Raw genomic sequence first — 72,089 nt, forward strand, 5'->3', positions numbered from 1 at the left:
GACCTAAAATTTTGCACACAAGTCATAAATGATATAACGGATCTATGAAAATTTTCAGAACTGAATTCCGACTCCGATATCAAAAAGTCAACTCCCCGATCAAACTTTTCAAAAATTCAACTTTCGCCATTTCAAGCCTTATTCATCTACCGACCTCCAAATAATTTTTTGGACACGCTCCTAAGTCCAAAATCACCATACGGAGCTATTGGAATCATCAAAATTCTATTTCAGGGTTGTTTACATATAAGTCAAACTCCGGTTAACCCTTCTCAGTTAAGCTTCCAACATGAAATTCGTTCTTCCGAACTAATCTCGAAACACCTGAAAATCAACACCAACAAATTCACACATATCATAATACATCATATGAAGCTAGTCAAGACTAGAAATAGTTGAAATGAGCGTAAATTCTCAAAACAACCGGTCAGGTCATTACAATCTCCCCCACTTAAACATACGTTCATCCTCGAATGTGCCAATAGTTGTTCCTAAGCCTTTAAATCATTGTTCCTCCTTACCATGCACATACTTGGGGGTGATCCCACGTCACCCTATTCTATATAGGCCTAACAATATAACACAACTGAAAATCATTAATTTAACCTTAGCCCAAAACTTGGAGCCCAATTTCTAACACCTAGAATTCTTTCCAAGATCTAAATTTCACACACCGTATAAGTCTGAACCAGCTGAATCAAGCCATAGCCATAACCCCAGATATAATCATATTGCATACTACACAACTCATATGCTCGCAGCACCATTCCCGATCACAGTAATTACTCCAAACCAACCAAGTACACGTAATAAACCTTATATCAGTCCAAACCTCGTTCCAAAACCTTCGTACAGTGCTAATAATAAAAGAAACATGCAAAAATCTCATGACCCCTTATCAGAGCAACAAGTCATGGAGCTCTCTCTCCCCAACCAGAACCATAATCACTTTCTAAGCTGACTTTCAATATTATCCTCTCGAATATACCGTAATCAAACCTGATAGTACCCATTCTAGGTCCAATGACCTTATATTATTAAACACAACTATCCCACAGACACGCCACATCAATATAACTCAAGCCACAACTGCACAATCTGTGTACCCAAATATGGGAGATGTCTCAAGGAAGAGAACCGTATTGCTAGTTCAACAAACACCACCACAACCGCACTGTTACAACCAACTCCTCAATTTTCGTGAAGAGGATAATCGTGGGCGCATGTGCACAATTGTAGAGGAAGGAAATTAATGAATCAGATAAATTATCATAGAAATAAAATTCCCACACACGGCACGGATAACTCACGTGCCAATAATATGAATCGCCTGGCATGGTCACAGGCCTCCAGTCCCAGCATATCATACATGAGTAATTAAACAAGTACACTTGTATATAATAATGAAATAAGATTCTCATACTTCTGGACTGGTATAAATAATACGCCATAGTGTAAGCATGTGCAAAGTCTGCTATCACACTTCAAATCGGCAATTTAACGCAGAAATAGTAACTACCCAATTTATTGAGGGAATTAGCCTCTTTGTAACCTCAAGTGTCGTCCAGATAGTTCTCGACAAAGGTACGAATACGAGAAACGTTATAACTTTATGCTTAATAGTCAACTCTACGCATATCTTTGCCTAAGACTTCTTCCGAGTATGAATTCTCAAACCTCTCATATGTACGCACTCGTGGCACGCAGTTATCACAAATAAGTAACGCAACTAGTACCTCCACTGAGTTAAAATAAAATACTCACCTCAAACAGGCCGCAACCCGAAATAATATACTTCTGAGAACTCCTAGTCTCCAAATTAATTGAACACATGAATCACCGTAACCGATCCCAACTCCAGCACTAGAAGGACTAACACATCTTCCATTCACGATCATCCCACGAGGAATACTTTCATAATTTTTCCATGCCATATAGTAATAATTTGAATATCAATAGTCTATCAACCAGGTGAGTATCACAATACCGATGAACATTCGTAAGTCAAAACATAATGCACCTTTTGAAATGCGCACCCTTCTCAGGGATCATCGAGCAATTATAACATTCATCTAAATATCTGAAACTGACTATTCTGTCCAAAATTCGTGATCTTCCTTTCAAGAATGAATAGCCACCTTGTGCATGTAAATCTAAATCCCGCACAACATACCACATCTATCATGTGAAAGGCACAAGAATCTTATTATAAACTCTAAGTCACCAGCAAATTACATACCCTATTAGTTAGAAACCTCTCTCTTGCTTCTTTCTAGGAGAAAATCACAATACACAACACGTTCCATACACCGGTAGAAAATATCTGGTTCAAACCATGGTAGGAACCATCATGAACACTTTGAAATCTATTTGCACATAACCAAGCTATCAGAACTGAATTCCTCGAACTCCACCAAGCCACATAGGTTGCCAAATCTGAGAGTATTGCCACAAAACACTCGTAAAGCTCCACCTAATCAAAAGAACCAAAAGAACCAAGCATACCATTACCATACTGATCCAGCATGTTACCCGTTTGTCCTATTTTCTCCGAGTTTCTTCTGAATTACCCTCAAGTTGACATTTCTCCTTGTCAGAACACTTTTATCCTTACCCAAAGCTCACTACAAGACATCCTAACATAAAACCATATCGCCCTAAGTCCCATAAGCCACTGTATTCTTCTTAAGCACCTCCATAATTACCCCAACCGTGACACTCACTCTGAAAATACCTTATGCGAATTTAAAATTGTTCTTCTTTCCTTTCTTATACTGAAATGTAGAATCCATTGTCAAACAGAATTACTGCATGTCCCGATACCATCCAATGTAAGTAACTATTCTAGTGATATACAAATTCGAAAAAAAAATCAATTTTCATATATACATTTTGAATCTATTAAAACCCTCTCGAGAGTCATCCACTCTGCTCAAATCTAATTTACTCCAACCCAAACGGGCCAAAAGGCATGTGCTCCTTTTGCACAATCAACACTCAAATAAGTAACCCTGCCTTAACACGACCAATCAAATTCATACTTCGTGTGCACTGTTCCTTCAAAAATAACAACTTAATCATTCCATAATTTTCATATTTTCATAAAGTGCAATGTAACCCGTATCCAGGAATTTACTTACCCGAGTCATCCTCGATCTCCAACTCTGTAAGTCATAACTAAACCACAAGTATGCCTCAGACCAAAACTAAAATTTAACATATATCCATGAAATTGAATTGTTAATAGCAGACTCCCCCACTTGGCTCAAAGCCATAGAGCAAAACAGTTGATAACTCATAATACCCATACTTTATTACTGCTATAATACTGCAGTCAGTTCAACTAAAATTCTTCTCAAGTTTATGAAATACCCACCATAAAATACCTCAATCATCCGCTAAGTTCGCATTTATTCTCGCGACAATCAAGTCAACTTTCTCAACCAGAATCAAATTCAAATCTCAACACATACGCCCCGCTGGTAGAAAAACTCTCAACTCAACATTATAAGGAGCACACCTACGTAGATTACTCCGCAGGAGATAACCCACATGCTTAGCCTCAAATTTGCATCTTGCAATTCCCTTTCGCACCCACAATTACCACGGAATCACTTAATATTTCTGAGTTTGAACTCATCAACACGACATGAAATTCTACTTCGCTCCACAATTAAACAACATTACAGATCCCTCAACGCACTCACAGCTCAAGACTGTACGTCACATCAAAACAGGTATCAAGTACCCAATATCAAACTCTTGAGTCACAAGTAAACTTTATATGTCTCATTCAACCCACCAGACACATGCCACATTCACATCATACTCATCATATAGTCACTTCCACCGCTCATCGAGCCATAAATTTCACTCGTAGGGACATTACCGGACATATGAGTCCAAATATACACGTGACAACTGAAGCTACCGAGCTTAAGCTGCGGTCTAATCCTGGCCTCAAGTCCTCCAGACTGTCCCATCACCAAAACACAAAATACACATCTCGGACCTCATTCATGGAATCACAAGCCATCGATGCACAACTGATAATGAGCACTCACATGCGCACACGAATGCGTGGAAGGAATTGAAAGAGTTATTTTCAAGTAGAGTCAATTCCGCACGATAGAATACAAGAAAGTGAAATTTTCCTAAGGTTTCGGCAGCCTCTCGAAGATAAGTACAGACGTCTCCGCACCAATCCGCAAGACTATACTAAACCTGCTCATGACTCGTGAGACCTATGTAACCTAAAGCTCTGATACCAACTTGTCACGACCCAAAACCTAGCTCGTGGTGATGGAACCTATCTCAATACTAGGCAAGCCGACAATCTCAATAAACCGCATATCTTTTAAATACGAAAACATAATGATTAATTTCAGCGGAAGAAAATCTCACAAGTACAAATATAAATACCCCCAAAAATCGGTGTCACTGAATGCATGAGCATCTAATATGAATACAAGTCTGGAAAATACGGTCTATAATAATCTGAGACCAAATACAGTAAACAAGGAGATAGGGAAGGAGAGGCAATGTCTGCAAAACATGACAGCTACCTCTGAATCTTCGAAAAACCAACTGTGCGAAAGAATCAACACTCGCTATATCCGGGAACACCTGGATCTGCACACGAAGTGCAGGGTATAGTATGAGTACAACCAACTCAGCAAGTAATAATAATAAATAAGGAACTGAAGATAGTGACGAGCTACACAGTTATAGTTGATTTTCAGTGATTCCAGCAAATAATAGACATGCTTTCAAATCTGGTAGTTTAAGTCAGATCAATTTTTATACAGTTCAAGTTCATGTAATCCGGATATAAAATCTTTCAGAGAATTTCACAACAATGACAGATAGCAACTAAGTGCAACAACAAATGAAAAGCAAGTACAGCCTCTCAGGGCAACAATTACTCAACTCGTCACAACAGCTCAACCACTCGGCTCCCAGCCCTCAGCACTCACACTCAATGGGTACTCGTGCTCACTGGGGGTGTACAGACTCCGGAGGGGCTCCTACAGCCCAAGCGCTATAATCCGCATGAACAACTCACGTGCTATAGTATCAATTCACGTGTTATAGTATCAATATCTGCTATAGTATCAATATCTGGATCCGCACGGATAACTCACATGCTATAGTATAATATCTGGATCCGCACGAACAACTCACGTGCTATAGTATAATATCTCACAATCAGGCCCTCGGCCTCACTTAGTCACAAATCTCTCAAGTCTCTTGGGCTCTCAATAGTCATGATAATCATCCCAAACAACAATAATATGATGCATCAATAATGAACAATAGAGACTGAGATAAAATAAACAAGTAAATTGTGACTGAGTACAAAACAAAAATTTACCAGATAATTCAACATGTACACGACCTCTGTGGTCTTTACAGCACCAACACATAGCCTAAGCATGATTCACTGTCAAATTTCTATAGCACAGAAAGGGCACATAGCTAACAACAAGGTTATTCAACTTTTCAGTTTCACGGAATGGACCAAGCCCCAATTCCCACGGTGCACACCCATACACTCGTCACCTCCAAAATACTCACATAATACAATAATCCGGGGTTTCATACCCTCATGACCAGATTTAAAACCGTTACCCTCATGACCATAAAAATCCGAAATTTAACTCAAAAATCGCTCGTGGGGCCCACATTTCGGAATCTGACAAAACTCACAAAATCTAACAACCCATTCAAATACGAGTCCACCCATACCAATTTTATCAAATTCCGATAACAACTCGACCTCCAAATCTAAAATTTTCGTTCTTGAAAAGTTTTACAAAAATCTTGATTTTTCCATTTAAATTCAAAATAAATAATGAATATAACCATGGATTTATGAAATATAATCACTTTTGGATATAGGACACTTACCCAAGTTGAAGTCTTGAAGAAATCCTCAAAATCGCCCAAGAACCGTGCTCCAAAAATCCAAAACGAAATGAAGAAAATGACCATTTTTGGTCCTTAAGTTTCTGCCCAAAAAATACTATTTTGGTCACTAAAAGTCCAATCCCGTCGCTAGAAGTGTCAAATCTGGTCGCTAAAGATGCGCACCAGAACTGTTTACACAAACAGTTTTGTTTTCACTAAAAATACTCTAACTCTATCATACGAACTCAGAATTCGATAATTCTTATACCTATGAGTCTCAAATAATAATACGAACCTACTCGTTCAATCGAAACTCAATTCGGAGCTCATTTGCTCAATGCGATACCAATTTTGCTCGCGTTAAAAACCTAATCGTGACTTGATGAAATTAGACCAAACTTTCCAGATCACTCCTATAATTCATTATCAAAATCCTGGAAGTCTCAAAATCAAATTTCGATCTCTAGAACTAAAAATGGACATTTGGATCATTACATGCTTATGCTGAAAACATCAAACTCTTCCCCGACAGCCTGTAGTATATCAACCATAACTTCTTGTACTCAACTCCAACTGTCAAACAGTTTACATTTCTGCAAACTAGATACAAAGTGCTACAACTTTCATGTTTTTCTCATTGCCCAACTCCTTATAGATTGCGATATATAAGCTCCCAAAATAAGCCATGTACAACAGAAATTTCTAGAGATGCACAGTGCTGTAGCCAAAATCTGCAGTACTATCTTCAGTTAGTTGATCATAACTTTCAGTACAAATATCCAGATGATAAATGGTTTAACTTTCTGAAAACTAGAATCAAAGGGCTACAACTTTCATGTTTTGATAATTTTCAGATTCCTTATAAATTTTGAGATATAAGCTTCCATATTCAGCTCTGCGATTGCACCAGTTGCTGTACAAAAACAGCTTCTGCAGCAGAAAAATTTCAGCAGCTCCTAATCCATTCCTGTTAACCTTCTGAAATCCATCTGAGGCCCTCAGAATCTTAACCAAATATACCAATATGTCCCAAAGCACGATACGAACTTAGTTGAGGCTTCAAACAATGCCAAACAATGCCGAAATTATGAATCGCACATCGATTCGAATTTTGAGTTTTCAAATCTTCCAACTTCTATATTTTGCGCCGAAACATAACAAATCAATTCCGATTGACCTAAAATTTTGCACACAAGTCATAAATGAGATAACGGATCTATGAAAATTTTTAGAACTAAATTCCGACTCCGATATCAAAAAGTCAACTCCTCGGTCAAACTTCGCAAAAATTCAACTTTCGTCATTTCAAGCCCAATTCCTCTACCGACATCCAAATAATTTTTCGGACATGCTCCTAAGTCCAAAATTATCATACGGAGCTATTGAAATTATCAAAATTCTATTTCGGGGTTGTTTACACATAAGTCAAACTCCGGTTAACCCTACACAGTTGAGCTTCCAACATGAAATTCGTTCTTCCGAACTAATCTTGAAACACCTGAAAATCAACACCAACAAATTCACACACGCCATAATATATCATATGAAGCTATTCAACACTTCAAATAGTAGAAAGGAGCGTAAATGATCAAAACAACTGGTCGGATCGTTACAATAACTTTTCCATGTTGCAGAATATGAATAAGCTGAACATGTTTCAAAACAATATCGAGATGATGGCAAAATATCTTTAAATTAATCTTGTTACATTCTCCTATTGAATAATGAAAGAAATCAAAAGGAAAGGAAATGCAAATGATTACACTTGCTTATTGAGTCGTGCTACAATTCCATATATTTTGACGTTATTTATCCTACTTGCTTGTTGTTTGGATGCTAATTTGTGCGGCAATTAAGCTTAATAGAGCTTATTTCACGTGTAGGAATAAGTGGACATGAATTGGAGAAACGTTGTACGAAATGATACCTCAGAGCTACAAAGGGGAGCAATAAAAGAAGACATACAAGGCAATGAAAAGTCATGGCCATAGATAGTGCAAAGTATAGTCCAAGGCACTGTCATTGGGGCCCCAACAGTGCCTCGCGTAGAAACATTGGTGCCTCTGACTGTCACGACCCAATTTCACCTATAGGTCGTGATGGCGCCCAACATCACAGCTAGGCCAGCCAACTAGTGAATTAAACATATATTTATTCCTTTAATAATTATCCGAGTAATTAAACTCTTTTTACTTGCAAGATTTAAGAAAATATGAAAGGTTCTGATTAAATAAAAATCAAGAAAAATAATTCAAACCCCAATTCTACCAGTGTATGTGCCAAGACCTGGAGCTAGTTGCTGCAGAATGACTCAGAAAAGCAGCTCACCACTAGGTCTCGGGGTAACGTGGATGCGCACCGGTAGGACTACCTAAAGCTCCTGTCTCAGATCCTGCACAAAAAGTGCAGCAAGAATAGCATGAGTACGTAAAAAATGTGTACCCAGTAAGTATCAAGTCTAATCCCAAAGAAGTAGTGACGAGGGGTCGACTTTGACACTCACTATGGGTCAGTAATATTAAAATAGAGATATTTAAATAGACATGATTTATGTGAATAACAAAAAATTTCTTAACAAGCGGAAATAAATAATTCTTTCAAGTTCAACAATTTCCAGTTAATCATTTATCTTCACAAGCTACAATAAAATGTCAAGGCATCGTGTAATTATTATTATTAAGCACGATTTATGCCGAGGTCGTTCGGCCCGGTCCAGAGTATCGTGTACACTGCCGAGGGACGTGCGGCACGATCCATAGATGCATCTATACTACAGAGACGTTCGGCCCGCTCCACAAGAAATGAGGACATTTTTCTATGAACCTTCCGAATGAGAAGTTATCACAAGGCTAACACATAAGGATGTACAATTTCTATTAACGGTCAAGTAATTTGTACAAAAATTCAAGTATGTGAAATTTCGGTCTTTAATTATTTCCTGTAACAATTTCAAATATAATTCCAGTACTTTAATTAATAAAGAATGCAATTATTATAAGTAATTCATGGTTTGAGTCCTAAACTACCCGGACATAGCATAATTAGTAGCTACGCATGGACTATCGCCACCTCGTGCGTACGTAGCCCCCCACAATTAGCAACAATTATTACTTTAAATCACCTATGGGGTAAATTCCCTCTTACAAGGTTAGACAAGAGACTTACTTAGTCTCAAAGTCCACTTCCCTATCACAGCGTCGCGTTTGAGCCTCAATTCGATACCGAAAAAAATCTGAAACTAGCCAAATATTATATAAATTAATTAATACATGCTTAACAATTCGAAATTAGAGTATTAGATTAATTACCCGACCCAAAATGGTAAAATTCCTAAAATTCACCCCGGGCCCACATACCCGGATTCCAAAAATTTTCGGAGGAAAACGTTACCCATAATCTCAAGAACTCAAATATACAATTTTCATCCAATTCCATAACCATTTTCGTGGTTAAAATCTCATTTTTATCAAAACCTAGGTTTTTCATCTAAACACTTGATTTCCACAATTTACATGTTATAATCTACCCATAATCTATGTATTTAACTCACAATAGTTAGAATTAACTTACCTCCAAGTTGCTAGGTGAATACTCCTCTCAAAAAGCTCCAGAATCGCCCAAGAATGGAGAAAATGGGATCAAATTACGCAACTCCCGACCTAAATGAAGGTTCTGCTTTCTGTGATTTTCGCACCTGCGTAGGTACTACCTCACCTGCAGTCCCGCACCTGCGGAAAACTCCTTGCAGGTGCATGTTCCCCCCACCTGGCCAAGCTCCGCATCTGCGGCCTAAGGACCGCTTCTACGCGTCCGCTTCTGCGACGCTTCTTCCGCACCTATGGCCCTCGCCGCTTCTGTGCCCTCATCCTCCGCACCTGCACGCTCGCAGGTGCACCATAAATTCCGCTTCTACAATCCCTGGGCGTCCCTGGCTAGTCTGCTTCTGCGGCTCGTGGATCGCTTCTGCGAGCTCACATCTGCGGCTGGCCAAGCGCATGTGTGATTGCAGCAGAAGCCGGAGGCTTCAGCTGCTACTCCAAATTCCAAACTTGGTCTGAGCCTCGTTCGGTTAACACCCGAGCGCCCTCCCCCCCCCCCTCCCGAATATACCAACAAGTTTGAAATCATAAAACGGACTCGCTCGAACTCTCGAAACATGTAAAACAACACCAAAACTAAGAATCATACCTCAAACTAAATTGATTCAACTTAGAATTTTCAAATTCTTCAAACTTACTCTGAACACGCCAATACATACTTAAATTCCTCAGTGTGAAACCAAATTTTACGTGTAAGTCTTAAATAATCATACGGATCTATTCTCAGGCTCGGAATTTCAAACGGACCTCAATTACTCCAAAACTTACTCCAAACCAAATTTAAAGAACCTTAAAACCTTCAAATAGCTAGTTTTCTCTATTAAGCGCTGAAACCCTCCCGGGTTGTCCAAAACCCGATTCGAACATATGCCTAAGTCCAAAATCATCATACAAACCTATTGGAACCGTCAAATCCCAATTCCAGGGTCATTTTCTAAAATTGTTGACCGAAGTCAAACTTAGTCTTTTAAAGCCAAACTAAGGAACCAAGTGTTCCGATTTCAATCAGAACCATTCCAAATCCCGAACTAACCATCCCCGCAAGTCATAAAATAGTAAAAGTACATACGGGGAGTCTTATTTAGGGGAACGGGGTTCTAGAAGACAAAATGAACGTTTGGGTCATTACATTCTCCACCTCTTAAACAAACGTTCGTCCTCGAACGGGTTTAGAATTATATCTGGAGTGCTGAATAAGTGTGGATATCTGCTCCACATGTCCTCCTCAGCCTCCCAAGTAGCTTCCCCGACTGGTTGGCCCCTCCACTGAACCTTTACCGCATAAATCTTCTTGGACCTCAACTGACGAACCTGCCTATCAACAATGGCAACTGGTTCCTCTTCATAACCTAAGCTCTTATCTAGCTGAACTATGTTGTAGTCTAACACATGTGACAGGTCGGCATGATACCTCCGGAGCATAGATACATGGAAAACCGGATGAACTCCCGATAGACTGGGAAGCAAAGCAAGCTCGTAAGCAACCTCCCCAACTCGTCTCAACCACTCAAATGGGCCTATAAACCTTGGGCTCAACTTGCCCTTCTTCCCAAATCTCATGATTCCCTTCATCGGCGAAACCTTTAAGAGAACTTTTTCACCCACCATAAACGATAAATCACGCGCTTTCTGATCCGCGTAATTCTTCTGTCTGGACTGTGCTGTACGAAGTCACTCCTGAATTAACTTTACCTTTTCCAAGGCATCCTTCACCAAATCAGTACCATATAACTTAGCCTCACTGGGCTCAAACCATCCGATGGGCGAAAGACATCGCCGACCATATAAAGCCTCAAATAAATCCATCTCGATGCTGGATTGGTAACTGTTGTTATAAGGAAACTCGGCCAAAGGCAAGAAACGATCCCACTAACTTCCAAAGTCAATCACACATGCCCTGAGCATATCCTCCAAAATCTGAACTGTCCGCTCTGACTGCCCATCGGTCTGCGGATGGAAGGCTGTGCTAAGCTCTACACGGGTCCCCAATTCACTAAGTACTGCTCTCCATAAATGTGAAGTAAACTGAGGGCCTCCATCTGATATGATGAAAATTGGCACATTGTGCAACCGAACTATCTCCTAAATATAAATTTGGGCCAACCTCTCTAAAGTATATGTAGTCACAACCGGAATGAAGTGTGCCGACTTGGTCAACCTATCGACAGTGACCCAAACTGCATCAAACTTCCGCAAGGTCTGCGGCAACCCAACTACAAGGTCCATATTAATGCGTTCCCATTTCCACTCCGGTATAGTCATATGCTGAAGTAGGCCACCTGACCTCTGGTGCTCATACTTGCTGGAAATTTAGGCACCTAGCTACATACTCAACTATGTCCTTCTTCATTCACCGCCACTAATAATGCTGCCTCAGGTCACGATACATCTTCATAGCACCTGGATGAATAGAATATCGAGAATTGTGTGCTCCTCTAGGATCTTTTCCCTTAGACCATCCATATTAGGAACATATAGACGATCCTGGAGTCGCAGAACACCATCCTTGACAATAGTAACCTCCTTGGCACCACCCCATAGTACCATTTCTCGAAGAACCAATAAGTGTGGATCGTCAAATTGGCGAGCCTTGATCTGCTCAAATAGTAAAGACTGGGCAACAACACATGCAAGAACTCGACTGGGCTCTGAAATATCCAGCCTCACCAGTATATTAGCCAAGGACTGAATATCCAAAGCTAATGGTCTCCAAACTACCCATACTCTCTGCCTTTCGACTCAAGGCATCTGCAATTACATTTGCTTTGCCTGGATGATACAGGATAGTAATATCACAATCTTTTAGTAACTCAAGCCATATGCGCTGCCTCAAGTTTAGGTCCCTCTGCTTGAACAAATGCTGCAAACTGCGATGATAAGTGTAAACCTCACAAGACAACCCATAAAGATTATGCCTACAAATCTTAAGAGTGTGAACAATCACAACTAACTCCAAATCATGTACCGGGTAATTCTTCTCGTGGGGCTTCAGCTGACGTGAGGCATATGCAATAACTCGCCCCTCCTGCATCAATACGCAACCCAAACCAATGCGTGAAGCGTCGCAATACACTGTATACATCCCCAAATCGGAAGGCAACACTAACATTGGTGTTGTAGTCAATGTTGTCATGAGCTTCTGAAAGCTCGCCTCACAATCATCGGACCATCGGAACGGAGCACCCTTCTAGGTTAATTTTGTCAAAGGTGCTGCAATAGATGAAAACCCCTCCATGAACCGACGATAATAACCTGCTAAACCTAGGAAACTCCTGATCTCAGTCGCCAAAGTGGTATGATGTCAATTCTGAACTGCCTCGATCTATTTGGGATCAACTTTAATACCCTCGCCGGATACAATATGCCCCAAAAATGCTACAGAATTTAGCCAAAACTCACATTTGGAGAACTTAGCATATAGTTTTTGTTCCCGCAAGGTCTGAAGCACCACTCTCATATGCTGCTCGTGCTCCTCCTTACTGCGCGAGTAGATCAAGATGTCATCAATGAAGAAAATGACAAATGAATCAATATATGGCCTGAACACCCTGTTCATCAAATCCATAAACAACGTCGGGGCGTTAGTCAAATCGAAGGACATCACCAAAAACTCATAATGACCATATCTAGTCCGGAAAGCGATCTACGGAACATCCGAATCCCGAATCTTCAACTGATGGTACCCCAACCTCAAGTCGATCTTAGATAACACCCTAGCACCCTACAACTGGTCAAATAGATCATCAATACGCGACAACGGGTACTTGTTCTTAATAGTGACTTTGTTCATTTGGCGATAATCGATACACATCCGCATAGTCCCATCTTTCTTCTTCACAAATAATACTGGTGCACCCCCAAGGCGATACACTCGGTTTGACGAACCCTTTGGCTAATAATCTTCAAGCTGTTCTTTTAATTCCTTTAACTCTTTCGGAGCCATGCGATACGGTGGGATAGATATAGGATGGGTATCTGGAGCCAAGTCAATACAGAAATCAATATCACGATCTAGTGGTATGCCTAGAAGATCTGAAGGAAATACATCGGAGAACTCTCAGACTACAGGCACTGAATCAATCGCCGGAATCTCTGCAGTAGTGTCTCGAACATAGGACAGATAAGCCAAACAACCCTTCTCGACCATGTGTCGAGCCTTCAGAAAGGAAATAACCTGATTAGATGCGCTGATAGACGAACCTTTCCTTTCGAATCTAGGTAATGCTGGAATCTCCAAGGTAACTGTCTTGGCATGGCAATCTAGGATGGCATGATATGGAGATAACCAGTCCATGCCCAGGATGATCTCAAAGTCAATCATCTCAAGCAGCAGAAGATCTGCTCTAGTTTCATAACCACAAAATATAACAATGCAGGACTGGTAGATCCGATCCACAAAAATAGAATCGCCCACAGGAGTGGCCACATAAATAAGAGTACCCAAGGACTCAGGAAAAACACCTAGGAAATGAGCAAACAGAGATGACACATATGAATACGTAGACCCTGGATCAAATAATATGGAGGCATCTTTGCCGCAGACAGAAATAATACATGTGATCACGGCATCTGAGGCCTCTGCATCTGGACTGACCGAAAAAGCATAGAACCGAGCTGGAGTGCTACCTGGCTGGCCTTCACCTAACTGGCCTCCACCTATAGGACGGCCCCTACCCACCTGCCCTCCGCCTCTGGGCGGCCGGACGGCTTATGGAGCAACTGGTGTTGTAATCATAGGTTGCTGACCCTGATGCACTGGCCTACCCCGAAGCTTGGGGTAGAATCTCTGCATGTGACTGAAATCCCCGCACTCGAAACAACCCCTCGGTACGATGGGCTGCTGACCTGAAGTCTATCCCTGATGACCTGAATGCCCACTGGAAGAACCCTGAATAGCTGGTGGGCGATAAGAACTCTCTGGCATAGCATTGAAATAAGGTCGCACTGGAGCACCCCGAGGAAGAGGTGGTGCTGGATATGGGGGCATGCTTGACTATCCTCTCACGAACTGACCTCTACCCCCAGACAGGGCATCTCTAAACTCTCCAGAATATCTAAACCGATTATCTCTCATAACCTGCTCTCGACTACGCTGACGCGCACCCTTAACCCTCCGGGCTATCTCCACAACCAGCTCATAAGAAGTCCCCATCTCAACCTCTTGGGCCATAGTGGCCTGAATGCCAGTGTGCAAACCCGTAACAAACCTCCGTACTCTCTCCGCATCAGTAGGGAGTATCATAAGTGCATGGCGAGATAACTCAGAGAACCTCGCCTCATAATCGGTCACTGACATCTGACCCTGCTGGAGCTGCTCAAACTGAAATCGCAACTCTTCCCTCTAAGAGGGTGGAATATACCTATCCAGGCAAAATACGGGTGAACCTTGGGATGGAAATGGGGTGGGGCGGGGCGGGTGCAGGGCGGGTTTGGCAAAACTCACAAAACTTTTGACCCGCCCCGCATAGTTATTTTTTCAGTTTTCAGCCTGCCCCGCCCCGCCCCACTTAATTGTTTTTCCTTTTTTCTTTAATTTTTTTCTAAAACAAACTAGTTTGACATTTTATTATTTTATAAAATGGTGAGTTTAATAGAATCACATAAACATAAAACTGAGAGAGTATTACGCTGATCTTCCAAAATAAATGGGTTACTATCATTTCCTATTACTAATACGAAATCTTGACTTATGTAATATCATTTTGGTGAGACTTATGCAAATTGGTTAATTATAAATCAAAATAGTATTCATGCTAGTGAAGAAGAATGTGAAATTATAGTTGAAATGATTGCTTTGTTTCAAAAAGGATAAAATTCAAAGTTGCCCAGCATTAAACCCGCAACCCGCCCCGCCCCGCCTTAAAAATTTTAAAAACTATTTTAACCTACCCCGCTCTGCCCCGCCCTGCACCCGCATAGGAGTAAACGCGCCCCGCCCCGCATCAAACAAAACCCGCCCCGCCCCATTGCCATCCATAGGTGAACCTGTCCCAAGTCATGGGAGGAGAATCTGCTGGTCTACCAAGAAGATAGGACTTCCACCACCTACGGGCCCTGCCCTCTAGCTCAAAAGTAGCAAAGTCTACCCCATGAGACTCCAATATTCTCATGTTGTGCAGCTTGTCCCTGCACCGATCAATGAAGTCCTGGGGATCCTCATGTCGCTCACCCCTAAAGATAGGTGGATGTAGCCTGGTCCATCTATCCATTAGCTTTTGCGGTTCGCCTGTCGCAGCTGGTCTGGGCTCAGGTGTAGATGCTGCCACTGGCTGGGCTCCACCCATGGGTAGTGCACCCTAGGCCTGATCTACAGCAGCTTCCTGCCCATGAGCCTGTGCGGTAGGGTTTTGTGCTCCCTCTCCTACCTGAGATGTGGTTGGGTCTGCCGGAAATAAACCGGCCTAAATCATAGTGTCCATGGACCCCAGCATACGACCCATGACCTCCTGAAATCCGGGTGCGGAGGTGAAATCTACTGGAGCTGGCTCTGCTGCGGGCACCTCGCCCTACTCCTCGATGATAGGATCCTCTACTGGATCTACTGTTGGCATAACTGGAACAACTCTGGGATGTCCTCGTCCCCTACCACGGGCTGAAGCCCTCCCTCGGCCTCTGCCTCGGCCTCTAACAATAGGGGGAAGCTCTTCCCTGGTCTGGAACCTCAGTATAGCGTGTTCTCACCATCTGTGAGAGAATAAAAGAAAGATACTTAGTATTGCATTAAGTGTACGATAGGAGATGAAGAAAGGTAGTTTCCTAACACCCTATAGCCTCTCGAAGATAAATACATACGTCTCCGTACCGATCCGCAAGACTCTATTAGGCCTTTTCATAACTTGTGAGACCTACGTGAACCTAGTTCTCTGATACTATGTTGTCACGACCCAATTTCACTCATAGGTCGTGATGGCGCCCAACATCATAGCTAGGCCAGCCAACTAGTGAATTAAACATATATTTATTCCTTTAATAATTATCCGAGTAATTAAACTCTTCTTACTTGAAATATTTAAGAAAATATGAAAGGTTCTGATTAAATAAAAACTAAAAAAAATAATTCAAACCCCAATTCTACCAGTGTGTGTGCCAAGACCTAGTGTCACAAGTATATGAGTATCTAGTAGATTATACAAAAAAAATTCTAAATACTGTCTGAAATAAAATAGACAGAATACAAATACAAGGAGAGGCGCTAGTTGCTGCAGAATGACTCAGAAAGGCAGCTCACCACTAGGTCTCGGGATAACGTGGATGCATACCGGTAGGACCACCTAAAGCTCATGTGTCAAATCCTGCACAAAAAGTGCAGCAAGCATAGCATGAGTACGTAAACAACGTGCACCCAGTAAGTATCAAAATTAATTCCAAAGAAGTAGTAATGAGAGGTCGACTTTGACACTCACTATGGGTCAATAATATTAAAATAGAAATATTTAAATAGACATAATTTATGTGAATAACAAAAATTTTCTTAACAAGCGAAAATAAATAATTCTTTCAAGTTCAATAATTTCCGGTTAATCATTTATCTTCACAAGCTGCAATAAAATGTCAAGGCATCTTGTAATTATTATTATTAAACATGATTTATGCCGAGGTCGTTCGGCCCGGTCCAGAGTGTCATGTACACTGCCAAGGGACGTGCGGCATGATCCATAGATGCATCTATACTGCTGAGGTGTTCAGCCCGCTCCACAAGAAAGGAGGACATTTTCTTATGAACCTCCGAAATGAGAAGTTATCACAAGGCTAACACATAAGGATGTATAATTTCTATTAACGGTCAAGTAATTTGCACAAAAATTTAAGTATGTGAAATTTCGATCTTTACTTATTTCCTCTAACAATTTCAAATATAATTCCAGTACTTTAATTAATAAAGGATGCAATTATTATAAGTAATTCATGATTTGAGTCCTTAACTACCCGAACATAGCATAATTAGTAGCTACGCACGGACTTTCGTCACCTCGTGCGTCCGTACCCCCCACAATTAGCAATAATTATTAATTTAAATCAGCTATGGGGTAAATGCCTCTTACAAGGTTAGATAAGAGACTTGACTTGTCTCAAAGTCCACTTCCCGATCACAACGTTGCGTTTGAGCTTCAATTCGATGCCGAAAAAAATCTGAAACTAGCCAAATATTATATAAAATAATTAATACATGTTTAACAATTCAAAATTAGAGTATTAGATTAATTACCCGACCCAAAATGGTAAAATTTCTAAAATTTACCCCGGGCCCATGTGCCCAAATTCCGAAAATTTTCGAAGGAAATCGTTACCCATAATCTCAAGAACTCAAATATACAATTTCCATCCAATTCAATAATCATTTTCATGGTTAAAATCTCATTTTTATCAAAACCTAGGTTTTTCATCTAAACCCTTGATTTTCATAATTTATATGTTATAATCTACCCATAATCCATATATTTAACTCACAATAGGTAGAATTAACCTACCTCCAAGTTGCTAGGTGAATACTCCTCTTAAAAAGCTCCAGAATCACCCAAGAATGGAGAAAATAGGCTCAAAATACGCAACTCCCGACTTAAATAAAGGTTCTGCCTTCTGTGATTTTCGCACCTGCGGAGGTACTACCGCACCTACAGAAAAATCCTCGCAGGTGCGAGTTTCCCCCACCTGGAAAAACTCCGCATCTGTGACCTAAGGACCGCTTCTGCACGTCCGTTTTTGCGACGCTTCTTCCGCACCTGTGGCCCTCGCCGCTTCTGCGCCCTCTTCCTCCACACTTGCGCGCTCGCAGGTGCACCAAAAATTCTACTTCTGCAATCCCTGGGTGTCCCTGGCTGGTCTGCTTCTGCGGCTCGTGGCTCGCTTCTGCGATCTCGCACCTGCGGCTGGCTAAGCACAGGTGCGATTGCAGCAGAAGCTGGAAGCTTCAGCTGCTGCTCCAAATTCCAAACTTGGTCCAAGCCTCGTCCGGTTAACACCCGAGGCCCCCGGGGGCCCGCCCATACCAACAAGTTTGAAATCATAAAACAGACTCAATCGAACCCTCTGAACGTGTAAAACAACACCAAAACAAAGAATCATACCTCAAACCAAATTGATTCAACTTAGAATTTTTAAATTCTTCAAACTTACTCCGAACGCGCCGAAACACACTTAAACTACTTGGTATGACACCAAATTTTGCGCGCAAGTCTTAAATCACCATACAGAACTATTACCACGCTCAGAACTTCAAACGGACCTCAATTACTCCAAAACCTACTCCAAACCAAATTTAAATAACCTTTAAACCTTTAAATAGCTAGTTTTCACTATTAAGCACTGAAACGCTCCCGGGTTTGTTCAAAGCCCGATTCGAACATACACCGAAGTCCAAAATCATCATACGAACCTATTGGAACCGTCAAATCTCGATTCCGGGGTTATTTTCTAAAAATGTTGACCGAAGTCCAACTTAGCCTTTTAAAGCCAAACTAAGGAACCAAGTGTTCCGATTTCAACCCGAACCATTCCAAATCCCAAACTAACCATCCACACAAGTCATAAAACAGTAAAATCACATACGAGGAGTCTTATTTAGGGGAACGAGGTTCTAGAAGGTAAAATGACCGGTTGGGTCGTTACACTAACAATGCCTCGCGCAGAAATGTTGGTGCCTCTGGCAGTGCCTCACGCCGACGATGCTATCCGAGCCACTTTTATTTCCTCACTATTTTTGGACGTGTAGAATTCGGCCCCAACCCTATAAATACCTCCTAAACTTATTTTTTTAGAGGGTGAGACAGTATTGGAGAGGCAAAAGGCTACGAGAACACTTAGGAGCAACGAATCACAAGAGTTTTCTCTTCCATTCTTCTTTAATCTGTATTTTAATGCTTTCAATTATTATCATGATTGTTAGCATGAATATGAATAGCTAATTTGTTAACTAGGGTTTTGATGGAACCTTTTGTGGGATATATTCTTGTTATGTTTTTATATAATTGAGTCGTTAAATTTCGCTACTTGTTCAACTACGTATTTGTTGCTATTGATTGAATGGCCATCAATTGACTGTGCATATTTATTGTGTATTTCTTGAGAGAGGGTACGCATTTAGGTAGTTGTTGAACAACATCACTCCTAACGTATGTGAGAGATCAATACGGAGTGTTTAAAGGCATGATTAGACATAACGAAGCTTTGACGTGATCATAGTGAGCGGTAAAAAAGTGCGAGCTAGCGTAATTTGAGAGAATATGACTAGTATATTTTTGTAGTTGCTCGAGAGAGAATTATGATAAGTCGAGTGCTCACGATCAGTAGAGAATACTTAGGCAAAATTATAGAAGACATAGCGGGAAAGATTCCGACAATTGGGAAAATCATAACTCTAGATCTCCTTAATTTTGTCTCCAACCCTTGGTATCCATAATTATTAATTTACTACTTTAATTTGTTAGTTAATTAGTTAGATATAAGAATCTTAATATTTATAACTTTGGAATTATTCGAGCTTGTCTTTTTAGTGATATTGAACAGTTATAGTGAAACCTTAGTTCTCTGTGAGATTCGACTCCGGACATTTAGACCGGATTATTGGCACTATTACCGAGGAACTAACGGTGTAGTTGTAGTTGTACATATTGCTAGGTTTCAAGTTTGAACTTTTATTTTGTTTTTTTTTTTTTGTTTTTTTTAATTTTATTTTATTTTACTTATTGATTTGAGAAACATGACATCTTGGAATTATGGAAGTTTAGGTGTTGGTAATTTTACTTTTGATCTGTATACATATTGTGAAGGAAACCACCCGTGGTAAAATTTTCAAAACGTTTCTGAGAGCGAGTTATGTGCATCAACTCAATCTTATTTGTGAAATGTGTGTGATGTGTGTGGTGGTCAAAATTGTCACTTTCATTGCTGTGCTTATATTTTGTATCCTCCCCCAACCCCTTATTATGATAGTTCTACTTTTTGTGGTGAAGTGAATAGGAACAAAGGACCCAGGGATGATGACCTAAAGGAGATCAAGAGCATGCTAAGATACCTTGTGGGAATTAATAATGAGACACAATTGCAGATACAATGGCAAAAGGCAACTATTCGCAAGTTGGAGGCTCAAGTGAGTCAAATAGTTGAAGCTTTTAATGCTCAACAAGTTAATAATATAGATAGTAGCCAGGAACAGTGTGCATTTGTAACGACCTGGCCTGTCATTTTGAGTATTATAACCCCGTTCCTCCCTCCCTCCCCCATTTACTGCTCAAGTTATGCTTCACAGTTATTTTATGACTTACCGGGTTAGTTGGTTCGGGTCCAGGAGGATTTCAGAGTGAAATGAGATACTTAGTCTCACAATTGAAAACTTAAGTTGAAGAAGTTGACCGGATATTGACTTATGCGTAAACAACCTAGAAATTTAATTCTGATGACTCCAATAGCTCCGTATGGTGATTTTGGACGTAGGAGCGTGTCCAGAAAATTATTTAAAGGTCCGTAGTGGAATTAGGCTTGAAATGGCGAAAGTCAAATTTTTAGAAAGTTTGACCGGGGGGTTGACTTTTTGATATCGGGGTCAAAATCCGATTCTGAAAATTTTAATAGGTCTGTTATGTCATTTATGACTTGTGTGTAAAATTTGAGGTCAATCGGACTTGATTTGATAGGTTCCGACGTCGTTTGTGGAAACTTGAAATTTCAAAGTTTATTAGGCTTGAATTGGGATATGATTCATCGTTTTAGCATTGTTTGAGGTAATTTGAGGGTTCGACTAAGTTCGTATGATGTTATGAGACTTGACGGTATGTTTGGTTGAGGTCCGGGGGGGCTCATGTGAGTTTCGGGAGGTTAACGGATCATTTTTGGACTTGGCATGTTAGCTGAAGACAGCTGGTGTGTTTTTCTGGTTTCCTTGTTCGCGTTCGCGAAGGGAAATTTGAGGCAGGCAAGATTTGCCCTTCACGTTCGCAAGGGGTTCTCACGTTCGCAAAGAGGAGCTGGGTTGTTCATCGCGTTCGCGATTGGGTATCGCTTTCGCGAAGGGAAAAAATAGTGGGCTTCGGTTTTTGCCTTTGCGTTCGCGAAGAGGAGCTCGCGTTCGCGAAGAAGAGCTCGGTAAAGCATCGCGTTCGCGAGCAGTGTCTCGCGTTCGTGAATAGCAATGTTGGGTAGCACGATTTTGTTCTTCGCGAACGTGAGTGACCTGTCGCGTTCGCGAAGAAGAGAAGTCTGGACAGAAAGTTTAAGTTCTGAAAATTTTCCATTTTTGACGGATTGGAGCTCGGGAAGAGGTGATTTTTGGGATATTTTCAAGGAAAACAACGGGGTAAGTATTCTTAACTCATTATTGGTCAAATTACACGAATGCATGGTTATTTTTAATATTTTATGGGAAAATTAAGTTGGAAAGATTAGAAAACCCTCTTGGTTTAATTTGAAGATTTGAAGGTTGAGTTGAGGTCGGAATTAAGTAAAATTGGTATGGTTAGACTCGTGGTTGAATGGGCTTTCGGATTTTATAACTTTTGTCGGGTTCCGAGACGTGGGTCCCACGGGCGATTTTTGAGCTAAATTTCGGATTTTGTTGGAAAATTAGTATTTTCTTATGGAATTAATTCCAATAAATTTTATTGACTGAATCGAATTATTTGTGGCTAGATTCGAGGTGTTTGGAGGCCAATTCATGAGGAAAAGACATTGCAGAATAAAGAATTACACGGCTTGAGGTAAGTAAAAGTTCTAAATTTGGTCCTGAGGGTATGAAATCCCGGAATATGTATTATGTGATTGGTTTTGAGGTGACGCACATGCTAGGTGATGGCGTGTGGGCGTGCACCGTAGGAATTATGAGTTGGTCAATTCTATGGAACTGTGTAGTTGAAAAATCTGTTGATATTCGTACATTTTTCCCCGTATTAGAGAAATTGATCTATGAATCATGCATAAATCATATGTTTACACTGTTAGGACCCACAGAGGTCGTGTACTTGTGAAATTATTTGCTAAATTACTGTTTTGCACTCAGTCACAGTTCTATTTGCACATTTTTACCTCAGTCTCTCTTATTCATTATTGATGCATCATATCATTATTGTTGGGCTGCTTATCTTAATTTCTTAGAGCCCGGGAGACTGGAGAGGTTGATGACTGAGTGAGGCCGAGGGACTAGTTGTGAAGATATTTATGGATCGGGCTGCACGACGCAACATGTTTCATTAATTTATGCCATGATTGGCTTGATATAGCGCTTGGGCTGAAGGAGCCCCTCCGGAGTCTGTACACACCCCCAGTGAGCGCAGGTACCTACTGAGTGCGAGTGTCGAGTGATGAGTGACTGTGAGGAATGAGCGACTGCGAGGAAAGAGTGACGGTGAGGAAAGAGTGACTGTGAGGTTAGAGTGAATGGGAGGACTGAGTGACTATTACTCTGAGAGGATGCATTTATTTCATTATTTTCTGCATTTCAGCTGTCATATATCACTATTTTAGAAATTTCAGAAAATATTATTTTCTATTTTGGTCAAACTTGATATGAAATTTCAGCGAAATCTTAAATGTTGAACTTGAGAGCATGCCTACTCTTTTATATTGAAAAGTAGTGTATTTGGACTTAGCTGAGAAGCTCGTCACTACTTTCAGTTCTTTATTTATTATTGTTACTTACTGAGTTGGTTGTACTCATACTACACCCTGCACTTCGTGTGTAGATCCAGGTGATCCCGGATACAGTGGATGTTGATTCTTTTACACAATCGATTTTTCGGAGATTCAGAGGTAGCTGCCATGTTTCGCAGACCTTGTCTCTCCTTCCCTATCCTTTTGTTTGTTGTATTTGGTCTCAGATTATTATAGACCACGCTTTTCGGACTTGTAATGTATAGATGCTCATGTACTCAGTGACACCGAGTTTTGGGAATGGATTTTATGTCAGTAATTTGTGTGGTTTTCTATGAAATTCAAATATTATGTTTTTAAACTTAAGAGAGAATGTGGCTTATTGAGGTTGTCGGCTTGCCTAGTATTGAGATAGGTGCCATCACGACATGTGAGATTTTTGGGTCGTGACAACATTAGAGACAGAAATTAAGGTGCCAATTGAGGGGTCCAGAGTAGAACACCAACACTCTAACCAGCTAGAATTTGATGATGTCAATGTTGAAGAAATGATACTAGAGTCAGGCAAGGACATCGAGGATACAAATTTAGTTGACTCTAGTATAATTTGTGTCGAGGAGACTGAAAATCTTGAAGTTCAGGTATTTGAGCATGTCAGACCTCATTCCAAACACTTCTTTACATTATGTTCGGATGCTGAAATGAGAATGGATGTTTATGAGCATAAAAAAGAGTCAAAGGAAGAGGTAGATGAGCCTTATATTTTGATATTTTTAAGGCCGTCTAAACAAGGTAACACTCCTCGGTCGAGAGCCAAAAGGTAAATGAGAGTTTACTTAATTTTTGGCTCACAAGATTTCGTACCGCCCCAGGAGCATAATCATAAGCTTGAATCAAAACTTGGGGTTCAATTCATAAGCTCGAGGTGGAGGCAGAAAGTGGTTTACATCATGTCGCGACGTTAAATCAGGCGCTTGTTGGGAGGCAACCCAACTTCACTGCTTTATTTTATTTTTAGTTTTTTTTAATTATTTTCTTATTGTATTATTTTTGTAGTGTCATTTTTGATTTGCTAGGAGCATGGGAAGCATAGCTATTGGAAGGATGCAACAACAAGCCAGATGGTTAGAACTAAGTGTAGGATGCCGGCACAAAGGAAAATACCCGGGAGAATTCTGAGTATCCCATGAGTTGCTGTTGCTTCGGCCTTTGGCCTACCAGGAAATTTCTTTTACCCTCTTATTATTTATGTTGTGTATTGGGGACAATGTACAATTTTAAGTGTGGGGTGAGGAGATTGTCTGGGTGACTTTCTATGCTATTTTAGTTGTGTTAGTTTAATTGATAATTTTTTTTAGAAAAATTTTTTGGACTTTTCCCAACGATGGATCTCCTAGACAGTTTTCTTGAGGGATTTAAGTCTAAATAAAATAAAAAATAAAAAAAATAAAAAAATAATCCCCCGTGGTTTTTCTTCGTGCCTCGGTTCTTTTTCATGGGATGTAACTTGAACCGAGTAGTAGTTTATTTTTTAGAGTAGTATGTAGGAGATAAAGGAAAATAAATGATGTGATTCAGACCTTTTGACTTGTTTGATGGTTGCATACTTAAGTTTTGGCATGTGTTTCACCTTCCCTTTAAGTATAAGATGATGCCTTGAAAAAAATGAATAACATGTGGTATGACTCATATGTCTCGGTTGTTTGACTTGTGTTCACTTTGTGCTTCATGCTTAATATATCTCTTGGCTGTGTGAATACTTGTTTGATTGAGAGTCCGAATGGGACCGTCCTTAGTGAGTCATGTGCCATGTGTGAAGTGAGTACTTTGTATAGTCCATGTTATTGCATTTGAGTTTAGAACTTGCCCGGAATGTGAATTGAAGCGAAATCATAGGTGTTGCTCGGTTTGAAAAGTGATGTTAGGATTTCTTTGATCTTTTTGAGTTTTGTTGCTTATCACAAATAAAATCATTCTCAGTTACCCTTTTGAGCCTATAAGCCTTTCTTCGAATTACAAGCCTATCCCCGTTTATTCTTAATTGAATTATTTTGATCCTTACACCTCTTAAATTACTTGAATTGTAAAGAGAGCGCTAGAAAAAAGTAATGAAGAAACTTGGGGTAGCTTTTGAGTGGAACCAATAGAAGGAAGAAACGTGCACTTGTATTTTAATAAAACTCTATTAGCGGCAAGGCAAAAATACAAAAAGAAAAGAAAAAAAGAGAAAAAAAAAAGAATAAATAAATAAATAAAGATTTCTTATTTTTGCTAGTGAATGTGATCTGAAGCAGTGCGTAAAGAAGAAGAAAAAATATTCTAGGGTGAGCTATCTTTTGATGATTGAAGTGGATTGAAGGAATTTTGCACTTAAAGTTGAATACGTGATGTGTTAAAGTACTTAGGAGGGTTAGCCACTATATCCTAAATATATCCTACCCGTCACTTAGCCCCCATTACAATCGTAATAAAGTCCTAGTTGATTTCCGACTGAGCGGGCCTACATTAGTAGAGTTTTACATAATAGGCAAGCCTATGGTACCGTTTGCGTGCGTGTGACTTCTTTGAGAGAGTGAGTGATTTTTCTTCATATGTGTTAGTCCTTAAAATATATTCGATCATGTGATTTGGATGTGTGGACTACTTACTCTTTGTTTTATTGTGAGAGCACATAGTTTCACAAAGTATAGGTAACATTATTAGACCTCTCTGTTAGATTAAGTATTCAAGCCTCGGGTGCATTGTGACATTGAGTTAGTTTTCAAGGCAAGGATTGTTATAATCATATTGTTCCTGGGTTGGATGTTTTGAAATTGGGCATGAGTATGGAAAGTGTATTTTGACCGCATATGCTAGAGCTTAATTATTACTATCAACCATGGTCATATGTGTAGTGTGTTGTGAATGTGTGGCTTGTTGGGTCCTTGGAGAGGAAGTGTTTGGTTGGTTGACTCGAGGGCGAGCAACATTTAAGTGTGGGGGTGTTGATATCATGTTATAATTTCATATATTTTGACATTATTTACCCTACTTGCTTGTTGTTTGGATACTAATTTGTGTGACAATTAAGCTTAATAGAGCTTATTTCACTTCTAGGAATGCGTGGACATGAATTGGAGAAAAGTTGCACGAAATGGTACCTTAGAGCTACAAAAGGGAGCAATAAAAGAAGAAGTGGAAGGAAATGAAAAGTCATGGCCATAGACAGTGCAAGGCATAGTCCAAGGCATTGTAATTGGCGCCCCCAGATAGTGCCTCGCGCAGAAACATTGGCGCCCCTGACTGTGCCTCGCGTAGAAATATTGGTGCCTCTGACAGTGCATCGCGCCGATGATGCTATCCGAGCCACTTTTATTTCCTCACAAATTTTGGACGTATAGACTTAGGCCCCAACCCTATAAATACCTTCTAAACTTAGTTTTTAGAGGGTGAGACATTATTGGAGAGGCAAATGGCTACGTGAACACTTGGGAGCAACGAATCACAAGAGTTTTCTCATTCGTTCTTCTTTAATCTGTATTTTAATGCTTTCAATTATTATCATGATTGTTAGCATGACTATGAATAGTTAATTTGTTAACTAGTGTTTTGATGGAACCGTTTGTAGGATAAATTCTTGTTATGTTTTTATATAATTGAGCCGTTAGATTTCGCTACTTGTTCAACTACGTGTTTGTTACTGTTGATTGAATGGCCATCAACTGACTGTGCCTATTTAGTATGTATTGCTTGAGAGAGGGTATGCATTTAGGTAGTTGTTGAACAATATCACTCCTAACGTATGTGAGAGATCAATACGGAGGATTTAAGGGGGGAGTAGAGATAACGAAACCTTGGTGCGATTGTAGTGAGCGATGAATTAGTGTCAGCTAGCGTAGTTCGAGAAAATATGTCTAGTAAATTGTGGTAGTTGCTCGAGAGAGAACTATGACACCCGAAGTACTCACGATCGGTAGAGAATAATTCGGTGAAATTATAGAAGACATAGCGGAAAAGATTCCGATAATTGGGAAAATCATAACTCTAGATCTCCTTAATTTTGTCTCCAACCCTTAGTATCCATATTTATTAATTTACTATTTTAATGTGTTAGTTAATTAGTTAGACATAAGAATCTTAATATTTATAATTTTGGAATTGTTCGAGCTTGTCTTTTTAGTGATATTGAACAGTTATAGTGAAACCTTAGTTCTCTGTGGGATTCGACTCCGGACTTTTAGACCGAATTATATTTGCAGCGACCGCTTATCCTTTTTATGATTAGAGTTGGGCGTGATCGCTTATCCATCAAAACTGATCTCTTGATTTAAAACCAAGCTATCAATAGGTCAATGATGTGTTCCTTGTGGGAGTAGATATTTTTCTTTGTCTTTCAAGATACTACGTATAAAAAAAAGGAAAAAAAAAAGATGATCACTCCTCCCAGGCGACAAAAAATAAGTATGTAAAAGGAAAGAGATCATATCCAAAGGAATTAGCTTTTTTTGGGGGTAGAACTTGAATTAGAATTAGTGCTAGCACTATACCACACTAAACCTTTCAATTCTACAAAAGTGAAGTTCAATCTTATCTAACTATAGTCAAGATAGGGAATATGTTATAGGGTTGGATTTTGTCTAAAAAACGTACTATCATATTGTCCCTTCACAATAATTGAACGGGTCCATTTCTAGGTTCAGTTGAGCAGGCCAGCTTCACCATTTAAACAAATTATTCCTCTATTTCAGATTATGTGAACTCATTTGATTGGGCACGTAACTTAAGAAAAGAAAATTTTTTTTTGAATTTATGATGTAAAATGAGGCACATATATTTTGTATGGCTATAAATTATTGCATAAAGGTAAATTGTTTCCAAATAAGGAAATTAGTCATTCTTTTTGGCACAGACTAAAAAGGAAATATGTTCACATAAAGGGGAGTATTTTAGTTAATATGAGTAGAAACATTAATCGTATAAATTAATAACATCATCAGTTTAATTTAATTAAATATAGCAAATTATTACTTTTAACATACTCAAAGAAAGAGTCAGAATTTGAAACTTGTGAGTTCGAGATTCTAATTTTTTTAAGTTAGTGAGTTCTAAATTAATAATTTATACATATTCAATAAATTTCATAAAATAAAGTTTTAAACAAAAGCTATTGAATTCCGACGAACCCGCAAGTGAAGGGCTAGCTCCGCCCTAGAACATACTATATCAATATTATAACTATGGAGATTTCCTATTATTGTAGATCAAATTTGTAGACCGAACTTAAACTCGAAAATAAATGGATGCCCTTCGGAAAAATTCCCACAGGACCTCATTAGTCAATCATTTATCACCCTTTTTTTTTCCTTCCTTTTTTCATGTGCTAATATTTCATTTATAGATCATGATAACATGATAGGCGAAAAAAGAAAAAAAAAGTAAAATATGGAACATGCTGACCATAACAATGCATGATGGAGAAAAGGGGCAAAAATATGTCGACGTCTTATCCTTTTTTCCTATTGCATAATTGAATAATACCAGCAAACAAAAAAAGAAAAAAGAAAAAAAGCAAAAAAAGAAAAAAAGAAAGTACAGATGAATATGTACATATGATTACTTTATGCATCTTTATTTAGATCTCGATTATGCAACATCCTTATTTAGTTAATTTTAGTATGTTTTAGTTTTACCAAAACCTGATAAGTGAGGCATAAACTTAGTTGTCTTGTCGGTGGGTAATGGTAAGAGCATGGAATTTTCATAAGGCGTGGTTTTAAATTATTTATAGTAAGAATTACCATAATTAAGTAAGACACGTTCCATGATTTTCCAAGTAAAACGGGATTTGTTCTTTGCTTCCTCAATTATGCCATTCTCGATGACTTGCTAGTTTTATCCTTAGCCATTTCCACCCCCAAAGTTTTTTTAACCTTTTTTGACATAGCAATTATTATCGGGGGCGGATCTAGAATTTTAAGATCATGGGTGCATCACGATACTTGCCATAATATCAAGTGATGTATATTTTTTTTTTTGTATTTTATGACATATTAATAATTTTGCACATTATTCAACGAGATAAACTATAATCTTGCTATTCTAAATCAGTGTTTGTCATCAATATTATCAATTATAATCTCAATCATTGCATAATGTTTATCTTAAAACATGTTCAGGTTTTACCATAAAATTCAAAATAAAAAGGTAAAGTAGAATACTAATGAAAATTTAATACTGTAAAAATTAAAACTTTGTAAATTTTATAGCTAAAAGAAGAATGAAAAAAATCAAAAAGCTCTTAGAGCATATGACGATTTCTTTATATGTGACTTGCTTATAAAAAAGAGAGTATATTTTATCCCAAAAATTTGAAAAAACTTTCAATAATTTGATTGAAATTTAAATATGTTTAAGCAATAACTTGGGATAAAAATATTTAAAACAAGTCTCATCATGGACTTAGATCTTATTGTCACATAAATTACTTATAATAAAATCAATTTATAGTAGTTCAAGATAAGATAAATCTTAATAGAAGTAATAAGTAGTTTAATATGTGACACTTTAAGTTGTTGTTTACTATGAAGATATGGAGAAAGGAGATAAAAAGAAGGAAAGAATGATAAGAAGGGAAAAAATAGAACTAAAACAAAAAAAAGAGCTATGAAGTACAAACTAAATACGTAGTATTATATTAATATGTGATCTCGACTGTCAAAATTTGAGCATTGGTGTTATCTACTCTATATGGCTAAACAATTGAAAATTTGTACATAAAATCTGCTTTTACTTGGCAATAGGATGGGTGCATATGTCCCACATTTTCTAATATAGATACGCCCATGATTATTATTAGCAAGCCCGAAGAAAAAGCACTTAGAGTTATCCTTTTTAGTTTTAGAAAAAGTGCTTTGAGCTATCCTGAGGCGAATTAACAATTTAAAAGTTTATGAGTTTCTATAACAATTTAAGTTAATATAAATAATTTATTTTACATTTAAATATTGGTAAATTTGTAATAAATATATAAAGTTTGAGCAAAACTACTAAATTTATATAAATCCGTACGTAAAACTGTAATTCGCCACTCTTTAAGCTGAATCTTTAAAAATACCTACTTGTGAAGAATTTCAAACTGAGTTTGTCAAAAATTTCAAGTTCAAAAACTAATTTTTGGAAACTCAATTTTAATAAAATTTGAAAATTTGATTTTTTGCAAATGAATAAAAATAGATTTTTTGCCGAATGAGAAATTGAATTTAAAAATTTACAAAATTAACTTCTTTTTTCAAGATTAGTTCAAAATAACATATTAAAATTCAAAAACTTCAAACAAACGCCACGAGACCTTTAGGGTATGTTTGGAAAGCCACCAAATAATTGAAATTGGTGAGGGTAGTAATTACACAGATTACTAATTACACAATTGTATAATTACGAGGAGCTATTTATTTTTATAGTGTAATTACAAGTTTAATGTTTTGATGCACAAGTATAATTACACTGTTAGATTAAATTTTAAATGAAGTAATTAACAAAACTTAAAAGTTAATATAATAAATATATGCCTATAAATTTTTATAAGTATAAATGATATTATATTTGATATTTAAGATATATATTTTTTCGTGAATACATTATTTAGTAATCATATATTTATAACTAATATTGTAAAAATAATTTGTATATATTTTCAAATTAATAATATTTAATTTAGATACTTACAAAAACTAAAAACATAAGTTTTGTAAGAACATCGTAGAATTCATGTATGATAAAATAAATTAATATTTATAAATATAATGTCATAACATTATTTAAATGTTTGGCAAAACTAATCTATCAATTCTAACTAAAAAATGAACAACATGCAATATGAGCCAATACTACTATAACATGTAAATTGGAACCATGAATATAACATAATTTCAAAATCCAAAAAAAAAAATAGTTTAACAAATGTCAAATTCCAACATAATAATAGTAAGTTCCACTACAACTTAAGATTAGGAAACATAATAAATTTATAATCACATTCAAAGCGAAATTTTACTTTAATTGCATCACTCATTATATGCCAAGTTTGTTAATGACTCATTATTTTTAATATTAGGAGGTGTAATTTTAAAAAAAATAGAATAATAAAATAAATAAAAAATAAAATATAAGCAATTACATGTAATCACAGGAAGTAAAGGTAGAGAAATAAGCGATAAATAATGTACAAAGCAAAATATATTTTAAAATTTTAAAAGAAATTAAAAGATAAAAATAAAATTAAAAAATTTAAAAAATAGAAATAAAAAATTATAAAGAAAATAAATTAAAATAAAAACAAAAAAGGAAAGAAACTAAAAGGTAACTTTGTAATTACACCGTGTAATTACCATCAATTCTCACCTCCTTAAGAATTTGAGAGTGTAATTACACCCCTTCGATTACATCTAATTCCATGCTGACCAAATAATTACTGATCAAACAAATATGTCAAAATTTATAATTACACCTAATTACACTCAAATTCAATTCCTAAGTGGCTTTCCAAACAAGCTTGTTTTGCCTAATTTCTATGATTTCTTGAATAATGATTATGAAACATTATTAGTTTCCCATGTCTTTGAAACAGTACGCAAATTAGGGATCTCCAAAGTTCTAAGATCCAGGCTTCTATTAATGTTCATAATTTCACCTAATCATTACCTCGGCAATTGAAAAACATTAAGATTTGTTTTTTCCCGTAAAACCACCGTCAAAAGCTCCCCTGAAAGAGGGGAAGTTAACCTACGTCGTGGTCCACACCATGTCCCTGAACTATATTTTAAATATACTCAACAAACATCACAAGGACCCCTACCCCGCTACCATCAAACGCACCTGAATCATCAAAATCTCATTGACCCATGATCTGCAGCCGTTCATTTCTTTTGACTACAATAACTACAAATCTAGTATAATCTCGCAACTAACTCTAAATAGAAAGAGGTGAATAGAGGCGTGTATCGAAGTTGGGAGACGTGGATTCATGTGAACCTATACTTTTATTTCTAAACTATAAATAATAATATTATATTTTTTAAAATTATTTAAATATATATGCGTGAATTCATGCTTAGAAGCTATTATGTTACAGTTATTATTGAGTGCACCTCTACAAGTAAAATTGACAGTTCGAATCCACTATGAACAGTGTTATTTATATATATATAAACAAATATAATTTTGAATCTATAATTTTAAAAGTGTAGTGGTCATAGTAAGAGGATAAAGTTAAATCTGTCAAATATAAATTCTAGATCCACCTGAAATCCTGGATCCGCCTCCAGAGGCGAATGTAGCACTATATGTACAGGTTCAATTGAACCTGTAATTTTTGATGCAAATCATAAATTTATATGTAAAATATATTAAAATAAAAATAAATAGTAGTAAATATGAACTCATAACTTTAAAATCATAATGAGTTCAATGTCAAACATTTTAAAAGTTGAACCCGTATGCATTAAATTCTGAATATCCCTTTGTCAATATGATAGTGTGTATGAAAATCTTACCCCTACCTTATAAAAATAGAGATGCAATTTTCGATAGCAATTTCGGTCAAAAGACCACCTATTCCTCCTTCTCTATATTTATCCAGCATTGGTGTGAAAAACATTGTCTCTCTACATATATTATGTGAACTTATATGACTGATTGTAGAGTACATGATAGAATAAAAATATGTTCTCTTTTAAATCTAATAAGAATTTTATGGTTATATAAATATGGATTAAATAAAAAAAATACGTTTTTTTTTGTTTTTGTAACATGGCAAATAAATAATATCACATAAAATGGAACAAAAAAATATACAGTGACATTATTACTATTTGAGGAGTTAAATAAGGTTTTCTTTTATCATAATTTTTTCATATATTTAAATTACATAAAACATGATTTACTAATATTTATATAGTTTTAATTTGTAACTTTTTAAATAATTTTGTAAATTTATATTCAAATAATTTTACCCTCATACTCTGAATTCTATCATATAAAATAGAACGAAAAGACTAATGCTAAAGTAGTAACAAAAATGAAATACGAGACCTATAGATCTTAGCAATTTTATTTGTAGCGTGACAAATATTATTCTCACTGTCTCAATGTAACACCACTTAAATTTCGAAATTCAAACTATTAATTTTAACCGTAAAATTTGGATATAAAATTTATATATTTAAAAATTATATTAAAAAATATAATAAAACATGCAATCAAAGAATAACTCTCGAAATTTGAAGAGCGTCACAAAAACTTATACGAACGTTAAGGGTTCGTTTGGTTGAAAAATAAATTATCTCATAATTAATTATTTCAAAATTAGCTATTCTCGGATTAGTTATTCCAGCCTTTCATAGGAATAAAAAATACTACAATCCCAGAATAACTAATTTCTGAATCAATTATATCACGATTTTATTTCAATCAAATATGAGATAAATTCATTTAAAATTTAATCCCGATATTAATTATTCCTAGTAAAAACGAGTCTGATTATTTTACCGAACATAATTACCTTGTACTTCCAATAGTTTGACCTTAAACTTAGTAACAATAGGACGACGGTGGATTCATGGGCACCGACTGCACAGTCCTTCCTAGATCTTAACATGTCCGGTAGGTCTCACATCTTTAATATTTTCCCAATCAATTCGCGCGTGGGACCTATTGCAGATCTGAGATCTCATTGGTGCGCACTTTGGACTAAATAGCAAGCGGGGGACATGATTTATTATTAGCATAACATAACATAAAACAGCAGCATAATTAAAGAACCCCAGTTTTTCACTTTCTCCAAAGTACCCATATTTCTCTGTCTCTCTCTCTCTCTCTCTCTCTCTCTCTCTGTGTGTGCGTGTGAGAGAAATAGAAGGAGACGTGTGTGCTTGATCTATATATGCTAGAGATTATCAAGAAAACATTTTCTTTGAATCAAAGTTGGGATTTTTGAAGTGGGTGTTTTTGCTAAATTCTTTAAATCAAAGTGAGATTATTTGTCTACTGAAAAAGCAAAAGAAACAAAAAAAAAGAAGGGAAGAGTTGGAAGATCAATAAGGAATTGTTGGAATCTTTTTTGATGCCATTGGTATGTTCTTTAATCCTCTATTTAGCTGTGATCTATCAATCAATCAATGGAACTTTTGTGATTTAGATTTGCTTTCTTGTTTTATTGGTTTAGTTGATTCATTTGGCAAGTGGGGTTTGTCTGAAAAACAGTTTTTGAACTCCTTTATGTTTCAAATCTGGTGTCTTTTTAGGTAATATTGATCATTGGTTTAGATTAGCAAAGTTTAAATAAACTTGTGCTTTGAGCATTTATTGTGTCATGTAATTCTTGGCTTCAAGTTTCTTCTTTGGAAGTGCATTGTTGTTTTGGTGATGTTTTTGTTTTACTATGTTGGAGCAAAGATTTGTTATTTGAGAGTTTGGTTTAATGATTAGACTGTTAGTGTTATGTAGGCCAGAATTCTCAAACCTGTAAAAGATCTGACTTTGATCCTTGTATTCTTATGAGTGTTTAAAAGATCCAACTTTTGTTGCACCCAACGGTGTAGCGTAGTGGTTAATGAATTGGGAGGAGAACCTTGAGGTCTCATGTTAGTCGAGTTGAACCCAAGCTGACCCATACACCATCGTCATAAAAATAGGAGATCCAATTTTTGTTGGGTGGCCGACTTTGAACGTTGAGAAGTTATGCTGGTTTCCCACTACCTTAGATCTGCAGCTATTCGAGTTTCCATCTTATCCTACTTGGGAGAACATTAGCTTTATCTGATCTCACTCTTTAATACTCCGTTGATTTCAACTAACTTCAGGAACTTAGATAGCATTTGGCTTGAAATGATTGGCATGGAGATAGAACCTGAGGAACTTCGGAGGTTTATGTATAAAAAATATATGATCTTGAGAACTCAATAACCAATTATCATACTCTGATCTAGCAACGAGCGTTTTGTTTTTTGTCCCTTCTAAATAATAAAAGGCCATGTTTATGCAATTTGTGATGTCTAGATTGCCTTGTATCTTTTACGAACTTTGAGGAAAATGTGCATCTGCATTGGATTTCTTTTTCACTCCTAACTAGGTTATTGAAATTATTTCAGGGCTGCAATGGCGAACAAAAACGCAGGGGATAATAGGACTAGAACTTCTGTATCAATATTTATAGTAGCTGGTCTATGTTGCTTCTTCTATTTACTTGGAGCATGGCAAAGAAGCGGTTTCGGGAAAGGAGATAGTATAGCTCTGGCAGTTACCAAGACTGCTGGTGAGAATTGTGATATACTACCAAATCTCAATTTTGAGACTCGTCATGCTGGCGAGGCAGGCGGTACTGATGAGTCAGAGTCCGAAGTCGAAGAACTCAAACCATGTGATCCTCATTACACTGATTACACACCATGTCAAGATCAAAAGCGTGCGATGACCTTCCCAAGGGAAAATATGAACTACCGAGAAAGGCATTGTCCACCTCAAGAGGAGAAGCTACATTGCCTTATTCCAGCACCTAAGGGATATGTTACCCCGTTTCCATGGCCAAAAAGTCGGGATTATGTTCCTTATGCCAATGCTCCATATAAGAGCTTGACGGTTGAGAAAGCCATTCAGAACTGGGTTCAGTATGAGGGTAACGTGTTTAGATTTCCGGGAGGAGGGACACAGTTTCCTCAAGGAGCAGATAAGTATATCGATCAGCTTGCTTCAGTAGTCCCGATCGAAAATGGGACAGTTCGAACTGCTTTGGACACTGGCTGTGGGGTATGTTTTCCTGCTTTATAAACTTAAGTTTTTACTAAAGATGTCCCTTTGTCTTGCCTACATGGAAAGTGTTTTGTTACTCTGATGCTGTTTTGGGCTAAGAATTTCTCAAATCGTGCCAGGTTGCAAGTTGGGGCGCTTATCTTTGGAAAAGGAATGTCATAGCAATGTCATTTGCCCCAAGAGACTCGCACGAAGCTCAGGTTCAGTTTGCTCTGGAAAGGGGTGTGCCTGCTGTTATTGGTGTACTAGGAACAATCAAAATGCCATATCCATCTAAAGCCTTTGATATGGCACATTGTTCTCGTTGTCTTATCCCTTGGGGTGCTGCTGGTATGCATCTCGTCTTGATATCCAGAAAACATGGTTAAATTTTTAGAATAAGGAAGACATTTTACTTGTTTGTATTTACGTTTTATCGGAGGGCTTTTTTCGTTTTTGGCCCGTTGGCCGATATTATTTATGGGTGCTAGCCCAAATATACAAAACATATACACTGGTTTTGTGTATAATATCCTGTATGTATATTATATATATCTTTTATGTGTAACTATACTTAATATACGAAACATATATTTGCCGGTTATTATCTTTTAGGGCGGCCCAAAAATGTGATTATCGTTTACCAAATTATTACTTTCTGATAATGGTTTTTAATTGCATATTTTGCTCGTTCATCGTGTAGATGGAGTCCTCATGATGGAAGTTGATCGAGTTCTTAGACCTGGAGGCTACTGGGTACTTTCTGGACCTCCTATCAACTGGAAAACCAATTATAAGGCCTGGCAACGACCCAAGGAGGAACTTCAAGAAGAACAAAGGAAGATTGAAGAGGCCGCTAAACTTCTTTGCTGGGAGAAGATATCTGAGAAGGGTGAGACTGCTATTTGGCGAAAAAGAATGGATGCTGACTCATGCCGTTCTGCACAAGAAAATTCGGCAGCCAGTATTTGTAAAGCTGATGATCCAGATAATGTCTGGTATGTCATCGTACTTAATACAGTCAAACCTCTCTATAATGACACTGTTTGTCCGGAAATGTTTTGGCTGCTATAACGAAATATTGTTATAGAGAACATATAATATAACATAATATGAAAGATCGGTTCCAAAGAAAACTTGGCCATTATAGTGAAATGTGTTGGAATGTGCTTCATGCTTTCCATGAGTGGCAGCTCTATTCTACTGTGAAAAAGGTTTACTCTTGTGGTGCCTTAGAACGGAATTAGAACATGTCACCAGTTAGAATTACTTGAGCTTGAGAAACTTATTTCTTATGAATTAATAGCATGCCAAGACGGTTTAGTATGCGGATTTAAGTTGTTTAGGACTTTAGGTGGCAGAAGATTTGCCAAGTATGCAGGAAATCCACTTGCCATAATCTGATAACGTGAATATTACATTGCTAACTTACTAAGTGAAAGCTGTTGTGCAGTGTCTTAGTGAGCATGCCAGAACTTATCTGAACTCTCCAAGCCTGGGCCCCTTCTTTAATGCATTAGACACGTTACTATCAGTTCAAAGTTTTCTTTAATGATTTAAGCAGTATTTTAGAAGTAACATTTTTCCTTCATATTTAGTTACACCCTTGTTTGACTATCTTTGGTGTTTCTCTGGTGTACGTACAAGCAAGTCAAATAACTTGTTCTGCACTTTAATCTGTTCTCCTATGCGCTTATTAGCAGTTCTGGCCATCTCATTATTCGATGATTCTGCTTATTATAGCAGCTGAAATCGTTTTAATTCTTGTTGAACACAATGTATGTACCACCACAGGAATACAATAATTTATAGCTAATTGCATGACGAACAGCAGTGTTCTACTTTAATGATTGGATACAAGATAACCGTTGCTTTATCTTTGTCCAAACTGGTTTTCTGATAGAATTGAATATTTTAACTGGTTTAATTTTGCGGCTATTTGGTTTTGGGATTTCCAGAGAACTTAAAAGTAATTCCACATTTATCATAGATGCGTTTTTTTTGTGCTGAATGTGATATAACAGTAGGATTGGTATATACAACCCTAAAATCATTTGTATTTTCAAATGCATGATTACTGTGTTTTGTCCGAGGCAGCCAATTCATTGGACTTGGTTGTTGTGTTCATATAGAATTATAGATTCAGTATTGAAAATCAAGGTCATGGCTGATCTGTTAATTTTTGCCTTTTTGGTTTCAGGTACAACAAAATGGAAACATGCATAACACCAAACAATGGTAGCGGTGAGGATGAGAGTCTAAAGCCATTCCCCGAGAGACTTTATGCTGTTCCCCCAAGAATTGCCAACGGACAAGTTTCAGGAGTGTCTGTTGAGAAATATGAGGAAGACAACAAGAAATGGAAGAAACACGTAAGTGCTTATAAAAAGATCAACAAGCTCCTGGACACCGGAAGGTACCGCAACATTATGGACATGAATGCTGGACTAGGAGGTTTTGCAGCAGCGCTTCACTCTCCTAAGTTTTGGGTTATGAATGTTATGCCAACAATAGCTGAGAAGAATACTTTGGGAGTTATATATGAACGGGGACTAATTGGCATTTATCATGACTGGTACGTACAACTATTGAAACAACCCTATCTTTTGAAAAGATTTGTCATATGAAAGGAAGCACTTGATATATAACCTGATCTTAATATTCCTTCGTGCTTTCATTATTTGTGTTTACTACTTCTAGCTTTGGTAGAGAAAATGTTAAGGTCTAGACCTTAAGAGGATAATAAAATCAGATTCTTCCGGGTTAAATATGTAACAAAAAGAGAGGCCTTAAACTTCAGATCACATTTCATGTTTGATGTAATCATCTCTTAAGATTCTGTGAAAATATTTCACAAATGCACCTAAGCCACATATATACAAAAAAGAAAAGTTTCTTCATTTGTTTCTATCAGAAACGATTCCTGCTTTATTGAAATAGCACAAGCGATATCAAGAAAATACAGTATGCTGTTTGAGCCTGTATCAGATTTATCTTTGTTTTTTACAAGGAGATACAAGTGTTATATTTTACTTTATTCTATTTATTTCTCTCCGTATGTCGAAGAGAAAGCTATCCTCTGATCATATAGTAATCTTGTGATTCAGGTGTGAAGCATTTTCTACATACCCAAGGACGTATGATCTCATTCATGCTAGTGGCCTTTTCAGTTTATACAAGGATAAGTAAGTTTTTATCTTCAGTACTTTATTTTTATTGCTAATTTACTTCTTAGCATGTTCTTCAATGACATAAAGAGCCTAGTAGCACTGTGGCTATTGCAGCTCGTCTTATTGTTGGTCATGCCTAGTTGGCTACTAAGTAATGGTGACTTAATTGGTTCTATGCACAAATTCCTTTTTCCGCCTGACCAAGCAGAGATAAAATTTTGGTCATCATATTAGAGGTAGGTGTGTAGACAAAGTTGCATCTGTGAAGGTTGGTTAATCTGACGCCAAATGAGTTTTGAAACAATAGAAATTATTTTATGTCAAATTGGTTCAAATACTTGGACCAAGGGAACTTTGCCAATTAAGTATTCCATCCGTTTCAAATTAGATGAGGTAGTTTGACTCGGCACGGAGTTTAAGAAAAAAAGAAGACTTTTAAAACTTGTTGTCTTAAAAGCTTAAGGGGAACTTTGTGGGGCCATGTCATTTGTGGTTATAAAAGCTTCTCATTAAGGATAAAATGAAGAGTTTAAAGTTGAATTATTTCCAATTGTAGAAATGTGTCATTCTTTTTTGAACGGACCAATAAGGAAAGTGTGTCATCTAAATTGAAACAGAGGGAGTAACTAATTGATTGGGATACGATAAAAGGGAAGGTAGCCTAAGTAAATATAGACTGATAGTAAATGGTTAGCTACTTAAAATTTTAGGGTAGTAACCTTCTCAAGATCAAGTATGGTATAATGACTGATATTTGATGTACCAGCACAAGTTTGTGTGTGTAGTTGCATTGTTCTTATTGAATAGTAATGCCAACTTGTCGCTCTGGTCTCTCACGTCTCTCCCAACTAGTGACCCCCAGCCAAAGAAAGAAAAATTCCGGATGAAATGGAGATACATATACAGAAAAAAATAGTACTAATTGATATGTCTTGGACTAAATTAGCATTTTAACATTCTTGTGTTGACTGTTTTCTAATTGTACAGGTGTGAATTTGAAGACATTCTCTTAGAGATGGACCGTATTTTGCGTCCAGAAGGAGCTGTCATTCTTAGAGACGACGTAGATGTACTGATCAAGGTGAAGAAGATAATAGGAGGCATGAGGTGGAACTTCAAATTGATGGATCATGAGGACGGTCCCCTTGTTCCTGAGAAAATATTGGTTGCTGTCAAACAATATTGGACTCTTAACTCCACAACATCCTCGCAATGAAATGCCACCGAAGATGTCTGATCCGTGAATTCGTAGATCAAGAAGACCAACATTTTACGACTACAAATCCATGGTTATGCCACCACGAGAAAGTTTTGATCGAGCAAGGTCCTTAGGAGGAGGCTCCACGGCGTATCTTTAATGTTGATGGTTCCATAAGTTATACCAGATTATTTGTTTTGCCTTTATAATCGTCTTCATTAGATAATGATACTGAAAACTGAGCTACATTGGATTATTTATGAAGCTTTTCAAGAATCCTTAGAAAAACATTTCCTTCCCTCGAAAAACAGACTCTGTTATGTGTTCAATCAAAGTGGAACCTTTGGATCTTGTTTATTTCTTATATGATATCTTGATTCAGAAAGTGTTATTTCTTCAAGAGAATGTGTGGAGTTATATCTGTCTCTTGGTCTAGTCTTTAGTAGGGAAATGCAGATAGATAAAGCTATTTAGGTTCTAGTAGATGGTATAAGTATGTTACATTAGGTGATTGGAACTTAAATAGTTTCATATTTTGGAAAAGTGTAGCAGGCATGGAGTAGTACATTTAATTACAGATTTGGAGAAATAGCAAAGAACCAATGCTTCAATCCAAGAAACTTCAGGACATTGATCTTATTGCCACAATAAAATAGTATCACTGTGCATATCCTATGTATTTGAGGTTCTTTTTTAGGTTTACTCACCCGGTGTCTACTCGCATTTATTCGGGATTCGTGCCCAGTGTAACCTATATATTTGAGGTTCTTTTTTAGGTTTACCCATCTGGTGTTTCAATACCCACGTTAAGGCTTCGACTTATCCAGGATTCGCGTGTAGTGTAACCTATATATTTGAATTTTTTTTTAGGTTTTCCATCCGGTATCTCACTACCCGCATTAAAGCTTCAACCTATATATTTGAGGTTCTTTTTTAGGTTTACTCACCCGGTGTCTACTCGCATTTATTCGGGATTCGCGCCCAGTGTAACCTATATATTTGAGGTTTTTTTTTAGGTTTACCCATCTGGTGTTTCAGTACCCACGTTAAGGCTTCGATTTATCCAGGATTCGCGTGTAGTGTAACCTATATATTTGAGTTCTTTTTTAGGTTTCCCATCCGGTATCTCACTACCCGCATTAAAGCTTCAACCTATATATTTGAGGTTGTTTTTTAGGTTTACCCACCAATGTCTCGGTACCCGCATTAAGGTTTTGATTTATCCGGGATTCGCACACAGTGTAACTTATACATTTGAGGTTCTGAATCTCTACTTGTACTTGACGTGTCATTACCACTAGGCTACTAGGTTTTCTAGTGGGGTACAATTATTTAAGACAAAATTTGTTACTAAGTGAAGCTAAGAGCTAAAGAACACAGATTATCCATCTGCATCTAGAAACTAAGCCAAAAACATACTAATCTCTATTAGCCACGTCAAACTACATGCATTGATAACCCTTGAAAGAACAAATTTCTCAGCCAGAATTGTATATATAAGTACATGATCATCAACATATCGGGACTGCCCTACATTTAAAAAAAAAAAATATTATTTTGGTTTAACATTTATTATTCGAAACAAACCGGTTCGACTAATCTAGATTTGCGCCGGATAGACACACTGCGAGAAAAAAACGCTCCCTACCGAAGGCTCGAACCCGAGATTTCTATTTAAGTGTGGAGGGACCCTAGCCATCTCACTACCAGAGACGACGTATGTATTATAGTGAGGGGTCACCGGACCCGTAAACTTCAGCAGGAATCTAATATATTTATATGTATATACCTTAAAAATGGTTAATATAAAGCACTTGGAATCCTAAACACTAAAAGCTTTTAGAGAGCATTGGTTGAGCAGAATACTGTGCTCCGTCATGTAAAAATCCCTAGTCCACCAAGTTGTAAAATGGTGTGCTGTGTGTATCAAGTAGTACGTGAATCACTGGATTTGCAGAAGAATTTGCCGACAAGGGGCATGTACACAAGAATTATCACCATTATTGATACCAAATGAGTTAAAATTTGTTATCTGTTCATACTCAGATTTGATTGTAAATGTTGTAGATATGGTGAACCTTGTGTGGCCAGTAATCCTTATGGGTCAAATTGACAAAGCAACATTTAATTGACTTGTTCTTCTGTTTTATAACTTGTGATGGCTAAAGCTTGAACTTATGTGGGGCAACTGCATTGATATGAAAGCCTTTTTGATAGATTCCTAATCCCATCTACTCCTACACCATATTAACAAATTAAATATATTCCACAAAGGACAAGCAAATATTCTGCATTTCTCCTAGATATTAAATTTAAGCTGTACATTTATATCACCAATTTTACTATACAAGTTATAGCTCTATGATTGAGAATTGCACATTATAGGTGAAAGTAACTTGTCACCTCGAAAATAATTTAAGTGTGTTTGGTATCACAGAAGTCATCTTCCCTTTTTTTTCGGAAATAGTTTCAGGTTTACTCAGAATTGAATTACAGTTTAAGATTAATAAAGAAAATAGAAAGTTGAATAGAAGAAAAGTGTAAATCTACTACTTTCAAAAAGTGGGAAAGTTCTTGTAAGTACTAATAAAACCTCTAAAAAGGTGGGACAAATGTCAAAGGAAAATCACAATCTGATGTTGAGAACTCTAATAACTAGTGATGTGTTATCCTGAATAGGTGAAAAAAAAAGAAAGAGTGTAGCTTTATTAAGCACCATCAACTTCAATAGTGAACTAAAAGGGCAGTTTGGTGTACGAAACATCTCGCATTTATGCAGTGTTCGAAGAAGGGCCGTGTCCCAATGAGTGTGATATAAACAACCTACCTTAATGAAAGCATCAATGGCTGACTTCATGGCTTGAAGAATTCGTGACCTATAGATACGGAGATAACTTTACCGTTACTCCAAGACTCCCATCTTCTTTTTTTTGTTTTTTTCTTTTTTGCCTTTTTTCTCCTATGATACTATAACTATATCTGCAGCCAAAGTAATTTCATGAGCTTCCTATGGTAGTTTAGTGCTTCCCATCTGACTTCTCACAAAGCCTTATTCTGCACAAAGTTTTAGTTCTCTTCTGTTTAAGTCCTTTTCCCCTTGCCTTTGTTTTTGTTTGCTTACATAAAAAAGACTTCCACTCAAATACAAAATTTTAGTCTCCCATGGCTATGGTTAAAGTGACTTCAGCACTAGAATCCAACATGCCAAACAACTTGAACACAAAAAGTGGCAACAATCTTCTTGATGCCTCATTTTCTTCTTACTTAAATGGTACTGAAGATACCTTTGTACACAATCTTGAGTCAAGTGGAAATTTGAGCAAGAAAACAGATGATGGAGAAATAGATATATTTAGTGCAGAAAAATACTTCAATGAAGGGGTTGATGAAGAAAATCAAGAAAATGTCACAAATAGTGAACCACAAAACAAACACAGGATTGATAAGCCAGCTACTAATATATCTTCTTTGAAACAAAATACTAGGCCTAAAACTCCAAGTATTCATTCAGAATCAAGCTGGAATAGTAGAAGTGCATTATTGCAGAATATTTCAAGAAATCATCAGCATCAGCCACAAGCAAATACCAATAACAAGTCCTACGGCAAGAAATTCCTTGCCAGAATTGGCTGCAATTGTTATTGTAAAGACAAGAATTCTGTTAAGGTTGATGATCAAGTCGGCGAAAACAGTTTCAACAAGGGAAAATATCATGGAAAATCAAAACAAAACCCCATCAAAACAAGAAGCTTAGCTCAAAGTTCTGAGTCCAGTACAACAGGAGCTAATCATCAAGATTTACACTTCAAGAAAATTGATGAATTGGGATTTGGAAAGGTTCCGGTTTTCGATCCTATAGCTGGAAATCCAGGTGTCAAGATACAACTGCAAAAGGAAGAAGACATCAATAGAAAGTCCTTAGAAGTGTTTGGCTCTTCAATAACAGAGAAAGAAAGAACCAAACTGAGTCTTGAGAAAAAGGTAAGTATGTTAACTTGGGATGCAATTGCTACAAAACCTGAAGAAATTGATATTATCAATATAGGAGCAAGTTCAAATGGAACATATGAAGATGATTATGCAGAAAGTGATGCAAGTTCAGATTTGTTTGAAATTGAAAGTTTTCCAAGTAATAATACAGCAAATCCAAGTTTTGCTAGACAAGGTTCAGATGGCATGTCATGTTATGCTCCAAGTGAAGTTAGTATTGATTGGAGTGTTGTCACTGCTAGTGCTGCTGATTTCTCTATAATGTCTGATTCAGAAGAGACGAAAATACCCTCAATTAGAACCAAGTATGGGAAAGAAACAGCAGGGAGAGAGAAAGCGAAACGTCGTTCGGGTATTCTTTTGGGATGTAATAGTCATAAGGCTGTTGGAGTTGTAGGAGATGCATATAAAGGTAGTGAAAAAACATCAATGGAGATGACTCAAAGGCAGTTAAAGAATGAGTGTGTTGTGCCAATGACAAGGTTTCATGCTGAGAGTAAGCTGAGTAGATTTGATGGAGGAAATAGGAAACATGAATTTACTACAAGATCATTCTCTAGTTCATATACTGAACGTCCTGCAGATTTCTTGTATATTTAGAAGAGGAAAAGGTTTTGGTTTAAAAATTCAGAATTTCCACTATTTCCCAATGGTGTATCTGGTAAAGTTGCTCCTATGGACTAGGAGGTCACATGTTTGAGCCATAAAAACAGCCTCTTGTAGAGGGTAAGGCTACGAAGAATAGACCCAGCGGGAGCTTAGTGCATCGGGCTAGCCGCTTTTTATCAATGCAGTTTCAATAATAAATTGAACTAGCCATTTTTCTTAGTTCTTGCTCTTCTTCTAGTGTGTAATCTGCGACACTCAGTTTAAGTGTATGTTGTGAATTAAGCTGTCTAATGCCATACGTACATCGTTTGCTTCTGTACTTGTGTTTTTGGCTTATTTCCAAAGCTATGTAACTGAATTATGATATTGTTCTTTCTAATGTCTTAGCTTATTTCACGCTCTTAAGTAATCGCGTCTCTTTTGTAGAACACTTATTAAAGAAAAGAAAAATCGTGAATTTAATTTTTGTCTAGTTCTATTAGCGGTGAGATGATGTTTTTGTTAGGTGTGACAATGAAGCCTCACGCGGTTCATACTTTTAAAAGTGTGAAGCCTTTTAGGAAAACAAAGTGTATGATTAACTCAAAATATACCATATCGCACCATATTAATAGTGTCTATTTATATTGGCTTAGTCGAACAAACTGAGATAAAAGCCAATGTGTCAACGTGATGAGCACGGAGATGGAGGAGGTATGCAATAATGCAAACAAAGTCCAACTTCCAGCAAGGACGACCAGAAAAATGTCAAAAGTTTTCTTTACAAGACAGCAAGAAGGAAAAAGAGGGTCATTTACAAATTGTAGGAAAAGAAGGAAAATATACAAATCTCTTCAGAGAGATGGCAACATTGGGGTCTAAACTTCAATTCAATAGTTCTCTTTTAGTTGCTTAGTATAAAAGTATAAAAAGGTTAAATTATATTTTGAATTAAAATTCACTTAAGATCTGTATCATTCACAGTTACTAGGCAGTCCGGTGCACAAAGCATCTCGCATTGACACAGGATTTGGGGAAGGACTATATCCCAAAGGGATGTGATGTAGGCAACCTCCACAGCGCGCTCGAACCCGTAACCTATAAGGTCACATGGAGACAATTTACCGTTGCTCCAAGACTCCCCTTCACCATTCACAGTTACTAATAACAAATATTACTCCTGTCGTGCCATCATTAAATGGAAGAGTATGTTAGTTCAGTAGCCATTTTCATTGTTGTTCAAAATAAAACTCTACGACAACAACAACAAATTCAGTGAATTCTCACAAGTAAGATATGAGTAGGGTAGGATGTACGCATCCTTAACCTTATCCTGGGAGGTAGAGAGACTGTTTCTGATAGACTCTTGGCTAAAGAACAAATAAAAAGAAGCAGTGAAAATAAGTAGTAACAACAATAAGATATTAAGAAAACCGAAGCCAAGATAACAATTAAATCGTAGGTAGTAATAGCAATCTAAGAATAAAAAGATATCATACTAGCACTAATGTTATCACATTGGGAAAGACAAAGGGAAACGCTCGACGACGTACTAACCTTCTACCATAATCCTCGACCTCCACACCTTCCTATAAAGAGGCATGTCCTCAGTAAGCTCCAGCTGCGCCATATCCATGTCCGTTTTCTGGGTAATGTCGCTATACTTGCACTCCAAGTATTCTATTTTGGTCCTACTCAACTTGAACTCGTTAATACCACCTCGCATCTTATCAATCAGAACTATGTCATCTGCAAATAACATACAACATGGTACCTCTCCTTGAGTGTGCCGCATCAATGCGTCCATCGCCAAGTAAAATAAAAATGGGCTAAGGACTGATTCCTGATGCAATTCCATCACAACCAAAAAATATTCTGAGTCTCCTCCCGCTATCCTTACTCGTGTCACACTTTTAGCTTCCAAACATCTCCATAGAAGCTATTTCAGGACTTTATCGTATGCTTTCTCTAGGTCAATGAACACCAATGCAAGTGCTTCTTCATTGTCCTATAATGCTCCACCAATCTCCTCACATGATGAATGGTTTCTGTAGTCGATCGACTCGGCATGAAACCGAACTAGTTCTCGAAAATAGACATATTCCTCCTCACCCTCCCTTCTACCATCCTCTCCTAATATTTCTTCATATGGTTTAACAGCTTGATACTCCTATAGTTGTTGCAAATTTGGATATCACCATTGTTCTTGTACAACCGAATCATCATACTCCACCTCTACCCTTTAGACATCTTCTTCATCCTAAAAATAACGTTAAACAACCTAGAGAGCCACTCCACGCATGTCTTACCCGCGGTCTCCAAGAATTCAAAATAAAACTCTATTCTTTAATTATCCAGTTATAAATTTTATAAGAATATTAGGATTTTCAGAAGATTTTACAATTCTTGTGAATACAATATTCTAAGGTTATTGAGTTACTTGAACGAAAGTAGCTAAAAATTCTGTAATTACGTATTTAATTAATAGAATTACTAAAACTTATGAATAAATAGTAGTCTCAATGTACTTTCTTCATGACTATACCTTAAGCTAAGGGTAGTTTGATTACCAAGATTAGGATACTAATCTCTTCATTAAATTTGGGATTGCATTTATCCATGCATCATTTGGTTTTTGGTATTAGCTAATATCAATCATAGGTGTTCGTTCACTAGAGGAGGGCCCCTAGCATTGAATAGCACACCCTACTATCTTTGTATGCGATTAGTTACTATCAATGGCACGTGCTCGTCTTGCAAGACATTCCTATCTTTGCTCATTAAGCTATTTCTTTCTTGAAGTGTATTTATAATTTATAATTTATAATTGTGGTGTGATGTGACTATTTTACTTCCTTTAATTAAATTCCAACTTGACATGAAAGTGATATTCCTACTCCTCGTGGCTTGGTTCACCCTTGTCCAACCATATTAAAAAACCGAGTATAACTATTTTGCAAGCCAATTATAGATGTTGATAAGCTTTAGAAATTTTGATCGGCATGTGGTGTTAGATCGGAAAGGTGGGTGATCATTATCGAGTTCTAAAGTTGGCTTACCCTAACTTGATGACACGCCTATAGAGTTTTTCAACCTAAAATGTCATAAATCATTTTTCTTGCTCGATGATCTATCAATGAAGTTATTATGAATCTCTGACTTGTTTTATTCTGAGCTTTTGACCTATTTGACATTTGTTCACATCTGTCATATGGGCGTCGTTATTCTTTTGATCTATTTCGATTATAGCACGCTAGTAACTTTTGAGGGTCAAATAAGTGATTGACTTGGGAGAAGGTCACAATGTTGCTATATACGAAATACTTAATAGCTAGTAGTCGTATAACGTCTATCCATCCAAGCTAAAGCTTTTGAGATTGAGGGCTTGGATTGAAATCCTGTAATAGGTTAACCATCTTGATTGATCCATCAAAATTTCGTATGGACATTCCATTAATTGTAAAACCAAATGGCACTTAATAGTACCAAAAGAAATTCAACAAACCAAATGGCACTATGAGTTAGGGTATAATAGATCACTTAGAGAGCGTTGATTAAGCTTATAAGTTAGTTAGATCAACTTATAAGCATATTTTGTTTTTATATATGTGATTGGTAAATATTTAAAGTGAGCCAAAATAAGCTAAAACTTGTAAGTTTCGTCAACCCCAATTTATAATTTTTCAGTTTTTAAGTACTTTTGGTTTGATCTTAATTCTTGTTATATTATTCCTATTTTTTAAATCTACGAAATCCGAAATACCCTTCTAAGAAAATTTGCTATCTTCCTTTGCATTCCATTTCTTGTCCTTCTCTGTGTAAGGATGTACTTCTTAATCTAATTTTGTTATACGATTTTAAAGGCATTTCAGTCTAATACAAAAGGTACTTTTATTTTTTTGGTAAATAAAAGTACTTATATTACAAAATATTGTTATTTATGTATATTTTTAAATCGATTAATGTGATTTTTCATTAAAGCCCTCTCCCCCTTGTGTTATGTGACGCCTTTTAAACCTTGGTCAAATCATAAATAAAAATAAAAAATATAAAAAAAATAGTAAAATACTTTTAATACATAAAAATCTTGATACTTGAACATGTGGAACTTGAGCATATGTAGAATTTTTTGCTATTTTTTTTATAAGGTATCTCCGTTATAATTTCTTTCTCTATCCAACCCCACCCCTCTTATTTAATTTCTCTACTTAGGAGATAATTTCAAAAAGTCTTTAAATTTAAGACCATGATAGACATATCTCTGTATTGGATGAAAGCCAGCTGGTCCTATAACTGCGACTTTTCGAGTGGCTTTTAAATTTCAACTTTAGAGACGAGTCAATTTTCAACAATAATTGAAAAGGTTATCCTAAATTATCCGTTGAAAAAAAAAACCTAAATCATCTCAATCACTCAGTAGTCTTAGCTTTATGTCACTATTGAAATTGAAATCCAATATTATTAAAAAGTAAACCAAGAAAAATGCACAAGGATGACTAAAGGATGTTTATATCAGTGACCCAAAAAAAAAACAAATCACATATAAATCCTAGTCTATTATATTTTCCTTCTAGATATATTCACATGAGAACCTGGTTCAGAATTATTTGTCATATAATATTGTACTAATTAAATTTCTTCAAGTTGAAAGAGAACCGCTTCGATAAGGAGATATGCGTTCATTTACTTAAAAACCAACAGAAACTAATTAAGCATCGATCCAACTTAAAACTTCAAACGAAATAATAGAATAATGTAATTAAGACCTCCATAAACCAGTTTTCAATCTCAATGTGTGACATAATTATTTAACCCTAACATGAAAATATACACGGCATTTCTCTTGAATTTATTTTTTGTCCAGTGCATAAAGTGATCGATCAGGTCTCTTAGCTCTGCCTGAAATTATTTAAATTAAATTCTCACAAAGTGGTCCAAGAAATAATTAAGATCCTTATCACATTATATTGCTGGCAACTTACGTATGGCATATGTTATATGAGGTTCTCCACCAAGTATCAAATTAAATGCTTGTTATTTGACACAGGTTCGTGTCCTTGTTTGTTTCTTATTTGGTTTCTCATTCGGTGTCGATATTTGTGTTAGGGTTCGATTAAATTTAAATTCTTGTAAGGAAGTTTCATTTTTAAAGTAAAATATTTACTAATAAAGGCGACTTCATATATAGGACTTTAACCCGAAATCTCTGATTAAGGAAAAAAGGGTACGTACTTACCATATTCCACCACAAGTTTTATTGGTATCCTTGTTAGCTTCAAATGTACTGTGGTTGGCTTAAATCTTAATATGTCAGCTTGTCCATTTCAATTCCTTTCACCTATTTATTTCTTCTTTCGTGGATTACTATCTCTTGGCGGATAACTCGATCTACCTTGAAAATGATAATGAAACTGCATTAATTAAGTATATTCTAGTTCCGTTTGACGCAAAAGGCTTGTCACGTTACGCTTTTTAATAGTGTACTTTGTCAAAGCACATACTTTAAGCTCTTTAGTTATAAGTTTTTCTATTACTCCTATTATATTTATGAAACAAAAGATTTTCAGAGTGTAATATGTTGCATGCAGCTTTATTCTTCGAGCATAAATAAAGGGTAGCCCATTGAACAAAATATCCCGTGTTCACGCAGGGTTAAAAGAAGGGTCGGCCGCACCTCAAGCAGTATAATGTAGGCATCCTACTCTGATGCAAATATCAATGACTGATTTCACGGCTCGAACCTGTAACCTTCGCGTGTGCTAGTGACAAATTAGTGTCTACAACTTGTTTTTTACTTCGACAAGTGGTCAACTAGTCATGATGTTAGTTATTTTTCTTTTAAAGAATGATAAAAAGGTTTATGCATATAACATTTAGCACTACGAAATTGGTATTATATATATCCTACTCCAAGTTATTGAGGTTAGCTAGTGTACCCTTTTGAAAAGAAAAAAAAAGGCAATTAAAGTGGGGAAGAAATGCTTCTACCCTACTAGTATAAATGTAGATCACTGAACAAACATATTCATTAATATCAAATGACCAAAGAATAAAGCATGTTGATCCTTGGAAAGTTATAACAAAGAAAAACTAGGAACATTTTGGTGGTCCTTTAATTTATTGTTACTTACACATTTACGTGGCACATCTACGCGTGTACATAGGTTGGGTTGGTTCGGATTTTCTAATTACCAAACCAAATAAATTATGTCCGGTTATTAAATCTAAAGACCAAACCAAACCAATAATAGTCGATTTTTTTAATTTCGGGTTTTTCGAGTTTTCGGATTGTTTCAGTTTTTTTTCATATAGTTTTCATAGCACAAAACATAGAATTTGTGCTCCAAATATTTCTTTAATCCTAGTAAGACATAATTATATGAGGTGTTTCCAAGAAACTAACATAAAATATGAGATGAGTCATGACATTGTACTAAAAATTCAACAATAAAGATAATAAAATCGCATAAAATAAATATTATTAATAAGCCATAATGGAAATAAATATAATCGTAAATTACTAAGTTGCTAAAATAAGTACGACTAATAAGTATTATTATTTACATGGCTAAACACTAAAAAAAATAAGTTTTGCATTTTATCTAAACCGTGAAAAAACTAAATAAATAGATATGTCATTCCTAGCAATTGAATTGAATGTCTTTTGTTAATATTAATATTGATTTGATTTTGGTTTGGGATTTGTTTTGAGTTATTAACATTTATGAGTTATAAAATTTATTGGAGCATTTAAAAATTATAAGTCCAAGTTTGAAATAATACGTTAAAACATAAAATTATGAAAAAGTTTAAGAAATATTGATAAACTACACTAGAATAAATATTTTTATGTATTAAATATATTTAAAACTTCCATAAATGTAATGTCGGGTTGGTTTGAAACGACTTTTTTTAGTTAAAACCAAACCAAACCAATTATGGTCGGATTTTTTTTTTCCAACACCAAACCAAATCAAATCAAACCATAGTCGGGTTTTGTTTTTCTCGGTTTGACTCGAATTATCGGTTTTGTACGGTTTATCGGTATTTTTTACACCCCTAGGCACATCAAATGAGTTATCTAAACAGGGTCTGCAATTCTTGAGTCTTGATGGTTTGAGATTATTTGAAATATCAAGCATAGTAGAAAAAATAAAAAAAGATAACCATCAACATTACAAATATTAATATGGTGAAAGCTAAAGGTGGGAGAATTGATGGAACAAAATAATTGGATTAAACAATATCCATAAGTATCAAATTAAGTTGACATCCAGAAGTTGGCAATTCATATATTATTCACTAACAAAATTACATTCCTGCATAACTAATTCGTGAACCAAAAAATGATCCCTCAATGCAGTAAATGGTTTCTCTCATGTAGTTACCTCCCTAAACCAACTTAATTAACTCAATTAATTTAATAGTCTGAGGTGAGAACCTCTCGACTCTTGTCTACTTTTCTGGACTCTCTTCCTAACGCCACTAATCCAATCTTCATACCAAAGCTCTGGACAACAACCTAAATATATAATTTAGCCCACAAGTAGCAACAAATATGTAACTGCTTTTTGTTTCATCACAAATACACACACAAGAAGAATTAACCTAAATAGCGGCCACTCAACCGCTTAAACTAAAAATAATCAGTGGATGTATAATATATATCATATATAATAGTATGTGTATATATGTGTATAATTAAAGGTAACTATACATACCGGCTACAAAAAGTAAACAGTGAATTTGATCGGCTATTTGTGTAAAGATCTTGACCATTGATGTTGTGGACCGAGGTTATTCCCAACAACTTCACCGACCTCTTCTGTCTTACAGGCCCATACCCAAGTAGCTGGAGGTCCATTTTGAGCACAACCATGCAAAGGATACCAATGGTTATAGCATGTTCGACCAAGCTTTTAAAATTAGTTTAACTTGAAAAATTATTTTTCTCGAAAGTACTTTTTACAAAAGTACTTTGGATGAGAAGCGATTTGTGTTTGACTAATTTATTTGAAAAGCACTTTTGAGTAGAGTTGTCAATATGGGCGAGGTCGGGCTAGCCCAGCCTAGCCCACGTGGGCTTTAGCAATTGACGGGCTAGGCTAGGCTAGCCCACAATTTTGATGGGCCTTATAATGGCCAGCCCACCCAGCCTTATGTGGGCTGCGGGCCCCCACGGTCCGGCCTATTTTGTTTTAAAATATAATTTTATATTTTTTCTTTAAGTTCTAATCTAAAAACGATAAATATTTAAAAGTTAAAAAAATCTTATTGAAAAAATTTCACAAAATGTACTACTAACTTTTTATACTATTCCAATATATTACAGTAAACACTAAAAAAGTAAAAGACAAGACTATATTTCATTCACTAAAAGTCAAAAATCAAAACAAACTATTCAAGAGAACGTCTATGACGCTTATGGGATATCCAACACATCATCTTCATAAAACACATTTGAATCTACTTATGAGAAGCTTGTCTTAATATCTTCACTTTCATCTACATCTACAATTTGTATGCAATATTAATTAGTTAAATATTAAGAATAATTAAAATTTTAAAACTAATTAACGTTTTAAGACTTTAATCTTTTAATATGATGAGCTTAATAAACTTTAAGCTTGGGATACTCTTCCTGTCATTTTTTGTGTAATATACTTTTTATATTTTATATATTTTAAATACGTATTTTTATTACGCCCACGGGCCGGCCCAACAAAACCTTAGTCAAGACTCTCGGGCCACGGGCTTACTCGGGCCACATGCTTACTCGGGCTGGGCTTAAAAGCCTAGTTTTTAAATGGGCTCCAAAAATTTTAGCCCAACCCTGCTAAATCACGGGTTGGGCTGGCCCAATGGACCATACCCGTATTGACGACTCTACTTTTGAATAGAAATTAATGTTTGCCCTAACTTTTAAAAAATACTTTTAAGTATATTTTCGTGAAAAATATTTTTCAAAAAAGTATTTTTGGGAGAGCTACTTTTTTCTCCTTCTTAATCTGCTTCTATTCAAAAGCTTTTTTTTCTTCTAAAAATTTGGCCAAACATCATCTTTAGAAAAAAATACTTTTGGCCAAAAAAAGGAGAATTTTTTTTTTTTTTTTTAAAAAAGAAACTTGGCCAGGCCGGCTATTAATTAGGTGAATTTGAAGTTCAACATTACAATAACGGCTAGATCAGTAAAAATTATTGCATGTTGTTGTTTGCTTATCTTTTCTTCAAATTTTACATCAATTTTTTATTTTCGTTCCGTTAGTTTAATCTTGAAAAGATTGAAACACATAATTTCCAAGCTGGAGAATTTTTTTTACATATATGGTTCTCTTAGTATATTCTGTATACCGTTAGACCTCTCTATAGCAGTATCCCTATATAACAACACTTCACTATAAAAGTCAAGCTTTTTCGGAACCAATATTTTTGTTATGTTATAATATATGTTCTCTATAACAGCACTTTGCTATAACATCCAAAAATATTCGAAACAAACAAGACTGTTATAAAGAGGTTTGAGTACACCATTTTTGCTTTTTATCACTGTGCATATTTTTTAAAATAAATAATACTCTGTGACTCAACTTGAGATATTTTATACAATTACGTCATAAGATTATATCCTATACATAATAAGTAGCAAGTAAACGTAAACTCATGGTCTACAATCTACATGTAGTTTAGAAATGATTGGAAACTTTTAATCTTCAATTTGAGGTATACATATAGTAACTGTCACACCTCTTTTTTTCGAGGGGATAGGAAATTTTTTTCAATTTAAGTGACATTATTCGAAATGAGATTATTTAATTAATCGGAGTCGTCGCTTGGAATAATTTATGGTGTCCCAAGTCACCGATTTTTTTTAAAATTCCAAATCGAGGAAAATTTGACTCTGTTTAAAGTCTGCGAAAACCAGAAGACCGGGTAAGGAATTCTGTTAACCCGAGAGAAGGTGTTAGGCATTCCCGAGTTTCGTGGTTTTAGCACGATCGCTCAACTGTAATAATTGGCCTAATTGTCTGATTTATTACATGTTTTAGAACCTATTGTGCATTACCACTTCTATATCGCTTTTAATGATTTTTAAACAATTATGGAGTTTGTTTAAGCAAGTCGCTGTGTCGCACACTTGTTATTCTTGTACACATCGCAAATCACGTCAGTAACCGTGATTCACAACATATTTATTTAAATTATTGAAGTTATGGTCGAGTCACGTGAAACGCAGACTCGAATTGGGGATTATGCATCATGACCATGCCACGGAAATCGTACCCATGACCACAATAATTTATTAATCACGTCTAAAGCAAGCTAAAGCTACGATGTTCATGAAACGTTTAATCCTAAATTTGAGGTCATTGTGCAGCTGGTGGTTAAACAAAGGTATTATGGGTCATGTTTGATTTTTACCACTCACGTAAACTTCCCATAGCAAAAGGTTAAGGAACACTCGTCCAGAAGAGCACACACGATCTTCTTCATCTTTCTATATGTTGCCTCACTGTAGCCATGTAATGATCCTTCATCATCCAATCCATTAACCCCCTAAGATACTTCAAAACAATTTGAAAATTACCACAAAAAAACTAGCTCCTAACCCAACAAAATCAGCCGTGAAACTAGCCTTTAACCACTTTCCAAACACCATTGTTTCAGCAAAAATAAGTAGCTGAAATGTCAGCTTTCTTCCATAAAAAATCAGCCCCAAAATCGACCTGAAATAAGCCACAAAAACAGCTTTGTTTTTAGTCTTAAATACACCCAAAATGCAGGGAAACAGCAGCTGAAAAGTGCTGCAAACTACACCATGAAACAACACCAAAATAACACTAAAATTCTAGCCAAAGAACTCCACAGAAACAGATTGAAAATCTGCCCAACCACACCTCAAAACAGCCCTTCCGAAATATACTCAACTGTAGCGTTCAACATTTGGAAATTCTAACCAATTCAAAAATAAAAACGGATTCCATATTATCAAACAAAATGCGATTTATACACCATTCACCAATAAACACCAAAGCAGTACAAGGTATAACCCAAAAGAACCGTAGCAGCACCTCTATATTCTTAACAAACATGAACAAAATGTAAAACGAGTTCAAACAAGCAATTTCGGTAGAACAACAGCAAGCAAGGAATTCAATCAGTTGTCAACATTTCAACAAAACATAATACAAGAAATTTGAGAACTGACCTAGCTGAACAGTGACATCACTAATAGATTGGCCAAATAAAGGCGAAATCCCAACCAAACAGAGTTCAACACTGCTTTAACAAGAAAAAACAGCAACTATAAAACCTCAAATATCCTTCGAACTCCTAGAATATGTATACCAGCCGAGTCTTTTGGAGGGGAGATCCGTCTATATCTCTTCTCCCCCTTTAGGGTTTGGGAAAATGGGTGTTTTAAAGAGGGGGATCCGGTTAGGTCAGGCGGGTCATGAAAATTGGGCTTCTAAAGGGATGGACTTGACTAAACCAATTTGTGTGGCTAAACTATTATATATATTTTACTCACTAATTGACTAATGACCTAATTAATTAACTAGCTTAAGAATGTATTTTTTTTTTTTGGGTTTTAGATATTTAAATAATGCATTTAATAATGTAATTAAATTCTAAAAATTCAATTTAAAAACTAAAATACTATGAAATTAAGATTTGAATATTTTTATGATTTGTGATATTCCTAACATGCATAAACAATGCGAATAAATGCAAAACAAATAAAGAAAAACTTCTAAAGTTTATAAATAATTGAAATTATTTTTTGGATTATTTTTTAGGAGTAATTTCATATGTGGGGCAAAAATCATGTGCTCACGGTAACAGTACGTTATTTCGAACTTTTTGGATGATTTTGGTGTAATGCTTTTATTTTCTTTTCTTTTATTTTACCTAGAGAAATAATCACGAAGCAGAAATTGTAGAATTATTCAATTCAAACAGCATCTCCTTACAGATATTTTTTTGTAAAATCTAGAAATTGATAATTGCTCTAATTTTTCCTCTACCAGTTAATTGATTTTGAACTTGTTTATTCAAGTACACCCCTCTAAGCTTCGATACATAAAAATTTATCTAAACTTGACTTAGATCTATTTTTTATATTAAATATATACTACCAAGTCATTACATATTCCTCTTTGATTTGGTTTTCGAGCACCAGAGACATTGAATTATTCAAACGACTACTGCTAGCTGTTAAAAATATTCCCAAACTGATACCATCTGTATGCCTTTCTCGGTTATTTCTGAACCCTTTTTGTTTACTCATCATTTTGCTTGAGCTATAAATTTTAAAGTTTAATATTTTTCACATTTGTAGTGATTATGGATTTAAATAAACCTAGCTCTATAGTGCTAAATCCGCCCCTACGTGAGAGGTTACATGGCCGGGCAGAATGAAGGGCCGCGTGATAAAGTTCCATAAAAGAGCGACCGTAATTATGAAAAAAAAAATAAAATAAAATATATATATATATATATATATATATATATATATATATATATATATATATATATATATATATGGTCAATCTACTCTTTTTGATAGGGAAATTAAATATTAGAAACACTGCATGTTTAGCTTATCTAACACTTTAAATGCTCTAAATCTCCATTACAGTAAAGATTTTCCCCCTTTAAGTTAAATTAGTTCAACTTCTTCCTATTCTATTATTTCGTTTACCTAATATATGTTTTACTAGATCATCACTTATAACATCAAACAGATCCATTACAGATAAAAAGTTTTTGCGAATATTAATAAAGGAGAAAAAATGGTTAATGATTAAGTAGATATAAATTCTTAAGAAATCAAAAATTACAAAATTTTGTCTGATATAAGAAAAAGGAATAACTTGTGATGATTTTATTGTTCTGTAGATACTATTTAGGGATAAAATTGGTTTAATGAATAGCCAAAAATGGTGCATAATTTAGTAGTACATATTAATTCTTTGATAAAGAAAGTTATAAAAAATATATCTGAAATGGGAAAAAGAAAAACGTGTGGTTAATTTCATGTGATTGACCTTTTTCCACTATAATATCACATTAAAAACACAAAATTATTTTGTCATATTAATATAACCGAATTATGATTGAAGTACTAAGAAAATATAAATGACCATAAGATCAAATTTTCCGGATTTGCGAAAACGACAAAAAACAAAAATTCAAACCTGAATTATGACACGTCAAAAGGGGAAAAAAAGAAAGAGAGACGTCACTCGCTACATTATTACTTTGCTACTTTATTATAAATACAACTAGTTAGAGATAGCACGGGCCCAATAACACTGTGCTTAATGCACAAGATTTTCAAAAACAATCTGAGGTAATTCAAATAGTGGACCATCCAATTACTTAATAGTATATATATTAAATGTATAATATATATATATATATATATATATATATATAATTTATATATTATATGTGTATAGTTATATATAATTATGCAAAATATATAATTTACCTATCAACCTTGTAGCGAAATCTCTGTTACACACCTCTCCTTCACGGGAAACCTTTTACTCACTCAACCTTTCAAAAGTGTGTCTAAGACACACTACTTTTGACTAGATAGCACTTGCGTGTTTACACACATAAAACAGAGCGTGAAACCCGTAAAAAATCCCTTTTTTGTCTCCATTCCTCACAGCAACCCCTCCCCCTCCCTCTGGTCTTCTTCCTCAGACCACCCTCCCCCCATCTTCTTCCCCAAATAGAATTTTTGAAAGAACATAAAATTTTATATCTAAAATTGAGCGATTTTTGTTGGTTTATTGTCTAAATATTGTGAAAACCATTTATTTGTGATAGATTTAAAAGCTTTAACAATAGTATTGAAGGTTTGGTAAAAAAAATCTAGAATCCACCATTGTTGGGGTATTGAAAAAAGCTTGTAAATTCAATTGGGTCTTGTTGATTATTGGGTTGTTGAACTCAATTTGTTACTCGATTATTTTCGGTTAGTTGTTTAGATAGTGTGGTTGAAATTTGGTATTGTTGGAAAGTTTCTCACAAACAACTATGGTGACAACAATAATGGTGCTTAAGATATAAAATGGGAAGATGGGTTTTAATTGTAATTTCTAATATATATTTTTTCCGTTTTAAGGTTAATGACACGTGTCACGACCCTATTAGGGTGGGACTTTCACTTTATTTGAAAAATTGGTCAAGCACAAAAGTGGTGTGTCTTAGACGCACTTCTGAAAGGTTAAGTGTGTAAAAAGTTTTCCGTGAACGAGAGGTGTGTACAAGGAATTTCACTGCAAGGTCGATGGGTAAACTATGTATTTTGCCTTTAATATATAATATATGTATATGGCTAAAAAAAGTAAATAATAAATATGGCCGGCTATTTGTATAAAAATCTCTATTTATAAATTTGAGCTATTGTTCAATATACTATAAATTTTGGGTCTACATCTGTCATTGCTATTATCATAAGTATGTGTTGTGATCTACATCTTGCGGCGATACTATTATAAATTTTCTTTGGGAACTATAGACTGTGGTATACATTTTCTAATACTACTATAAATTTTCTTTGGCAATTATTTAACTGCTATAAAAAATTTCAAGAATAATTTTGTAGACATCAAAATTTTAACGGATCAGTCTAAATCCTAAATTCAAGATACTACAAGATGACTATTGATATTCTAGGAGTCTATTGGGGTTGCTTAGAGGCAACTCTATCAAAACCCTAGCTTGGAGGCTACTCTACCTCAACCCTAGGTCGCTCCTATAAAAAGGGTTACATATTCCCTTAAAGAATATCTCGAAAAGGGAGATCATCTGAGCAATTTCATAAACTCCCGAAATATGCACAAAGAGATCAAATATACGATCATGTTAAATATGTCTTGCTCAAAGTTTTAGCAACATTCAAGAACTAAATAGAGTATTGTTACATGCTTCTTGATCATCAAATACATCAAGAAGATGCATATCATACTACGTTCGAGAAATACGCCGCTAAGGTCCTCGAATTACGGATAACAAATAAGAGAAAATAATCAAGGGATAAAGAGAGTTGTAACCTGCAATGTTTATCAATAAAATTCTTTTTTCTTTATAGTTGTTTGTGACTACAGTTTTATATTTTTGCATAAAATTTATTGCAAATAAATTGGCATGCCCAGTGGGACCAGTTCTGCCTTTCATCTCTTCCTCCTGCAAATCAAAAACTACAAGTTTTAAAATTATCTGTTGCGATAATTGAGTATTTCAAGTCTTGTCTTCAAGTTTCGGCAAGCCTACATCTCGACAAACCTTAAAGTACGGGGCATTGTAGACATCAAAATTTTAACGGATCAACCTAAATCCTAAATTCAAGATACTACAAGACGACTATTGATATTTTAGGAGTCTATTGGGGTTGCTTAGAGGCTACTCTACCAAAACCCTAGCTTGGAGGCTACTCTACCTCAACCCTAGGTCGCTCCTATAAAAATAGTTACATATTCCCTTAAAAAATATCTTGAAAAAGGAGATCATCTGAGCAATTTCATAAACTCTCGAAATATGCACAAAGAGATCAAATATACGATCATGTCAAATATGTCTTGCTCAAAGTTTTAGCAACATTCAAGAATCAAATGAAGTGTTGTTACATGCTTCTTGATCATCAAATACATCAAGAAGATGCATATCATCCTACGTTCGAGAAATACGCCGCTAAGGCCCTCGAATTACGGATAACAAATCAGAGGGAATAATCAAGGGATAAACAGAGTTGTAACTTGCAATGTTTATCAATAAAATCCTTTTTTCTTTATAGTTATCTGTGACTGCAGTTTTATTTTTCTGCATAAAATTTATTGCAAACAAATTTTTCGGAGTATAATGAAATAATTTTAATATTGATGTCTTGGTCTGTTTAACTTTAACTACCAAATAGAGAAATATTAATTTCGAACAAAAATAGTGGTGTATGCACAAAAATGAAAGCGTGAGATTTGAAAATATAATTTATTGTTGGAATGCATACATTTTAGTTTGAGAAATTACATTAATCAAAAAGAAAAATGGAAAAAAATTTGATTGTGCACATAATTGATGCCCGGTAGTACTCGACAAAATGACAGAATTAACTGACTTTTTTACTTTTAATTATCATAAATTTGGTGAGGTCAATAGAATATTGGTCAAACTAAGGTACATAATTTTTGGTAGATAGTTTTAATATTTTCACTTTTTATTTTATTATTCCTTAAATATGAGCCACAAAAAAGAGGTTGAAACTTGCAAATTGTCTCTAGGCGTATTTTTTGATTCTTTCTTTCATTCATCAGGGACTGAAGGAAAATTAAAAGACAAAGTAACAATTCTTAACACATGCATTTTTGGCCAAGTAACAGTTCTTATACAAGCATCTTTTGCCCCTAGGCGTTGCTCTTTTCTAGTTATATTGTGAAGTAGTAATTTTGATATAAATTTATGGCAAGTTAAAATTATCGGAATGTTAAGTTGCAAGTTAGCGTTTATTTATTTCAAAAATCATGCAGGTATTACTTCTAACCCTATTGTTTATATAAATAATAATGTTATCACTTGCCTTATGTTATCACTTGCCTTTTAAGTTCATACATTAATTTATGTAGTATATTAAAATTTTGGATTTAACCTGTTGACATTCGTAACTTTTCATTGTTTTAAGTGCAGTGCCTTTAGAACTTTGAGCAAAAAAATTTAATTCAGTTATGTCATAACCCGAAATTTCCACCTTCGGGACGTGATGACGCTAACATTTTACTTGCTAGCCAAGCCAATGTTAGAATAATCTTAACTATTTTAAAACAAATTCAAATTAAATGGATGTCAATTACTGAAATAAAGTGTGGAAGACCATAACAACCGAATCATCCAAATACATCCCCAAATCTGATGTCACAAGTGCACGAGCTACTAGAATAATACAAATAAAGGTCTGAATAAAATTCAAGCTGTTTGAAAGATAATATACAACTAAGATAAAGTAGAAGGGGACTAGAGAACTGCGGACGATGTGCAGTTATACCTCAAGTCTCCTCCGAGTAGCTGAAGTCCGAGCAAGTCTATGGTTCGCCACTGGGACCAACTCCAAAATCTGCACGATAAGTACAGAATGTAGTATGAGTACAACCGACCCCATGTACTCTGTAAGTATCGAGCCTAACTTCGACGAAGTAGTGACGAGGCTATGACAAGACACATACGTATACAACCTGTGCAAATATATACATATACAAAATAATATTGAACACAATAATTAACACATTTTTACACATTTGGGAGGGAACATGTGAAGGGAAACAATATAAAAATTTCAGCCAGAGAAGTGTCACGAAGCAGCCAAATAATTCACCAACAACAAAAGAGGCAGCTGAAATAATAAAATGGCACGACACCACCCTTCGTGCTTTTACTCTCAACCTTCCCATGAAATGGTAAATAAATAATATGAATGGCACGACATCACTTTTCGTGCTTTAACACTCTTTCTTGCTACAATATGATGAATAAATAATTTACATGACACATCATCACCCTTCGTGCTTTAACTCTCTTCCTCACTTTATAAATCAATAATTAATAATATGAAAATGGCACGACATCACCCTTCGTACTTTTACACTCTTCCTCACCATGACAATAATAATATAAATAGTATAAATGGCACGACATCACCCTTCGTGCTTTTACATTCTTCCTTACCATGAAAATAATAATATAAATTCGAAAGAGTATTTAAAAGCATGGATCTATACTTATCAATCAATTCAATACCAAAATATCGAATTCACCTTCCAAAATATTCAACAATAATTAAATTAGCAATAATTTCATGAAATTGATCAAATAAACAATAATAAGCTTAAGCAGGAATATCTTAATTAAATAGGAAATTATTCAAAATGAACAAATTCCACCCGCATGCTTTGACTCAACCACAACGCATAAGTACTCGTCAGCTCACATATACGTTGTACCCGCACATTAAATCGCGTAGCAAATAGACAAACAAGTCCTACTCCCTCAAGTCAAGGTTAACCAAGACACTTACCTCGATTTGCAACCAACTCAAGATTCCAATAAACCTTTGCATCGCAAATTGGTGTCTGAATACCTTGAATCTAGTCACAAACAATTCAATATACTCAACACGAATTATAGAAACCAATTCTATATGAAAATACAAAATTTTCTAATTAAAATTCGAAATTCAATTAAAAAATAACAGTGGGGCCCATGTCTCGAAACCCTACAAAAATTATAAAATGTGAACGCCCATTCAACCACGAGTCCAACCATACAATTTTTACAAATTCCGACACCAACTCGACCATCAAATCCCCAAATCATATTTTCAAATCTCTAGGCCCAAATCCTCGAATTTCACCTCGAAAACACGTAATCTAATCGGAATACTCAATGATAATTCAATATTATTGACTAACAAGGATCATAAGTGACTTACCTCAAGTTTTTCCGTGAATTCCCTCAGAAAAATCGCCCCCAACCGTGCTTGAAATGTCCAAAATGAGAAAAATGTCGGAACCCCTCTGTTTTTAACATTGCAAGTATTTCCGCATCTGCGATGCACTTGACCGCATCCGCGGTCTCGCATATGCGTGGATTGCCTCCGCTTCTGTGACATCTCACGTTTCTGCAGACAAAAGTTCACTTTTGTGGACTCGCTTTTGCGAAGCAGCTTGCCCCTTCGCGTTCCGCTTCTGCGATCAACAAGGCCCTTCTGCAGCTTCGCAGATGCGGCAAAAGCTCTGCACCTACGCACACTGCCCAGCCCCTCGCCAGGCCGCTTCTGCGATGTTCATCTCGCTTCTGCGGTCAAAATTCCGCAGGTGCGATTGCACCAGAAGGTCAAAATTCCATATTTTCCTTAAGTCCCAATTTTGATCCGTTAACTATCCGGAATCCACCCGAGGCCCATAGGACCTCTACCAAATATACCAACAAGTCCTAAAATATCGTACAGACCTACTCGGGGTCTCAAATCACATCGTACAATGTCAAAACTATAATTCACACATCGATTCGAACTTAATGAATTTATGAATATTTCAAATTCTAAAACTTGCGCCGAAATACGTCAAAACAGTCCGGAATGACCTAAATTTTTGCCTGTAAGTCCCAAACGACATAACAGAGCTATTCCTACTTTCAAAATTGAAATCCGAGCCCGATATCAATAAAAGTCAATTTGTGGTCAAACTTTGAAATCTTTAAGCTTTCAAACTTCTAATTTCAATAAATGAAGATAACTCGAGCTAGGGACCTCCAAATTAAATTTCGGACATACGCCTAAATCTCAAATTACGATACATATATACCAGGACCGTCAAAACACCAATCCGGGTCCATTTTCTCAAAATATTGCCCGAAGTTAACTTAAGTGAGTTTTAAAACACTATTTCATATTCTTATCAATTTTTCACAATAATGTTTTCCGAAAAAATATACGAACTGCGCACGCAAGTCAAGGAATACTAAGTGCTATTCGAGGTCTCGGAGCATAGAATTGAAGATTAAATTTAAAGATGACCTATCGGGTCATCACATTCTCCACCTCTAAAACAAACGTTCATCCTCGAACGGAATTAGAAAAAGTATCTGGGCTGGTGAAAAGGTGTGGATATCTACTCCTCATGTCTGACTCGGACTCTCAGGTAGATGGTTCAACCGGCTGACTTTTCCATTGTACTTGAACTGATGGATAACTCTTAGACCTCAGATGTCGGACGTGCCGGGCTAGAATAACTACCGGCTCTTTCTCATAAGTCAAATCTTTGTCCAATTGGACCGAGCTAAAATCTAACACATGGGATGGATCATCATGATATTTTCGGAGCATAGACACATGGAACACCGGATGAACTGCTGATAAACTAGGTGGTAGTGCAAGCATGTAGGCTACTTCACCCACCCTTTCAAGAGTTTCTAAGGGTCCGATATACCTAGGGCTCAACTTCCCCTTTTTTCTGAATCTCATTACACCCTTCATAGGTGAAACACGGAGCAATACTCTTTCTCCAACCATGAATGCAACATCATGAACTTTACAGTCAGCATAACGCTTTTGCCTAGACTGAGCTATGCGAAGTCGATCATGAATAATCTTGACCTTATCCAAGGCATCCTGTACCAAATCGGTACCCAACAACTGAGCCTCTCCCGGTTCAAACAATGCCAACTGGCGAACGACATAGCCTCCTATATAATGCTTCATATGGAGCCATCCGAATGCTCGACTAGTAGTTATTATTATAGGCAAACTCCGCAAGCGGCAAGAATCGATCCCAAGAACCTCCGAAATCCATAACACAAGCGTGAAGCATATCTTCCAATATTTGAATAGTGCACTCGGATTGTCCGTCCGTCTGAGGATGAAATATTGTACTCAACTCAACCCGCGTGCCTAACTCACGCTGTACAACCCTCAAGAAGTGCGAGGTGAACTATGTACCTCGATTAGAAATGATTGACACGGGCACACCGTGAAGGCAAACAATCTCGCGGATGTAAATCTCCGCTAACCGCTCTGAAGAATAGGTAACTGCTACAGGAATGAAATATGTTGACTTGGTCAACCTGTCCACAATGACCCATGCTACGTCGAACTTTCTCTAAGTCTGTGGAAGCCCCACAATAAAATCCATAGTGATATGCTCCCACTTCCACTCAGGAATTTCTAACTTCTGAAGCAAGCCACCAGGTCTCTGATGCTCGTACTTGACTTGCTGACAATTTAAACACTGAGCTACATATTTAACTATATCCTTCTTCATTCTCCTCCACCAATAATGTTGCCACAAATCTTGATACATTTTGGCGGCACCCGGATGATAGAATACCGAGAACTGTGGGCCTCTTCAAGAATTAATTCACGAAGCCCATCCACATTAGACACACAAATATGACCCTACATCCTAGAACTCCATCTTCCTCCACAACAACCTGTTTGGCACCACCGTGCCACACCGTGTCCTTAAGGACAAGCAAATGAGAATCATCATACTGTCGCTCTCTGATGCGCTCATACAAGGAAGACCGAGCGACCGTGCATGCTAGAACCCAACTGAACTCTGAAACATCTAACCTCATGAACTGATTGGCCAAAGTCTGAATATCTGCTTCTAATGGCCTTTCACCAACCGGAATATACGTAAGGCTGCCCATACTCACAACCTTTCTACTCAAAGTATCGGCCACCACATTGGCCTTTCGAGGGTGATACAAAATGGTGATATCATAGTTTTTCAATAGCTCCAACTATCTTCTCTGCCTCAAATTGAGATCTTTTTGTTTGAGCAGATATTGTAGACTACGATGATTAGTGAATACCTCACACGAGACACCGTAAAAGTAATGCCTCCAAATCTTTAGCGTATGAACAATGGATGACAATTCTAGGTCATGAACATGATAATTCTTCTCATGAACTTTCGACTGTCGTGACACATATGCAATCACCCAGCCATCTTGCATTAATACTGCACCAAGCCCAACACGAGATGCATCACAATACATCGTGTAAGATCTCGAACATGTGGGAAACACCAACACTGGTGTCGTAGTCAAAGCAGTCTTGAGCTTCTGAAAGCTCAACTCACACTCGTCTGACAATCTGAATAGGGCACCCTTCTGGGTCAATTTGGTCAGTGGGGCTGCTATGAACGAAAACCCCTCCACGAACCGACGGTAATAACCCGCCAAACCCAGGAAACTCCGGATCTCTGTAGCTGAAGTAGGTCTAGGCCAATTCTGAACTGCCTCAAACTTCTTAGGATCCACTTTTATGCCTTCTGTCGATACAACATGCCCCAAAAAGGCAACCAAGTCTAGCCAAAATTCACATTTTGAAAATTTGGCATATAAATGATTATTTTTCAAAGTCTGAAGCACAATCCGAAGATGCTGCTCATGCTCCTCTCGGCTGCTGGAGTAAATCAAGATATCATCAATGAATACAACCATAATGAATACCTAGTTCATCAAATTCATAAGTGCTGCTGGGGCATTTGTCAGACCAAATAACATCACTAAGAATTCGTAATGCCCATACCGAGTCCGAAAATCTATCTTAGGGACATAAGATGCCCTAATATTCAACTGATGGTAAACAAACCTCAAATTGATCTTTGAAAACACCTTAGCAACCCTGAAGCTAATCGATTAAGTCGTCAATTCTTGGAAATAGATACTTTTTCTTGATAGTTGCCTTGTTCAACTGCCGATAATCTATACACATCCGCATTGAACCATCTTTCTTCTTTACAAATAACACTGGTGCACCCTAGGGTGAGACGCTAAGTCTAATGAATCCCTGATCAAGCAAGTCTTATAACTGCACCTTTAATTCCTTTAGCTCCGGCGGGGCCATACGGTATGGTGGAAAAGAAATGGGTTGGGTGCCCGGAGCTAAATCAATACAGAAGTCAATATCTCTGTCGGGTGGCATCCTCTGCAAATCTGCAGGAAATACATCTGGAAACTTACGGACAACTGGACTGAATCCATAGAAGGAACATCCGCACTAGAATCGCGAATATGAGCCAAATAAGCTAGACAACCCTTCTCGACCATACGCCGAGCCTTCACATAAGAGATAACCTTATTGGTAGAATGGCCAAGAATCCCTTTCGACTCTAATTGAGGCAAACTCGGTATGACTAGGGTCACCGATTTGGCGTGACATTCCAATATAATATGATATGGTGACAAACAATCCATACCTAAGATGACATCAAAATTTACCATATCAAGAAGTAGAAGATCCATGCTGGTCTCAAGACTCCCAATAGTAACCACACATAAACAATAGACATGATATACCACAACAGAATCTCCCACCGGTATAGACACACACAGAGAAGCAATCAGAGAATCACGAGGCACAACCAAATATGAAGCAAAATAGGAGGACACATAGGAATGAGTAGATCCCGGATCAAATAGAACTGAAACATTTCTATGGCAAGCTGGAACAATACATGTGATCATGACATCAGATGACTCGGCCTCAGGCCTAGCTGGAAAAGAATAAAATTGGGGTTAGGCCCCACCACTCGGAGCTACATCTCTAGGACAGCCTCTAACTGGCTGACCTTCACCTCTAGCTATTTGACCCTTGCCCCTAGCTGGCTGGGCGGGTGGCAGAACAGCTGGTGCTGGAATTATAGCACGAGAACCATGCTGCTGCATACTGCCCTGAGACCTGGGGCAAATTCTAGCAACGTGCCTAAGGTCCCCACAAGTATAACAAGCCCTCAGCTATTGTGACTGCTGACCCTGTGACTAGCCATGTCGACCTGGATAGACACTCTGATGACTCTGGATCGGAGGTGCACTAATAGGAGCTGGTGGTGCACTGTAAGCTAACTGGTTAGGATGAGACACAATAGGACCACGAATCCCTGAAGCACTATGAGATGTCTGGAGTGCTGACTGAAACGGCCTAGCAGGATGTCCTATACCAAAATTACCCCTGTTTCCAGAAGAGGCACCACTAAACCCACCGAACTGACGAGGTCTCTTATTAGACACCTGTCCCCTTTCCTGAGCAAGAACCATCTCTATTCGTCTAGCAACATTTGCAGCCGCTTGAAAGGAAATATCACTTCCAGTCTCCTTGGCCATCTGAAGCCTGATAAGGTAAGTGAGTCCCTCAATGAATCTCCTTACCCTCTCCCTCTCAGTAGGGAGTAAGATAGTAGCATGGCGGACTAGATCAGCAAAACGGGTCTCGTAATGAGTAACAATCATATTGCCCTGTTGGAGATACTCAAACTGCCTACGGTAATCCTCTCTCAGTGTGACAGGGAGGTACTTCTCTAGAAATAGCTGAGAGAACTGATCCCAGGTAAGTGCAGGCAACTCAACTGGTCTGGTCAACATATAATCTCTCCACCACCTCTTGGCGAAACCCGTCATCTGAAATAAAGTAAAATCCACCTCATTGGTCTCAACTATACCCATGTTCTGCAATACCTCATGGCAACGGTCAAGATAATCCTATGGGTCCTCAGAAGGTGCAACACTGAAGTGAACTGGAAAGAGTTTAGTAAACTTGTCCAACCTCAATAAAGCCTTAGAAGACATGGCATGCCTATCATTGGCCTATGCCGCAACCACTGGATGAATTACCCCAACTGGCGGGGCTGCTGGAGCCTGATACTGGGGAGCCATCTGTTTCGAAGCGGGAGTAGGGAGAGTCTGCGCTCCTCCCCCAGCCTGTGAGACGGCTGGTGCTACTGGAAATATACCATTCCGGGCCACACCCTCCATAATACTCACCAAACGGACTAGAGCGTCCTGAAGCACTGGAGTAGGTATGAATCCTTCCAGGACCTGAACTGGTCCAACATGTATAGTTTGAACTAGAACCTCCGCCTCCAAATCCACTTGAGGTTCTACAACAGGTGTTGCTGCTCGAGCTCTAGACTGAGCTCTACCTCTGCCTCTACCTCGGCCTCTACCCCTGGTCATAGTTGTTACCAAGGGATCTGGATCCTGTCCGGCGGAAGATCTAGTACGTGTTCTTGCCATCTGCGCAAGAACAAGAATAAAATGATTCAATCATCGATGATAGAATAAAATCGCACGACATAATAAGAAAGAAGTGATATTATTCCTACACTTCATATCCTTTGGAAGATAAGTACAGACGTCTCCGTACCGATCCTTCAGACTCTACTAAGCTTGCTCGTGACTCGTGATACCTAAGTAACCTTGTTCTCTGATACCAACTTGTCACGACTCAAAATTTCCACCTTTGGGACATGATGGCGCCTAACATTTTACTTGTTAGGCAAGCCAACGTAAGAATAATCTTAACTATTTAAAAACAAATTCAAATTAAATAGATGTCAATTATTGAAATAAAGTGCGGAAAACCATAACAACCAAATCATCCAAATACATCCCCGAATTTGGTGTCACAAATGCACAAGCTACTAGAATAATACAAATAAAGGTCTGAATAAAATTCGAGTTATTTGAAAGATAATACACAACTATGACAAAGTAGAAGGGGACTCCAGAAATGCGGACGCTGTGCAGTTATACCTCAAGTCTCCTCCGGATAGTTGAGTCCGATCAAGTCTATGGTACGCCGTTGGGACCAACTCCAAAATCTGCACGAGAAGTGCAGAGTGTAGTATGAGTACAATTGACTCCATGTACTCCGTAAATGTCAAGCCTATGACAAGACACATATGTATACAACCTGTGCAAGTATATACATATACGAAGCAACATACTTTCTTCACTCACGTCTTAATTATGTCCAGCCACGCAGCAATGGTCGCATGGTTGTATTTGCCAATCCATGGCAAGGAAAATCAAGACATGGCTCCAAGGGAAATGAATGCTATGTTTTCTGACCTCCTGGAATTGAAGATTAAGCCCACTCATCCCCGCATCCGCAAAATTTATACAGATGTCCTGTGCACTTTGAAGTCAATTATACAAACACAAAAAATAAATGTTTAAATTTCTTAAGCTTGTTGGTAATCTGTGTTCAAAATCAGAAAATCATGTAAAGTAAAAGAGAAACAGAAATGCATAGGAAGAACAAAATTAAATTCGAGCCCACTGAATTCACAGTGTGGCCTTAAGGAATTTAATCCCCTCACTGTTGCCCAAGGTATACGGATTAATTCCTCCCAGGATAGAATGGAATAACTATTCTGTGATAGCGGCAACTTCAAATCACAGAACTTCAGCGAACTCAACAAACAGAGCAAATCACACTTGACACTTATGTTTATTTAGAAAATAATGCAACAATGTAGAAAAGAGGGGAGAAGATTTAAGATTTTCCATGTCTAAAAAATGAGGTCGAACCTCTAAATTTATAGACAAAGGAAGGGTGAGATGGAGAGGTGCAATCCAAAAGGTGCCTCTTCCATTTCCCATTCACACCCCTTAATAAAAATGCAACAATCCCCCATATGAATGGGGAATGGACATATGTGAAAAAACATGCATGAAAATACTGTGTGATTCGCAAATAAGGATTAATCGCATCTGGATAAGTAGGTTTCCCTTTGAACTTTCCGTAGTGAACTTATGTCGGATATACTCGGTCAATCGGTAGATTTGATATCTTTGAACCGTCGAGCTTTAGTGTATACCTAGACAACCATAAGTCACACAATCAATCCTTAACCGTCTTTGGTTCTCACGGTTGTGTTCGTTTCAGCCATGAACACCGCCTGATTTCATGAGTGTTTAGAGAATGAGCTTTTACTTTCATTCTCCTTAAAGAGGCTTACACTTCACACTCACATAGGTGATTTCTAAACGTGTAATCCTATAGACACACTATCTGGTCATATCCTGCCAGACTTAGCAAATCATTAAAAAGCTTTAAGCTTTATTGACTCATCAAAAAACTTTAATGCTTTACCTTGATTTCTGAACATTGTCTTTATCACGAGAATGGGTTGAGTTATTTGATAATTTTGAACCGTCGTTCATAACTTTGTTTGATCTCTTTGAACCTAGCTCTTGGGATCTCCAGTCTGCTAGGTAGAGTTACCGCCATGATGACTTGTCCTAGGCCTTAGCTCCATTCCCTTCGATGATCTTTCAACTGCCTCTCTAGATAGGCCTTTTGTAAGTGGATCCGACACGATATCTCTTGATTTTACGTAGTTAATCGTGATAACACCACTAGAGAGTAGTTGTCTAACGGTATTGTATCTCCGTCGAATGTGACGATATTTTTCGTTATACATAACGCTCCCTGCCCTGCCTATTATCGCTTGACTATCACAATGTATACATATAGGTGCCAAAGGTTTGGGCCAAAATGGAATATCTTCTAAGAAATTAGAGCCATTCAGCTTCTTCACCGGCCTTGTCTAAGGCTATAAACTCAGCCTCCACTATAGAGCGGTCAATGAACAGTTGTTTGGACGATTTCCAAGACATCGTTCCTCCACCGACTGTTTAGAATCGGTTGAACCGGTGATCTAATTTTCATCACTATACCCCTCTATTATTGCGTGATACTTAGTGTAGTACAAAGCATAATTTGGAGTATATTTCAAATACCCTAAAACTCGTTTCATTGACATGAAAGTTCGATGCAAACTTTCTTATGTTGTAGACTAATACGTCTCGACTTTCGATAGCATATCAGATTATTGACTACACTTAATGTAGTAATAGTATATTATAACAACAGCTGGAATAATTGGCATCAGTTGTGGTCACAACCTTTTAATATATAACACATTTATCAATCACTCCGCT

The 72,089-nt window shown here is 36.8% G+C and overlaps 2 protein-coding genes and 1 long non-coding RNA gene across 3 annotated transcripts; 2 read left to right on the top strand and 1 right to left on the bottom strand.

The window, feature by feature from the left end:
* Positions 1–33,845: 33,845 nt before the first annotated feature.
* LOC107760513 (putative methyltransferase PMT2) lies at positions 33,846–40,602 on the top strand. The gene is made up of 7 exons (XM_075248061.1): positions 33,846–34,194; positions 35,213–35,867; positions 35,990–36,200; positions 36,553–36,847; positions 38,050–38,424; positions 38,957–39,034; positions 40,007–40,602. The coding sequence occupies exons 2-7, from the start codon at positions 35,220–35,222 to the stop codon at positions 40,233–40,235; spliced, it is 1,836 nt and encodes a 611-aa protein (XP_075104162.1). The 5' UTR covers positions 33,846–34,194; positions 35,213–35,219; the 3' UTR covers positions 40,236–40,602.
* Positions 40,603–42,984: 2,382 nt separating this feature from the next.
* Positions 42,985–45,131, top strand: LOC107760515 (protein PHYTOCHROME KINASE SUBSTRATE 2-like). Its single transcript, XM_016578575.2, has one exon. The coding sequence runs from the start codon at positions 43,380–43,382 to the stop codon at positions 44,805–44,807; it is 1,428 nt and encodes a 475-aa protein (XP_016434061.1). The 5' UTR covers positions 42,985–43,379; the 3' UTR covers positions 44,808–45,131.
* A 10,191-nt stretch (positions 45,132–55,322) lies between these two features.
* Positions 55,323–56,192, bottom strand: LOC107760516 (uncharacterized). The gene is made up of 2 exons (XR_001642414.2): positions 56,002–56,192; positions 55,323–55,519 (listed from the first exon to the last, which is right to left on the bottom strand). It is a non-coding gene; the product is annotated as an uncharacterized LOC107760516 (long non-coding RNA).
* Positions 56,193–72,089: the final 15,897 nt, after the last annotated feature.

Source organism: Nicotiana tabacum, chromosome 24, assembly GCF_000715075.1.
Source record: "Nicotiana tabacum cultivar K326 chromosome 24, ASM71507v2, whole genome shotgun sequence".
Lineage (NCBI taxonomy): Eukaryota > Viridiplantae > Streptophyta > Magnoliopsida > Solanales > Solanaceae > Nicotiana > Nicotiana tabacum.

Coding starts and splice junctions, on each gene's coding strand:
- LOC107760513 (XM_075248061.1), top strand. CDS start 35,220: ATGGCGAACAAAAACGCAGGGGATAATAGGACTAGAACTTCTGTATCA. Junction 36,201..36,552: donor TATCCCTTGGGGTGCTGCTG/GTATGCATCTCG, acceptor TTCATCGTGTAG/ATGGAGTCCTCATGATGGAA. Junction 36,848..38,049: donor GATGATCCAGATAATGTCTG/GTATGTCATCGT, acceptor TTTTGGTTTCAG/GTACAACAAAATGGAAACAT.
- LOC107760515 (XM_016578575.2), top strand. CDS start 43,380: ATGGCTATGGTTAAAGTGACTTCAGCACTAGAATCCAACATGCCAAAC.